The 52,407-nt window shown below is 35.1% G+C and overlaps 2 protein-coding genes across 2 annotated transcripts; both read left to right on the top strand.

Moving 5' to 3' along the window:
- The first annotated feature begins 9,081 nt into the window (after positions 1 to 9,081).
- On the top strand, positions 9,082 to 41,177 carry LOC137766762 (phospholipid scramblase 1-like). The gene is made up of 7 exons (XM_068547352.1): positions 9,082 to 9,174; positions 10,444 to 10,486; positions 18,882 to 19,102; positions 23,332 to 23,493; positions 26,250 to 26,411; positions 27,113 to 27,114; positions 41,081 to 41,177. Exons 1-7 carry the CDS (start codon positions 9,082 to 9,084, stop codon positions 41,175 to 41,177), a joined length of 780 nt encoding a protein of 259 aa, XP_068403453.1.
- Positions 36,192 to 36,634, top strand: LOC137766761 (guanine nucleotide-binding protein G(I)/G(S)/G(O) subunit gamma-5). Its single transcript, XM_068547351.1, has one exon. The coding sequence runs from the start codon at positions 36,287 to 36,289 to the stop codon at positions 36,491 to 36,493; it is 207 nt and encodes a 68-aa protein (XP_068403452.1). The 5' UTR covers positions 36,192 to 36,286; the 3' UTR covers positions 36,494 to 36,634.
- Positions 41,178 to 52,407: the final 11,230 nt, after the last annotated feature.

Raw genomic sequence — 52,407 nt, 5'->3', positions numbered from 1 at the left:
TGGGTGTTATCTCTAGCTTCTCTATTTATAAATCTAAATGACAACAAAACATCTCTGAGGTGCATATTTTTTGATTTTTAAAACTGGAATGAGAGGAGAATGACGTTATTGAAGTGGCAAAATCACAGTTTTCTAACATATTCCACCCAAAGAAGACTGATCTTGACAGTCACCCATGAATGAGAATGCCTTTGTGAAAGCCCAGCAGTTAAGCAGAGATATTCCAGCACACTGTTGGAGCAAAAAAAAAAAATATATATATATATATCAGAGATTGGGCACATTGAAGAGAGTAAGAGGAAGGATTTCACTTTACCCACATCACCCGTTCCCCAAGGCAGCAAAGCTCAGTACCAAGGGAGACATTCTTGGCTATGATTTTTCCCACTGAGCAAAGTTGGGCATGAGAGGGAGTACCTAGCTTTCCCAGATGTGCAGGAAGCTGCCAAAGAGAAAAACCTATCCAGAATACTGAGGTATGTCAAACAAAGAGGGGGCAGCTGGGAGAACTGTAGCTGGAGCTCTTGGAGGACAGCAAAAGGGCATGGATCCTATAAACTGCATCACAGACTCCACCAGGTAGCCCACCCACTAGCCCTTGGGGACACCTCACCTGCAGATCCCACCAAACTGGCCCACAGGCACCCCAAATACTTCATGTGCCTCACCTACTCACATCCCTACCCTCTGGCCAGCTCCTGTGCATGCCGCCAAAGGTGGCAAGAGTGAATATTTGGAGATGGCTAGTGAGTACACACAGAAAAGAAGCCTGACAATACAAGTCTGGAAAAAAAAAAATCACACAAACTTGAGCATTCAACACCAGCCTAGGGAAAGCAAACAAGAGGTTGTCAATACCTGGCCTGGCTTTGCAGGATAAAGAGAAGGCATAAAATCTTAAGAATTACCCCCAACAGGGAACAAGAAGTGTTGAGCGGACATGTTCATAGAAAGGTCTGAGAAAGTCTCAGAATCCCTAATAGGGCTGTCAGAAGATATTTCTCTCCAGAAAAAGGTCAGTAAAGACTAAATTATGTTAAATCATATAATTATCATTTCCTTTTGTTTTGAGAATAATTGATTTACTCTGTTAGCAATTTTGAAGTTTACACTACAGTATTGTTCACTATAATCACTATATATTGTGCATTAGTCTCCAGAACTTATTTATCTACTAGTTGCAAGATTGTACCTATAAACAACATCTCCCCAGTTCTCCAACTCCCTACCCCCAATAACTTCCATTCTACTCTCTGGTTTTTTACAAGTTCATTAGATTCCACATATAAGTACTGCCCTTAACTTCTCTAAGCTTCAAGTTTCTCATCTAAACATGGAGATATCACACCTGCCAGGTCTACCTCACAGGGTTGTAAAATAAAATGGATTTTACATTTACATTTACATGGATGCTTAACAAGCATTTTCACATATATATGAAGTTAAAGACAGTACTTGTCTTTCTCTGTCTGAATTATCTCACTTAGCATAATGGCCTCAAGATATATCCATGTTGTTACAAATGGCAGGATTTCCTTTTTTCTCATGGCTGAATAATATTCCATTGTATAGGATAAAAATATCTATATAGATAACTCACATCTTCTTTATCCATGTATTCATTGATGGACACTTATGTTGTTTCCATATCTTGGCTATTGTGAATAATGCTGCATTGAACATAGGTGTGCAGATCTCTTTGAGATACCGATTTCAATTTCTTTGGATATGTACCCAGGATTGGAATTGCTTTATCATATGGTAGTTCATTTTTTAAAAAATTTTTTGAGGAAGCTTCATACTGTTTTTCATAAGGCTGTATGAATTTACATTCCCACCAACAGTGTATAAGTCTTCCATCTTCTCCATAGTCTTGCCAAAATTTGTTCTCTCTTGTGTTTTTGATAAAAAGCCATCCTAAGAGATGTGAGGTGATATTTCATTGTGGTTTTAATTTGCATTTCCATGATGATTAGTGATATTGAGCACCTTTTCATATACCTGTTGGCCATTTGTATGTCTTCTTTGGAAAAATGTCTATTCAGGTCCTTTGTCCATTTTTAAATTGGATTATTTGCTTTTTCGATAATGAATTTTATGAGTTCTGTATATATTTTGGATATTAGTCCCTTATCAGATATATGGTTTATGAATATTTTCTCCCATTCTGTTAGTTGCCTTTTCAATTTATTATTTCCTTTGCTATGCATAAGCTCTTTAGTTTAATGTAGTCCCACTTGTTTATTTTAGTTTTTGTTGCCTGTGCTTTTGTAGCTTATCCAAGAAATCATCGCCAAACCAATATCAAGAATATTTTCCCCTATTTTTTTCTTCTAGCAGTTTTATAATTTCAGGTCTTAACGTTTATACCTTTGATTCATTTTGAGTTAATTTTTATGACTGGTGTAAGATAAGCATTCAGTTTTATTTTTGGCATGTGGATATCTAGTTTTCCCAACACCATTTATTGATGAGACTTTCCTTTTCCATTGTGTGATATTGGCAGCCTGCCTGCTTGTATGCCAATACCATACTGTTTTAATTATTATGGCTTTTTAATATAGCTTAAAATCAGGAGGCATGATGCTTCCAACTTTGTTCTTCTTTCTCAAGAATGTTTTGGCTATTCAGGGTCTTTTTTAGTTCCATGAAAATTTTAAGATTGTTTTTTCAACTTCTGTGAGAAATGCCATGGGAATTTTTAGCAGGATTGTATTGAATCTATAGATTGCTCTAGGTAGTATGGACATTTTAACACTATCGATTCTTCCAATTCATGGACATGGAATATTTTTCCATTTATTTGTGTCTCATTCAATTTGTGTCATCAACGTCTTATAGTTTTCAGGGTACTCATCTCCTTGGTCAAATTTATTCCTAAATATTTTATTATTGTAAATGGGATTGTTTCTTAATAGCTCTTTCAGAGAGTTTGTTGTTAGTGTATATAAATGTAACTGATTTCTGTATGTCAATTTTGTATCCTGCAACTTTACTAAATTCATTTACTGGTTATAATAGTTTGTAGAGTATAGTGTTTTCTATATGTAAGATCATGTCATCTATAAACAGATAATTTTGTTTCTTCATTTCCAACATGGATGCTTTTTATTGCTTTTCTTGCCTAACTGCTTAGCTACTAGTTCCAGTACTATGTTAAATAGGACTGGTGAGAGTGGGCATCCTTGTCATCTTTCTGATGTTGGAGAAAAAGCTTTCAGCCATTCACTGTTGCATATGATGTTAGCTGTGGGCTGTTGTATACGGCCTTTTTTATTTTATTTTATTTATTTTATATCTTTATTGGAGTATAATTGCTTTACGATATTGTGTTATCTTCTGCTGTACAACAAAGTGAAGCAGCTATATGTATACATATATCTCCATATCCCCTCCCTCTTGAGCCTCCCTCCCACCCTCCCTATCCCACTCCTCTAGGTCATCACAAAGCACCGAGCTGGTCTCCCTGTGCTATGCAGCAGCTTCCCACTAGCCATCCATTTTATATTTGGTAGTACATACATGTCAATGCTACTCTCTCACTTCATCTCAGCTGTGTCCTCCCCCACCATGTCCTCAAGTCCATTCTCTACATCTGCGTCTTCATTCTTGCCCTGTATGGCCTTTTTTATGTTACAGTACATTCCTTCTATACCCAATTTACTGTGTTTTTATTTTTAAAAGATGTATTTTTTCAAATTATTTTTCTGCATCTATTGAGATGATCATATAATTTTTATCTTTCATTCTATTCATGTGGTGTGTCACATTTATTATTTTGCATATGTTGAACCATCCTTATATCCCAGAGACAAAATCCACTTGATCATGGTGAATGATCATTTACTGTGCTATTGAATTTGGTATGCTAATATTTTATTGAGAAGTTTTACATCTATATTCAACAGGAATAATGGCCTGTAATTTTCTTTTTTTGTAGTATCTTTGGCTTTGATACCAGAGTAACCCTGGCTTCATAAAATGAGTTTGGGAGTATCCCTTGCTCTTCAGTTTTCTGAAAGAGTGTGAAAAAGATTGGCATTAATTCTACTTGAATGTTTGGTGTAAGTCACCAGTGAAACCATCTGGCCCTATATTAGAGGTTTTTGATGATTGATTCTATCCCCTTATACTTTATTGTTTACATTTTCTATTTCTTCATGATTCAGTCTTGGTAGATTGTATGTTTCTAGGAATTTATCCATTTCTTCTAGGTTATCCAGTTTTTTCGGCATACAGTTTTTCATTGTAGTCTCTCATAATCCTTTGTATTTCTGTGGTATCAGTCGTAATGTTTCCTCTTTCATTTCTGACTTTATTTAATTCCTTTCCCTTTTCTTAGTTAACTAAGCTAAAGGTTTGTCAATTTTGTTCATCTTTTCAAAGAACCAGCTCTTAGTTTCATTGATTTTTCTTTTTTCTTTTTTCTTTTTTTTTTTTTTTGATCTCTTTCATTTCTGCTCTTGGTTATTTCCTTCCTCCTGTGAACTTTAGGCTCAGTTCTTTTTTCTAGTTCCTTGAGGTGCAAAGTGAAGATGTTTATCTGAAACTTTTCTAGTTTTTAATGTAGGTATTTATGGCTATAAATTTCCCTCTTAGAATTGCTTTTGTAGCATCCCATAAGTTTTTGTATGTTGTATTTCCATTTTCATACATCTTAAGATATTTTTTTTATTTCTCTTTTGATTTCTTCTTTGACCCATTGGTTGTTCAGGAGCATGTTTAATCTCCATATATTTATGAATTTTTCAGCTCTTTTCTAGATATTAATTTCTACTTTCATACCATTGTGGTTGGAAGAGATACTTGGTATGATTTAAATCTTCTTAAATTTGCTAAGACATGTTTTGTGACCCATCTTGGAAAATATTTTATTGCACCACCATTTTCATTGCAGTATTATTAACAGTATCCAAGATATAGAAACAACCTAAGTGTCCATTGGCAGATGGATGGATAAAGAAAATAATGTTATAAATGCTGGAGAGGGTGTAGAGAAATGGGAACCCTCCTACACTGTTGGTGGGAATGTAAATTGGTGCAGCCATTATGGAGAACAGTATGGAAGTTCCTTAAAAAACTCAAAATAAAGTTACCATATGATCCAGCAATTTCACTTCTAGGCATATATCCAGAAAAGACAAAAACTCTAATTAGAAAAGATACTTGCACCCCATTGTTCATAGCAGCACTACTTACAAAAGCCAAGACACGGAAGCAACCTAAGTGTCCAATGACAGATGAATGGATAAAGAAGATGTGGTATATATAAAAAAGAAATATTTCCATTTGCAGCAGCATGAATGGACCTAGAGATTATCATACTAAGTGAAGTCAGACAGAGAAAGACAAATATCAAAGGAGAAAGGGGGAGGAGGGATAAATTAGGGGTTTGGGATTAACAGATACACACTACTATATACTACATATAAAACAGATAAACAACAGTGACCTACTCTATAGCACAGGAAACTATATTCAATATCTTATAATAACCTATAATGGAAAAGAATCTGAAAATGAATATTTATGTATGAATCACTTTGTTTTACACCAGAAACCTAACTACATTTCAATTAAAAAAAAGAAAGAAAATATGCCATATATATATATATATATACACACACACACACACACACACACAATAAGATATTATTCAGCCATAAAAAAGAAGGAAATCCTAACTTTTGCAACAACATACATGAACCTCAATGGCATTATGCTAAATGAAATAAGTCAGACAGGGAAAGATATATACTGTATTATCTCACCTATATGTGGAATCTAAAAAAGCCAAACTCATACTAATAGAGTAGAATGGTGGTTGCTAGGGGCAAGAGAGTGGTAGAATTGGGGAGATATCATTTAAAGAGTACAAACTTGCAGTTATAAGATTAATAAGTTCTGGGGATGTAATGTACAGCATGGTGGCTATAGTTAACAATATTGTATCATATAGTTGAATTTTGCTAAGAGAGTAAATCTTACATGTTCTCATCACACACAAAAAAGGTAATTATGTGAGGTGGTGGCTGTGTTAACAAATCTTATTGTGGTAATCATTTTGCATTACATATGAAATACAAATCATTATGCTGTATAACAAACTTACATAATGTTATATGTGAATAATATGTCAATAATGTTAGAAAAAGAAAAAAGGAAAAAACTAGTATGAGGGTTGAGCTAGAAATGATATGTTAGTTCCCACACTGAACCAACTACAATTCTCCTAGAAAAAAAGATGTTTGATGTCATGGAGTAATGTCCAAAATTATCTCCAGAATTAAAAAGCTATAATATTTGCTTGAAGCAAAATACAAGATTTACATTCTCTCTAAAAACTCAGAAGAATTTCCATTTTATATAATTGGATAGTTATTACTGTTATTGAGCACCTGTGATATAGGAAACATTTATGTTGTGGGAGTGTTTAAAAACAGTGTTTGTATTTTAGGTCCACTGGCAGCTATACCTTGCTTTATCAAACTAGAAATAATCATGACTAGGGAAAATATTTAAAGTGAGATTCTTTAAGAAAACAATTGGAAGACCACAAACTTATCCAGCTGTTTTACTTTTTCTCTGGTGATATGTCTATAAAGATCAGTACAGTTATACTTATTAAGAAACATTAAAAATACACATATAAAAACATCTATATACAATATATAAAACAATAATAGATTTATTAAAATAGTAAATTAATATATTGGTAATAGCAATTTAAAAAATAAGTATATTTCTCATTTAAACATTTAAAATATTTGGAAATATTTTAACAAAGTAACCCTAAAATTTACGTGGAAACTCAAGGGATCCAGAATACCCAAAGCAATCTTGAAAAAGAACAAAGTTGAAGGACTCATTCTTCTACATTTCTAAACTTAACTGCAAACTAAAGTAATTAAGACACTGCAGAAATAGAGACACAGATGTAGAGAAGAAACGTATGGACACCAAGGGGGGAAAGTGGTGGGGGGAGGGGGGTGGTGTGATGAATTGGGAGATTGGAATTGACATGTATACACTAATATGTATAAAATGGATAACTAATAAGAACCTGCTGTATAAAAAAATAAATTAAATTAAAAAAAGAAAAATACAGTACAGCACTGTAAAAAAAAAAAATATATATATATATATAGGCACCACAACAAATCAAGTTCATATAAAAAGATTAAGATTAAATTAAAAAAAAAAAAAGACACTGCAGTACTGACATAAGATAGGCATATATATCAGTGGAACAGAATGAGAGTCCAGAAATACACCGTTATGTTTATGACCAATTGATTTTCAACAAGGATGCCAAAATACTTCAATGGGAAAAAACAGTCTCTTCAACAAATAGTGCTGGCACCACTAGATACTCGTATGCACAAGAAAAAGTTGGAGTTCTACCTCACAGTGTACACAAAATTTAACTCTAAAGGGATTAAAGACCCAAATGTAAGAGCTAAAACATTAACCCTATTAGAAAAATCAGAGGAATAAATCATTGTGATTTTGGATTATAAAGTGATTTCTTAGATATGACACATAAAGTACAAGCAAAAAATGACAACAAAAAAAGATAAATTGTACTACATCAAAGTTATAAACTTCTATGCTTTAATGGACATCAAGAAAGTGAAAAGACAACCCACACAATGGGAGAAAATATTTGCAAATCTTATATTTTATAATGGGATTTAATCCAAAATGTATAAAAACTCTCACAATTCAACAATAAAAATACAAATAACATAAGCAAAAAATACACAACAATTTGAAGAGAGAGTTCTCCAAAGAAGCTATACAAGTGGCCAATAACACATGAAAAGTTGCTCATGAACATTAGTTGTTAGGATAATGTAAATCAAAACCACAATGAGATATGACTTCAGACCTACTAGGATGGCTATAATAAAAAAGACAGTAACAAGTGCTGACAAGGATGCAGAGAAATAAGAACTCTCATACTTTGCTAGTAGGAATGGATTAGCCACTCTGGAAAATATTTTGTAGTCACCTCCAAAATTAAACATATAGTTACCATGTTAAAGTAAAAAACGGAAGAAAGAAAAAAAAATAAGAAAATAGCTCTTAAGGTTGCATTTTCCTCTCTTTCGCTAGGATCCTTTCTTCACTTCTCTTTACCTCAACTCTCATTTCATAGCCTGATTCTTGGTAATGCAAGCTATTATTGAAAACTCACTCTTGTTTTCAGTAATAAATATTTTTCCAAAGTATATCTTTCTCTTATCAAGACTGATATTCATGTCTTGCATTAATGTTGTGATGTCTTGTTTGCTTCTTTTAATGTATCTGAATGAGAGTAAAACTTACAATATTTGCCCCAAAACAAAGTAAGTAAATCCTTTAATACTTTCAATATATTTATAGTCACTGTTAGAATCATCTTCTTAGACTTTGAGCTGGAAGCACGAGTTTGTAAATTTATTTCATAAATTTAATCCTGATGCAAGCTGAGGAAGATACAGAGAATAATGAGAATTTAATCAGGGCCAATTAGAAAATTTTGACTCCATATATATTTGTTCTAAGTTTGTTAGGATCACGGCACTAGAGTTAGATAGCTCCCCAAGTCTCATTTTTAAAATTTTATCTGTTTTTTACGCAGGATAAAATGTTTTCATGTCCACCATAACACATCCTTCAACCTTGGAGGAAAAAAGTTCAGACAGTCATTGTCAAATAATTCTGAACCTAAAGATTTAATGGTATTTAAATAGATCAAGGCCACATGGGAATGTGTGTAACAATTTACAGAGTTTACTACTCTCATATTAGCTGGGACTTCTTGTATTCCTGAGGTTCCTTTATGGTTTTTGTTGAGAGATAGACTCTGTAAATAAAACCATAAATATTTCAGTTGAGAACACTTTAAAAAATAAAGTATGGATGATGTTCACCATTTAATTTAATGTTTACCATTAAATGAAGAAAAACTAAACCTGAAGTTGAAGTTGATTCCTGTCTCTAACAATGTTATTTTTCTGTAATGTTAGATTTTGAAGACAAAAGGAGGAATCTCTCCAATCTGTCACAGTCTCAAGCATTTATATAATCTAGATTATGGATTTTTGTAATATACAACCCACAATACAATGGATGCAAACACCAGGGTCAATACCCAATTGTCCACCTGGATTGGAATATTTGACTCAGGTATGATAATATGTTTCTTAATTTAGTTGATGGAAAATAACATGAATTTAGATAGCTTCAAAATATAATTTGTGTTACTGGAAAATATTTTGACTATAGATTAAAATACTACACCTGTAACATTAAAAATTTTACATTTTATTTAATTTTAATTTCTGATTGAGGTAGTAAACTTATAATTTAAATACAGTTGTCCCTCAGTATCCACTGGGGGATTGGTTTCAGGACCAGCCTGGCAGATACCAAGACTGGAGGGTGCTCAAGTCCCAGAGTCTGCCCTCTGGATATGAGGTTGGTTGGATTTGTGGATGCAGAAACAGGAGTATGGAGTGATGTCTGTACAGTTACTCAAAAAAAAAAATCCACATATAAGCAGACCCTAGCAGTTCAACCATGTCATTCCAGGGCCAGCAGCAATATAACATTGTTATTTATAAATGTACTTCCTGGGAAACCTATTTAAAAATAAATACCTACTTTTTAAAATCGGAAACTGGATTTGGGGAATATAAGTAAAAATGACTTAAGGGCTCTTCAGTTCATCTAACTGCTTAGACAGTAGAAGCCTGGTATGCAAATGTAAAATATGAACACTAATATTAGGAAAACATCTCTGTTCTCTACCGAATGTAATGACACGGAATTACTATTTTTGTTTATGCTATCAATTCTGATTTAATTTCCTGTAGTGCTGTCTTTGAATAGTTAATTAACTTTGGCATTTCACAATACTAATTATTGCCCACATCTTATTTTTTAATTCTTTAAAAATGAAACAGTATGCATGTTCCTTCTTAAAAAGGTTGTTTACATTTTCAATGCTTAATTATAAACTTGTTGCAAACAATAATATAAATCTAATAAGTCATTTTTGAATATGGGTAAAAACTACATTAAAGTACTTTTTACTTCAAATTACTGTATAGATATTTCTCTCTGAATTTCAAAAATATTTTTAATAAAAGTCTTTAAAAATTTTTTGTGAACAAAAATATTGAGTACATTAACAATGGAGCAAAACGAATACACTTTAGAGACTATTTGATAATATTTTTTTCATTTCCTTTTTCTATGGTAAAAAATTTTAAAACTTCACACTTAGACTAATATAATGTTATGACATTTGACAGAAAAAATGAGAGATGTTGATAATGAATCAATTACTTTAAATATCCTAAATGGAAGTATTAATGTATATATGTATTTTTATGTGCTTTAAATTTAGTTTGAGTACTTCATACCACCTGTGTTTACTTTCTACTGTAATAGATAAATCACTTACGTGTGTGTCAACGTTTTGATCTTCTGGAAGGTATGTACCAAATGCACTGATATATTAATTCTTGAATATGTACCTTGTTTTGCTATAGTTTTACCAACTCCTATAAATTAAAGTGTGTTGTTTTTTTTTTTTTTTTTTGGCTGCACCGCGTGGCTTGTGAGATCTTAGTTCCCCCACCAGGGATTGAACCCAGGCCCTCTGCTGTGAAAGCATAGAGTCCTAACTACTGGACCGCCAGGGAATTCCCTTAAAGTGCTTCTTATGTCTGAGGATAGCTAAACCTTGATATATGAAGCGATTATGTAGAAGGTCTTTAGATGATGAAAACGTGAATGTGATCATAGTCTTCTCATGGGAAGGGCGGGAGAAAGACGCTGGCTCCAGATTACACCTGAAAACTCTAGTCTGTGTTAGTCTTACTAAGCAGTAGGTCTATTTCCTGAAAGGTTTTGCCCATCCTGAATTCCTCAAATACAGGTATTTCAGAGAAGCAATGATTCCAAATTTTTCAGTTCTGCTAGTAGAAGCAGAATGCAGGTAAAGTAATGGGCAGTCCAATTCCACTCCCTAGTCTGAGAAGTTAAACTGTCCATTAGAATTCAACTGTTTAGGGGCTTCCCTGCTGGCGCAGTGGTTAGGAATCTGCCTGCCAATTCAGCGGACATGGGTTCAAGCCATGGTCCAGGAAGATCCCACATGCCGTGGCACAACTAAGCTGGTGCGCCACAGCTACAGTACCTGTGCTCTAGAGCCCGCGAACCACAACTACTGGAGCCCGTGCGCCTGGAGCCCGTGCTCTGCGACAAGAGAAGCCACCGCAGTGAGAAGCCTGTGCACCGCAACGAAGAGTATCCCCTGCTCGCGGCACCTGGAGAGGGCCCACGTGCAGCAGTGAAGACCCAAGGCAGCCAAAAATAAAATAAATTTAAAAAAAAAAAAAAAAAGAAGAAGGATGAGAAAAAGAAAATTGCAGAAATATTTTTAAAAAAAATAAGAATTCAACTGTTTACCTTTATTTCAACTTAGTACAAATATTTCTTTCATGTAGATGATGCTGTAGTACATGTAAATAAAATGAAATTGAATGTTTAGTTTAAAAAAATAGTATTATCACCACTGATGACCTTTCTCATTGACATTAGAGGATCTAAGACTAAAATAGGCATTTAGGGTTTTATTTAATTCACAAAAGCATTCCAATTTAGGTATATTATAAATGAATGCTGGGGGCAGGTACGTTTCTTGCTACCTTACACTAAAGGCTTTTTTTTTATGTAAGACAATTTATTTCAGAATCCTCACTGAGTACCTATAATGAACAAGCCATGTGTTACCATTTTGAAAGGATCAAAGATGAGTCAGACCTGGCTTTGCCCTGAAGGGCTTGCCCTAAAATGTGAGAGTTAATATACTTAAATAAAATCACAGTATGAAGTAATAAAAGTCATGAGATAGGTAGAAACCAATTGTGGGAACTCACAGGACAGAAACAGCTACAGTTACTTACGATTTCAGTAGCGACAAAAATAGCAAAAATATTGAGAAAAATCTAACCATCTATGTTATGGGAAACTAGTTCTCCAAACTAGTGATTCTCAGAGTATGGTCACCAGACCAGCAGCATCAACATCTTCTGGGAACATGTCAGAACTATCAAATTCCCAGGCTTTATCATAGACCCACTAAATAACCAAATCAGGAGATGGGGTCTGTGCTTTATCAAGCCCTCCAGATGGTTCTGAGGCAGGCTAAAATTTGAGAACTACTGCTCTAAATGATACGTTCACATAATCTAACACTGTACAGTTATTTAAAAGAATGAGACAGCTCTACAAAATTGTCAGGAATATTTCCAAGATACATTGCTAAGTATAAAAAGCAATTACAAAGTAGTGCATATGTTAGCATGTGAGTATGTGTGTGTGTGTGTGTGTGTGCACAATACGTTTAGGCTTTGCATATGTTTGAGATATCTCTAGAAGAATGCATATGAAATTGGAGAAAGAAGAAGAAATAGAATAAGCCTGGAAGGAAGAATTATTTTTAATTTTATACTCTCTTTGCATTTTTAAATTTGTACCATGCATATATAATTCCTAATAATAAAAAGAAATTAAATTTAAAAGGCGGTCAGAAGATTTTTTTCATAAATTTTGAATCATGATTTTTCTGTGAAAGTTACATCAAAATGAATACCTTTCAAATATGTTGGTACAATATGAAAACATAATTATGCTCATTTGCACATTAATCATTAAAAAGTGAGGAAATTCTGTAACTATTAGTTTCAAAGGTTAACAAAATAAAATGTTAAATGTATATTAGAGAAATATATACTCATTAAACATATACTCACTAAAGAACATTTAAAATTAAGAAAAGTGGGAGATAATCATCCATGTACAGCTACTGATAAATTTTTTCTGAAGGCTTTTAAAAAATATTCCTTTGATGAGGTTTTATGAAATCACTTTTAATCATTGTCCATGAATTTTATATATTTATTCACTTAATGTTAATATTTTTATTTTTATCTTAAAACCCAACATTAAAAATATTTTTAATTGAAGTATAGTTAATTTACAATGTTGTGTTAGTTTCAAGTGTAAGCAAAGTGATTCATTATACATGCCTATATATATATTTTTTTTTCAGATTCTTTTCCATTATAGGTTATTATAAGATACTGAGTATTGTTCCCTGTACTATACAGTAGGACCTTGTTGTTTACCTATTTTATGTATATAGTGTGTATATGTTAATCCCAAACTCCTAATTTATCTCTCTCCACATCCCTGCCCCGCCATCCCCATTGGTAACCATAAGTTTGTTTTCTATGTCTGTGAATCTATTTCTGTTTTGTAAATAAATTCATTTGTATCATGTTTTTAGATTCCACATATAAGTGATAGCTTATGTTATTTGTCTTTGTCTGACTTACTTCACTTAATATGATAATCTCTATGTCCATCCATGTTGCTGCAAATGGCATTATTTCATTCTTTTTATGGCTGAGTAGTATTCATTGTATATACACACCACATCTTCTTTATTCATTCATCCCTTGATGGACATTTAGGTAGCTTCCATGTCTTGGCTATTGTAAATAGTGCTGCTATGAACATTGGGGCACATGTATCTTTTTGAATTAGAGCTTTCTCCAAATATATGCCCAGGAGTGGCATTGTGGAATCATACGACAATGCTATTTTTAGTTTTTTTAAGGAGCTATTAAAGTGGCTCTACCAATTTACATTCCCACCAACAGTGTAGGAGGATTCACTTTTCTCTACACCCTCTCCATTTGTCAGTGTAGACTTTTTAATGATGGCCATTCTAACTGGTTTGAGGTGATACCTCATTGTGGTTTTGATTTGCATTTCTCTAATAATTGGTGATGCTGAGTTTTCTACGGATATATGCCCATGAGTGGGATTACAGGATCATATGGTAATTCTATTTTTAGTTTTGTAAGGAACCTCCATAATGTTCTCCATAGTGGCTGTAGCAATTTACATTCTACCAACAGTGTAGGAGGGTTCCTTCTTCTCCACACCCTCTCCAGCATTTATCATTTGTAGACACTTTAAAGATGGCCATTTGACAGGTGTGAGGTGATACCTCATTGTAGTTTTGATTTGCATTTCTCTCATAATTAGTGATATTGAACATCTTTTCATGTGCCTGTTGGCCATCTATAAGTCTTTTTTGGAGAAATGACTATTTAGAGCTTCTGCTCATTTTTTAATTGAGTTTTTCTTTTTTTTATATTTAGCTGTATGAGCTGTTTTTATATTTTGGAAATTAATCCCATCAGTAGCATTATTTGCAAATATTTTCTCCCAGTCCTTAAGTTGTCTTTCCATTTTGCTTATGGTTTCCTTTGCTGTGTAAAAGCTTTTAAGTTTAATTAGGTCCCATATGTTTATTTTTGGTTTTATTTCCATTACTCTAGGAGGCAGATCCAAAAAAAATCTTGCGGCAATTTATGTCAAAGAGTGTTCTGCCTATGTTTTCCTCCAGGAGTTTTATAGTATCTGATCTTACATTTAGGTCTTTAACCTATTTGTAGTTTATTTTTGTGTACGGTGTTAGAGAATATTCTAATTTCATTCCTTTACATGCAGCTGTTCAGTTTTACCAATACCACTTATTGAAGATACTGTCTTTTTTCCATGTATATTCTTGCCTTCTTCATTGTACATTAACTGACCACAAGTGTGTGAGTTTATTTCTGGGCTTTCTATCCTGTTGCATTGATCTATATGTCTGTTTTTGTGCCAGTACCATACTGTTTTGAATACTGTAGCTTTGCAGTATAGTCTGAAGCCAGGGAGCTTGATTCCTCCAGCTCCATTCTTCTTTCTCAGGATTGTTTTGGCTATTCAGGGTGATCTGTGTTTTCATACAAATTTTAGAATTTTTTGTTCTAGTTCTGTGAAAAAATGCCATTGATAATTTGATAGGAATTGCATTGAATTGCCTTGGGTAGTATGGTCATTTTAACAATATTGATTCTTCCAATCCAAGAACATGGTATATATTTCCATCTGTTTGTGTTACCTTCAATTTTTTTCATCAGTGTCTTACAGTTTTCAGAGTACAGGTCTTTTGCCTCCTTAGGTAGGTATATTCCTAGGTATTTTATTCTTTTTGATGCGATGGTAAATGGGATTATTTCCTTAAATTCTCTCTCTGATCTTTTGTTGTTAGTGTATAGAAATGCAACAGATTTCTGTATATTAATTTTGTATCCTGCAACTTTACCAAATTCATTGATTAGCTCTAGTAGTTTTCTGGTAGCTTTCTTAGAATCTTCTATGTATAGCATCATGTCATCTGCAAACAGGGACAGTTTTACTTCTTTTTCGAGTTTGGATTCCTTTTATTTCTTTTTCTTCACTGATTGCTGTGGCTAGGACTTCCAAAACTATGTTGAATAAAAGTGGCGAGAGTTGATATCCTTGTCTTCTTCCTAATTTTAGAGGAAATGCTTTCACCTTTTCACCATTGAGTATGATGTTAGCTGTGGGTTTGTCATATATGACATTTATTAATCTTGAGGTATGTTCCCTCTATGCCCACTTTCTGGAGAGTTTTTATCATAAATCGATATTGAATTTTATCAAAAACTTCTTCTGCCTCTACTGAGATGATCATGTGATTTTTATTCTTCAATTTGTTAATGTGGTGTATTACATTGAATTGTGAATATTGAAAAATCCTTCCATCCCTGGGATAAATCCCACTTGATCATGGTGTATGATCCTTTTAATGTATTGTTGGAAACGGTTTGCTAGTATTTGGTTGAGGATTTTGTATCTATGCTCATCAGTGATACTGGCCTGTAATTTTCTTTTTTGTGATATCTTTGTCTGGTTTTGGTATCAGGGTGATGGTGGCCTCATAGAATGATTTCAGAAGTGTTCCTTTCTTTGCAGTTTTTTGGATTAGTTTCAGAATTAGTTAAATCTTCTCTAAATGTTGGTAAAATTCACCTTTGAAGCCATCTGGTCCTGAATTTTGCTTGTTGGGAGTTTTTAAATTACTGACTCAATTTCAGTACTGATAATTGGTCTGTTCATATTTTCTATTTCTTCCTGCTTCAGTCTTCGGAGATTGTACCCATCTAAGAATTTGTCCATTTCTTCTAGGTTGTCCATTTTATTTATTTATTTATTTATTTATTTTTCATTTTTGTCTTATTTTATTTTTATTTTTTTAACATCTTTATTGGAGTATAATTGCTTTACAATGGTGTGTTAGTTTCTGCTTTATAACCAAGTGAACCAGTTATACATAAACATATGTTCCCATATCTCTTCCCTCTTGCGTCTCCCTCCCTCCCACCCTCCCTATCCCACCCCTCTAGGTGGTCACAAACCACAGAGCTGATCTCCCTGTGCTATGTGGCTGCTTCCCACTAGCTATCTATTTTACGTTTGGTAGTGTATATATGTCCATGCCACTCTCTCACTTTGTCCCAGCTTACCCTTCCCCCTCCCCATATCCTCAAGTCCATTCTCTAGTAGGTCTGTGTCTTTATTCCCGTCTTCCCCCTAGGTTCTTCATGACCTCTTTTTTTTTTTTCCTTAGATTCCATATATATGTGTTAGTATACGGTATTTGTTTTTCTCTTTCTTACTTCATTCTGTATGACAGACTCTAGGTCCATCCACCTTACTACAAATAACTCAATTTCGTTTCTTTTTATGGCTGAGTAATATTCCATTGTACATATGTGCCACATCTTCTTTATCCATTCATCTGTTTATGGACACTTAGGTTGCTCATTTTATTGAACATAATTGTTGCTCATAATTGTCTTTTCTGATCCTTTGTATTTCTGTGGTTTAGGTTGTATCTTCTCCTTTTTCATTTCTGGTTTTATTGATTTGGACCCTCTCCTCCACCCCTTTTTTTTTGATGAGTCTGGCTAAGGGTTTATCAATTTTGTTTATCTTTTTAAAGAACCAGCTTTTAGTTTCATTGATCTTTCCTATTGTTTTTTAGTTTCTATTTTATTTATTTCTGCTCTGATCTTTATGATTTCTTTCCTTCTACTAACTTTGGGTTTTGTTTGTTCTTCTTTCTCTAGTGGCTTTAGGAATTATGTTAGGTTGTTTATTTTAGATTTTTCTTGTTTCCTGAGGTAAGATTGTATCATTATAAACTTGCCTCTTAGAACTGATTTTGCTACATCCCATAGATTTTGGATCATTGTGTTTTCATTTTCATTTATCTCTAGGTATTTTTTGATTTCCTCTTTGATTTCTTCTGTGATCCATTGGTTGTTTAGTAGCATATTGTTTAGCCTCCATGGGTTTGTGTTTTTTGCAGTTTTTTTTTTTTTTTTTTTTCCTTGCAGTTGATTTCTAGCCTCATAGTGTTGTGGTCAGAAAAGATGCTTGATATGATTTCAATTTTCTTAAATTTACCAAGCCTTGCTTTGTGGCCCTGCATGTGATCTATCCTGGAGAATGCTCCATGTGCACTTGAAAAGAATGTATATTCTGCTGCTTTCAGATAGAGTGCTCTATAATATCAATTGAGTGCATCTGGTCTAGTGTGTCATTTAAGGCCTGTGGGGTTTTTTTATTGATTTTCTGTCTACATGATCTGTCCATTGATGTAAGTGGGGTGTGTAAGTCCTCCACTATTATTATGTTACTGTCCATTTCTCCTTTTATGTCTGTTAATATTTGCCATATATATTGAGGTGCTCCTATGTTGGGTGCATATATATTTACAATTGTTATATCTTCTTCTTGGATTGATCCTTTGGTCATTATGTAGTGTCCTTCTTTGTCTCATGTAACAGTGCTTTAAAGTCTATTTTGTCTGACATAAGTATTGCTACTCCAGCTTTCTTTTGATTTTCATTTGCATGGAATACCTTTTTCCATCACCTCACTTTCAGTCTGTATGTGTCTCTACATCTGAAGTGAGTCTCGTGTAGGCAGCAAATATATGGGTCTTGTTTTTGTATCCATTCAGCCAGTCTGTGTCTTTTGGTTGGAGCATTTAATCCAATTACATTTAAGGCAATTATTGATATGTATGTTCCTATTGCCATTTTTCTAATTGTTTTGGATTTATAGATCTTTTTTCTTCCTTTTCTCTTTTGTTTTCTTCTCTTGTGATTTGATAACTATTTTTAGTGTTGTGTTTGGATTCCTTTTTTTGTGTGCACATGTGTATGTCTATTATAGATTGTTGTTTTGTGGTTACCATGGTGAAACCCAACATTGTAAATAGCTACCCAATAATTCTAAAGAAGGGATAATACATATTGCCTTTTGTTGTTAAATATTTACTTTGCTTCCATTTTATTTTTTTTTTCTAAGTTGTGTAGTAGTGAATATTTGGTGCAGAAAGCAGTTTTTTAAATTTTAGGATTATTTGTTTGCATGATCACTGAAGTAAAATTATTAGGACAAAAGATAATATTTCCATTTTCTTGCAAAAAAAGGGTGAATTTATTATCTTATGTGGATGATATATGAGAGTGCTCACTGTCTCCCCTAATTTAGCACAAGTGAAATATTTTTTCTTGGTTTCTATTAGCCAGACTGAAGACCTAATAAAGTCATTTTCATGACCTATAGGAAGGAAAAGATGAAGAGGAGTAATTTTTAAAGTAACTCAAAACATAATAGTTATAGGTGAATTTCTCTGAATTTCAAAATGATACAAAAAAGCTATGCATGGAATTTTAGTAGTAAAAGGAACCAGAGGATAGCTACCATCTCTTTTATTATTCTGTATGGGGAAACTAAGATACTAGTGAAGAAAGTTGCTTAAAACCAAGGGGTTTCTTACCCACCATTACCCAACTTACTCAAATGTGCACGTAGTCTGATATGCAATTTATACAAGTCACATCAGTTTTATTAATAAATCACCATATTGTTTCATTCTTTAGTCCTCGGTCTTTTTGAAACTAACAAAACATATGATGTCATGAATAATCAAGGACAGAGAATTTATTTTGCAGAAGAGAAAAGTAATTGTTTCCTCAGACACTTCTGTGGACCTTCAAGGCCTTTTACCATGACAATTTATGATAATGTAGGATGCGGTGTTATTACTATGCATAAAGCTCTAAGATGGAGCTATTGTTGGAGTAACTGCTGCCTACAAAAGGTCAGTAAATATTATTTCTACCATGTGATTTAGAATGTATTTGAGTTCCTTCAGAAAAGCCTCAACATGGGGCAGTATATTAAAATTAAAACATTGGGTTTGGCTACAAAGAATAGTCTGGAATGAAATATGTCAGAGAAAGAATTATATTCATATCTCATACCTTCAGGATGAGACTCATGCATAACACTGTAAATATTTTTCAGGCAATGAAAGTCACAAGAAATTTAGATTTTTAAAAGATTTTATTCTAAAATATCATTGTGATTTTTACTTGCATTTCCCTGCATGTGCTTATTAGCTATTGAATATCTTTTATGTAGTGTTTAAATCTTTTGCCTATTTTAAAATGAACTAATTTGTCTTATTGAATTATAAGAGTTCTTTAGATAGTCTGGATATAAGCTTTTTGTCAGATATGTGTACTGCCAATATTGTGTCCAGGTTTGTGGCTTAGATTTTCATTTTATTATCCTTGGAAAAAAGAAGGTTTCAATTTTGATAAAATCTAATTTATCATGTATATTCTTTTATGGTCCATGCTTTTAAGAACTTATCTAAGAAATCTTTGCCTATTACAAAATAGCAAAGACTGTGTCTTATATCTCTTCCAGAAATTTTATATTTAGGTCTAGTTCCATTTGGAGTTAATTTTTGTGTATCTGTGAGGAAAGATTTGAGTTTTTTTTTTTTTCAATTTGATATCCAGTTGTTTGAACACCATGTTTTGAAAAAGACTACCATTTTCCATATAACTGTCTTTTTATATCTTTGAAAATAAATTGCCAATATATGTGTATACCTATTTCTAGAATCTACTCTCTTCCACTGTTCCACTGATCTATAGATATAGCTATACATAAATATGTACCCTATGCCAATACTACATTGCCTTGACTACCTAACTTTAGAGTAAGTCTTAATACTAGCCAGTATGAGCCTTCCAATTTTGGTTTGCTTTTTAAAAATTGTTTGATTCTGTTAAGTACTTTGCAATTTTCATGTAAGTTTTAGAAGAATCTTTTATATTACTTGAAGATTCCTGCTGAGATAGTGATTTGGATGGCATTGAACCTATTTATTAATTTTGGGAAGAATTAATTTCTAACTAATACTGTGTCTTCTGCTCAATGACTATGGTACATTTCTCCTTAGATTTAGGTCTTCATTAATAACTCCCAGCAGTTGTTTGCAGTGCTTAGTCTTACAAATATTCTATTAGGACTAAATTTAAGTATTTCATGTTTTTAGATACAATTAAAAATATCTTCAAGTTAAACATTCCATTTTTGTTGCTCATATATAGAAAAACAATTGACCTTTTATTATTGATCCTTTACCTTTTGACTGCCAAAAATCACTTATGAGTTCTAGCAGGTTTTTACAGATTCCTTAAAGTTTTCTTCAATTATATAATATGAAAATAAAGTTTTACTTCTTCTTTTGCTATCTGTATGCTTTTTATTTATATGTATATATGTATAAATGTCATTTATTTATCGCCATTTTGTTCTGGTTAAGAACGCTATTATAATATTGAACAGAAGTAAGAAAGGATAGTCTTGCCTTTTGTACTGACTTTGAAGAAAAGATTTAATTTTTAAGTATGAGGTTATCTGTAGTTTTTTTTAAGATACACTTTCTTAGGTTGAGGAAGATCCCTTTTATTCCTAGTTTTCTGAGTTTATACCATAAATAAACTTTGTATTTTGTCAAATATTTTTCTGCATCTATTCATTTGATTATATGACTTTTCTCTTTTAATCTGTGAATATGTGAACTGCATCAATTGATTTTTTTAAATGTTAAATCAACCTTACATTCTTGAGGTAAATCCCACTTGGATATATTTCTTATTCTTTTTATATATTCCTGGATTCACTTTGCTAAGAATTTGTGTTTATGTATGATATACAGGTCTGTATTATTCTTTTAAGTTTTTGTGTGGCTTTGGAATTAGGATAATGTTGGTTTCATAAAGAAAGTTGGAAATGTTCCTTATTCTTTTCTGAAAGAGTTTGTGTAGGATTAGTATCATATCTTACTTAAATATTTGATTATATTCAACAGTGAAGCTATTTTAGCCTGTAATATTGGGTGTGTGAAGGATTTTAAGTTGAAATTCAAAACTTCTTTAATATATTATAGGGGTAGTCAGGTTTTCTTTTTCTCCTTAAGTCCATTTTTATAATTTGTGTCTTTCAAAGAATTTGTCTAACCTAAGTTATTGAATTAATTGGCATAAATTTGTTAAAATATTCTTTTATTGTCCTTTTAAGTTTGCATATTATGTAGTAATAGCCCCCTTTTCATTTCTGACAGTAGTAATTTGTGTTTTCTTTCTTTTTTCATGCTTAGGGAACTTTAGTGATCCTTTCAAAGAATCAGCTTTTGTTTTACTTGTTTTCTATTTTTTGGTCCATTCCTATTGCTTTTTTTTTTTCCTAATCTTTTATTATTTCTTACTTCTACAATTTGTCTTACCTCCTTAAAGTAGAAACTGTTATTAAAAACTTTTCACAACCCCGTGCAGCACTGACCGGGGCCAGACCTCAAATAAGAAGCCACTAAAATCAAGGAACTCAACCAGTGCCATTCCCTTTTCCAAATGTAGACTCACGTCCAGTTTTTATCTTCAGAATCATTTTAAGAGATTCTCATAGTAGAGTTCTAGGGATTTCCCTTCTGTTTCACTGTGTAATGTTAGGAATATAACTTCTTGTTTCTTTTTCAGATTTACCTTCTCTGTACACCTCCTCCACATTTATCTGAAATTCTCTTCCTTTAATCCCAGATCTTCCTGTCTTACTCAGTTTTTATTCTACTCCCAGCAATTTCTTGTCAGTGTAAAACTTTGTTATGAAAGGGAATCTTGGATGGATGATTTTGTAAAAAGTTCTTATGCCTAGACAACTTCAGCCCCAGTCAATCTTCCCACAGTCTTCTTATACTGCCTACAAATTAGGAGCTCTGAAGTTCCATCCCATTTTCAGCTATGTTTCTCAAACTGGTCCTTTGAGCTTTTATTCTGAGTGGGATCCCTTTCTTTTTGTGATGAATATTTGTTAGTGGTGTCTGGATTCCTTGGATCTCAGGAATATCTTGCTGCTGTCACTTGCTTCACTACATCTACTTGTATTTTAAGATGTGAGGCTATAATTTTTCCATCTACTTTGATAAATAATTTGACAGTGCTTTGGTTTTGTTTAGCTATCATACTTGTTCTATCCTTTTTATGAGGGTTTTGAGAAGATTCAAAAACTATATCACCACTGCCACTATCTTGACTTAACAGTCTCCATTTATTTTCTGAAAGAGTAATACTCATATATATATATAAAGAAGGAAGGAAGAAAGGAGAGAAAGAAAGAAAGAGAAAGAAAGTCAGTTAGCAAAGAAAGTTATTCAGCTAAAACAATGTCTCTCAAACACTTATTTCCTATGTCTGCTGTATTCTTCTTCAGAGGCAACTGCTATTATGAGTTAAGGTATTCTTCCAGAATTATTCTATGACTATTTGTATACCAGATGCATATTTATGCTATATATATGTATACATATACACATACATATGTGTGTGTGTATGTGTGTCATGTGTTTGGTACACAATTGGCAGATATTCTTCTACACTTTTTTAACTTGAAGATTATATCAGTATGTATAGAGCTTTCTCATTCTCATAAATGGCTGCATAATAACCCGTTGTATGGATGATATACCATAATTTACTGAATCAGTCTCTATTGATTCTGATGAACTGGGCTTTAAATCACAATGAGCATGAAGAATTTCAATGAATTCATATTTGCATTGGCATAGAGGTACAAAAGTCCTTGGCATGTTGGATAATAAACTGTTTTGGTGTGATTGGAGTTTTTAAGGCATATCTATTGGGCATGGAAATTTAAAAAGTGATCCTCGTAAGTACCTAAAGATTATTATTATCTTTCTTTGGCAAATGGAAAATTAATTTCAGAGAGGTGAGTGACTTGTCCATATTTCATGTGGTTAGTGAGCAGCAGCATCAGATCTCAACTCAGGGACTTCAACAACTAAATCCTTTTTTACTTCCATGTCCATTCCCAAATATAGGTCATGCTTTAAACTCATGAAGTTCTGTCCACATATACAAAAAGCTAAGTAAAAGGTAGCATACAGGTAAATACAGTGTTGCTTACAAATCAAACATATCTCACTTGATGAATACTACATTTTTTAATATTTTGTAGCTAAAAGTTGAGGCCCCTCCTGGAGAAATAATTGGATATGTTTATCAATACTATCACCCATTTTTGCCAATGTTTAAAATAAAAAATGAGAATAAGGAGGATTTAATGAAAATCAGAGGGCCATATGTGGTTTCTAGCTGTCTCAAAGATCTAAATTTTAATGTGAGTAATTCATAATGTTTTAAATTATCATGGTCAAATTAATTAATAATTTGATAATTTTCTAATGCACATAGTTAATTAATGTGATTAAAAGAAAATAAAAACATATTACAATTACTATAAATATTTGCCTAATTTTTAAATTGAATTTCTAATTCATAGTTTCTTTGCTTAATTAAGACCTACAGTTTGTGAAGCTTATAAGGCACCTTTTAAATCTATATTTTAAGTGTATAGTTATCAAACAACAAGTTTTATATTTAATATTTCAAGGAACGTTGAAAGAGAAAATTAACTTTATTGCAATGGACAATGACATAATCCAGCATTAATTATAGATAAGAGATTAATGCTAAGTTTTATAAAATTCTGAAACTGGCATGATACAATTTTGTTAAATTTTATGTGCTTACTGATTTATTTCTCAGATTATGTCCAACATTCAGATAATAATTTAGGAAGTTAACTACTAAATATACTAAATATAGTTAATAAATATCCCACTACGCTTGGTTAAATCTGAAGATTCCTAAGCAACAGAGAATACTGTCTTGGTTTGATAAGATATTCAATTTGAAAAAAGACTGCTTTTCAGTCTTTCATCAAGGACATGTTTGCTTGTTTTAATATCTGAAATTTCTAGTCAGAAATCTGGACACAGCCTAAGTAAAATACTGCCTGATTTTTTTCCTTCTTTAGAATTATGTCAGTTCACTTTAGTGATACTTACATGTACTGATTAAGACATACTTAAAAATTAATTATAATAATAAGTTTAGTTTAGAAAAATTTAATAAAATGAGCACACAAGACTCTATTCTTCTCTGTTTCAAGTTGGAAACCAATGCAACAGAGTGGTCTGTGCATAAAACTCTGGAAGCCAAAGCTACCTTGCCTCATTTTTAGTAACATCATTGTCTTGTATCTCACATTATGGTACAATAAATCCTACTTTATTCTAGTGTCTTAAGAACTATTGCTAAGGTATATAGAATATTTCCTATTTCTTCTAAGTTTGAAGCAAAGCCATTTTAAAGCTGGTACTTATAGGTAACCTCCAAGAGCAAGCGACAAGAAATGAGGTAATGATTCTGTGAGAATGTGCATCTTTTGCATGAATATGGACAAACCTTTTAATACTTTTGGTTATGAAAAACAGGACAGAGGTAAAGGAGTAGCTAGGACTACTATAGGACAGGACTAGGGTGAGGCAAATAAGATATTTATCTCTGGTACAAAATTCAAAGGGACACCAAAAAGCCTAGTAATTAAGATAAATGATATTTGAATATATTTTAAACATCAAAATTAATGCAAAAAATCTATTAGGAACAAATACCAAAAAATTAAGTTAAGACAGAAACTGACTCTGCATTTGTATGACTTGTCTCCCTGCCTTACCGTAATCTTGTTCCTGGCTGGATGGGGGCACAGAGTGGACAGGGAGGTATTTTTATGAAAGGTATGTCCTTAGCATGCTTTGATTTTAAAGGAAAGAAGCCAAATTGGAGGAAAAGTGTGGAGAAACAACCGAAATTGAATATCTGATGAACCCTGTCTCTTGGTATGGGACCTAAGGCATGTAGGGAACTGGCCTCGAACAGGCATAGAGATGGCCCATTAATCACACCAGGAAGGAAGCAGGACGTGTTGGTACAGATATAATAACTTTCTAGACTGGCGGCTGGGAGTCCAGTAAGTTCCTGTCCAGTTGCTTCTATTTTCTCTTCAGTGGAAAATATAAGCTGTATTGTTGAGGGTGAGGGGGAACGATGTGTTCAGAGTTCTGGAAAAACTGGAAAAGTCTGACACAGTTATGTAAAACTCTTCCATATTTCTCTCCCCAAATTCCTTAACATTACTTACAAGGCTATGTATGACCTAGCCCTGCATACCTCTCTTTTCTTAGTTTCTACCACTATTCCCCTCACTCACTTCGCTCCAGCTATGTTTATTCCTAAACCAGAGCCTTTTCACATGTAGCTGACTCTCTCTAGGAAGCGCTCACTTTCCCTATTCCTCTGTCACTAATTCCTGCTGATCCTCCAAATCTCAGCTTAAATGGCATTTTCCCTCTTTTTCCCTAAAACCACCCCCCCAGTTCTTTTAGTCTGCCTATTATCTCCCTATTATATTCCATCATATCACGCTACCTTTTCCTTTCTGGCATTCATCACAAAATAAGCAGTAGCATTTATCACAGATTTATTGTTTTACATTTACATGAGTATCTCTTAGGTTGAGAAATGAATATTACTTGGTACAAGAAGTGGTGCTCCAGGGAGTCCAGATGAGTAAAGAAGAAAAGGGGATGAGGTAAAGGTAGAGGGATTCAGAAAATCAGGACTCTTAGGAAAGAGTTAAGTGTGTAAAAGAGCTGAAAAGCTAGTGGTTTTCATTTTCTAATTAAATTGATTCTCTGATCAAATTTAAGCAAATTATATACATTAATATAATTTTATATACAATATGCATTGTATATAAAACATAATATATGTATGTATACACATACATATAAATAAGATCACTTGTATCCAATCAATTTGAAAATTTTCTTTTAGGTAGAAATTGTCTGTAGATGTTTTCATAGGCTACTTTTTGTCCATATTGCATATTCTTTTTACTTCAGATTATATTATAACTCACATATGATTATAATTCATATGGGTCATATTTAATTACTAAAATTGATGTGGGAATGCCTATTGTTTTATTTCGGAGATTTTATCTAAGATTAAAAATATTTTTTATTTTAGTTTTTGTCCCTGGATGAAGAAATGGTTATTGGTAAGATTTCCAATCAGTGGACTGGATTTATGAGGGAAAGTTTTACCAATGCTGATAAATTTGGGATCCAGTTTCCTTTTGATCTTGATGTCAAAATAAAAGCATTGATGCTCGGAGCAAGTTTCCTCATTGTGAGTCTATTTTTATTCTATCTAGCTGCACATTAATTTTCTGAGATTATCACTACACTTTTGCTAATATTTCTCCTCAAATCACTTAGATCAATTGCAATCTGTGCTTTTGGTCTAGTCCTAGGTCCCCAAATTACATCATGGATTGAGTGCTCACATTGCAAAGGAAATAAAAACGAGTGTCCTGGGAATGTGATCATTAAAGTTGAATTCCTTTGCCTTAATGAAAAACAAGACTAAGTCACTGAAAATAAGAACACAATGTCTCATTCAATGTAATTTACTGTTATTTCCAACAATTTAAAATTTTATAATAAGTACCTTTTTTAACATTTCATTTAAAAAGTAATCATTGTTAATTTGAAACCATAGATATGTAGAAATATTTTTTTTTCTTTTTTTTTTGCTTCGTGGCTACACATAATTTTCTTTTTTTATTGGAGTATAATTGCTTTACAATGTTGTGTTAGTTTCTGCTGTACAATAAAATCAGCTGTATGTACACCTACATCACCTCCTTCTTTGACCTCCCTCCCACCCCCCACCATCCCACCCATCTAAGTTATCACAGAGCACCGATATGTAGCAATATTTAAAAAGAAAATATCATTTGTGATTTCAGTTGGGTCTTAGGGAGAAAATGAACATAAGCAACTACCTTCATTCTCCAAATATTATGAAATGACAGGAAATGGCAGAAGTGGTAAGCAGGGATGAATCATACAGTATTAAGAAATTTGGACAAAGAGAAAAATAAACAGATTAGATAGCAGATCGAATGTAGCTGAGGAAAAAATTAGTGAACTGAGAGATATAGTTGAGGAAATTATTCATAATGAACCACAGAGACAAGGAAACATGAAAGTCAAGAGTTCTAAGTAAGTAAGATAGGTTAGAGAATAACTGCTAAAAAATTTCCAGAAGAAACATGAATCCAGTGATTCAGAAAGGACAATATAGCCTAAGTAATATAATTAAAAAGCAACATCTATATAAATCACAGTGAAGCAGCAAAACAGCATAGAAAAATAAGTAACCAGAAAGAAAAGATAAATCTCCCACAAGCAATTAGACTGACAACTGCCTTCTCAACAGAAAGAGTGGAAGCCAGAGAGTAGAATAATATCTTCAAAGTATTGATTAAAAAAAAGATCTTAACTCTCAAATTCTATTTTCTTCAAGAATACATATCTCAAGGAGAAGAGGAAAATAAATAAATTAGTTTTTTAAAAAACACAGTTTTACACATACAGACCATTTCTAAAGGGGATAAATCAGGAGGAAGGAACATAATCTGAGAAGAATCATCTGAAGTTCAGTAAGATTTATGAGAAAATAAAATGCTAACTATATTGGTGAATGTAAACATGTTTTTAAAAATAAATCAATAGCAGAAGTAGTTCAAGATGGCAGCATAAGAAGAGCCTGAACTCACCTCTTCCCATGGACACACCAAATTTACCGCTACACATGGAATAATTCCCTCTGAAAAAAGCCTGAAAACTAGCTAAATAGCTCTTCAACAGTGAAGGATAGGGCTTCCCTGGTGGCGCAGTGGTTGAGAATCTGCCTGCCAATGCAGGGGACACGGGTTCGAGCCCTGGTCTGGGAAGATCCCACATGCCGCGGAGCCACTGGGCCCGTGAGCCACAGTTACTGAGCCTGCGCGTCTGGAGCCTGTGCTCCGCAACAAGAGAGGCTGCGACAGTGAGAGGCCCGCGCACCGCGATGAAGAGTGGCCCCCACTTGCCGCAACTAGAGAAAGCCTTCGCACAGAAACGAAGACCCAACACAGCCATAAATAAAAAAACAAATAAAATTAAAAACAATGAAGGATAAAAAGACCACATCAAGACAGGATGGAGAGGCAGAGATGTGTTCTCACCCAAAAACCCACACTTGGTAGAGTGACCCACAATCGGGAGGGGTCTCACAAATACAGATCTTCTCCCTGAGAAGCAAGGCGTTCATGCCCCACTTCAGGCACCCCAACCTTTGGGACCTGCACTGAAAGACAACCCCCAAAACATCTGGCTTTGGTAACCAATAGGGCTAACGTTCAGGAGATTCAGAGTGCTGTAGAGAACAGAGATTCTACTCTCAAACAGCTCATATGCAGAATCACCCCAAGACAGCATACAAGCAGCAGTTTGAAAAACATCTAGATGATATTAGCTCATGAAGGAGATTCACTAGCTAATCTTAAAGCATCTGCTAGAGGGGCAGGGGCCTGTTGGGACTCTGGAGACAGAGATGCTGGTATGCATCATTTTTATGCTCTCATTCTACCTTGTAAGGGCCAACAATGACAGGTGCCATTTTTGTACTCCTGTTACCTTGCTAGTGCTGGCGGTCATACTCTGCCTGTAGTCTTGCTAAAACCAGCAGTCATGCCATGGCCCCAAGCTCACCTGTGGCCCTGCTAAAGCCAATAGGTGTGTACAGTCCACACAGGGGATACCTCTTGATCATCTGGCTCTGGTGACCAGAGGTGCTTGTGTTTCTGGGCCCCATGTGACTGATACAATGAGAGAGAGAGTTCTTAGCAGGCTACCACCCCCCAGACCATGGCATAGACAGCAGACTGGAACACACCCCCAGTCTTCCTGTGAAAAAGGCTTATCTACTTGTGCTGAAACCTCAGGTTGAGGGGCAGGTTTTAGGTTTACCGCATGTCTAGAGGCTTCAAATTTTCCTCAGGGAACATAGGCTGGGGGAATGCCATTTTTGCACTCTCTCTTGGTTTTGCTTCAGCTCAGTGGTACCTATCAGGAAGGAGCTTATACATTCATCTAGAGTCCCAATTTCTGCAAATATCACCAAAGGGATGCCTCCAAATTACTTGGTCTGGAGTCCAGCAGGGTTTATGACTGAAATTCCATAGGACTGTATATATTTGCATACCTTAAAAGCTGCTGCTTAAGAATCTGGCTTCCAGTGAGCCTGAAACTAGGTACTGACTGAGATCCCTCCTTTTGGACACTGACAAACCTTGGAAAAACCTCAACAACTGGGACCTATCAAGAATAAATCTGGGTGCTTAGGTAATCACAAAAGTTTGAGACATAAGCAAGAACAAGAGCAAGGTTAAATGATAAGATTCATCTCCTATACAAGGCCATTCCTTCAAGACTAGGAAAGGTAGATGCTTTGCCTAATGTAAAGACAAACACAGAGAGTCAAGCAAAATAAAGAAACAAAAATATGCACCAAATGAAAGAACAAGATAAAACACCAGAAAAAAAGAAAAAAAAAAACTTAATGAAATGGAGATAAGTAATTTACCTAATTAAGAGTTCAAAGTAAGGGTCATAGAGATGGTCACTAAACTCAGGAGTGGATGAACACAGTGAGAATTTCAGTAAAGAGAAAGAAAATATAAGAAAGTACCAAACAGAAGTAATAGAGCTGAAGAATACAATAACTGAACTGAAAAATACATTAGAAAGGTTCAACAACAGACTAGATGAAGCACAAGAAAAGAACAGTGATCTCGAAGACAGAAACAGTGGAACTCACTCAAACTGAGGGGAAAAAAAATTATATGTATATATATATGGCTTAAGGGACCTATGGGACAACATCAAGTCGAACAATATTCTCATTTAGGGATCCCAAAAGAAGAAGAGAGAGAGGAGGAACAGAAAACATATTCAAAGATAACGGCTGAAAACTTCCCTAACCTGGGGAAGGAAAAAGACATCCAAATCAAGGATTCCCAGAAAGTTTCAAATAAGAGAAACCCAAAGAGATCCACACCAAAACACATTATACTTAAAATGTTGAAAGATAGAGAATCTTAAAAGCAGCAAGAGAAAAACTTGCTACTTAAAAGGGAACCCACATGAGGCTATCAGCAAATGTCTCAGTAGAAACTTTGAAGGCCAGAAGGGAGTAGCATGAGATATTCAAAGTGCTGAAATGGAAAACTTCTAGTCAAGAATATTCTACCTGGCAAGATTATCATTCAGAACTGAAGGAGAGTTTTCCAGATAAGCAAAGCCTATAGTAGACACTCAAAAGATAATTTTAAAAGGAATTTAAGGATAACACTAAAGAAAGTCATCAAAACACAAGGGAAGAGAACAAGAGAAGAAGATAGGAACAAGAGAGGAACTACAAGACAGCCAGAAAACAATTATCAAAATGACAGTAAACACATACCATTTAAAGGTAAACAGACTAAATTCTCCAATTAAAAAACATAGACTGGCCAAATAGAAAACAAGATCCATCTATATGCTGCCTACAAAAGACTCACTATAGGAGGAGGAGCTTCAAGATGGCGGAAGAGTAAGACGTGGAGATCACCTTCCTCCCCACAAATACATCAAAAATACATCTACATGTGGAACAACTCCTACAGAACACCTACTGAATGCTGGCAGAAGACCTCAGACCTCCCAAAAGGCAAGAAACTCTCCACATACCTGGGTAGGGCAAAAGAAAAAACAGAGACAAAAGAATAGGGACAGGACCTGCACCACTGGGAGGGAGCTGTGAAGGAGAAAATATTTCCACACACTAGGAAGCCCCTTCGTGGGGGGAGACTGTGGGTGGCAGCGGAGGAAGCTTCAGAACCACGGAGGAGAGCACAGCCACAGGGGTGCGGAGGGCAAAGCGGAGAGATTCCCGCACAGAGGATCGCTGCCGCCCAGCACTCACCAGCCCGAGAGGCTTGTCTGCTCACCCCCGGGGCGGGCGGGGGCTGGGAGCTGAGGCTCGGGCTTCGGTCGGATCGCAGGGAGAGGACTGGGGTTGGCGGCGTGAACACAGCCTGAAGGGGCTAGTGCACCACAGCTAGCCAGGAGGGAGTCCGTGAAAGTCTGGAGCTGCCGAAGAGGCAAGAGACTTTTTCTTCCCTCTTTGTTTCCTGGTGTGCGAGGAGAGGGGATTAAGAGTGCCGCCTAAGTGAGCTCCAGAGACGGACGTGAGCCACGGCTATCAGCGCGGACCCCAGAGACGGGCATGAGACGCTAAGGCTGCTGCTGCTGCCACCAAGAAGCCTGTGTGCGAGCACAGGTCACTCTCCACACCTCCCTTCCCAGGAGCCTGTGCAGCCTGCCAATGCCAGGGTCCCGTGATCCAGGGACAACTTCCCCGGGAAAACACACGGCGCGCCTCGGGCTGGTGCAACTTCACGCCGACCTCTGCCGCCACAGGCTCGCCCCGCATTCCGTACTCCTCCCTCCCCCGGGCCTGAGTGAGCCAGGGCCCTGGAAGTAGCTACTCCTTTAACCCCATCCTATCTAAATGAAGAACAGACGCCGTCAGGCGACCTACACACAGAGGCAGGGCCAAATCCAAAGCTGAATTGCAGGAGCTGTGTGAACAAAGAAGAGAAAGGGAAATCTCTCCCAGCAGCCTCAGGAGCAGCGGATTAAATCTCCACAATCAACTTGATGTGCCTGCATCTGTGGAATACCTGAATAGACAAGTCATCCCAAATTGAGGAGGTGGACTTTGGGAGCAACGATATATATACATTTTTCCTTTTCTCTTTTTGTGTGTATGCTTATGCTTGTGTGTGATTTTGTCTGTATAGCTTTGCTTTTACCATTTGTCCTACGGTTCTGTCTCTCCATTTTTCTTTTTTTTTTTTTAATATACATTTCATCGCTTGTTATCATTGATGGATTCATTTTTTGGTTCAGTTGTTCTCTTCTTTCTTTCTTCCTTCCTTCCTTCCTTCCTTCCTTCCTTTCTCCCTTTTATTCTGAGCCGTGTGGATGACAGGCTCTTGGCGCTCCAGCCAGGCGTCAGGGCTGTGCCTCTGAGGTGGGAGAGCCAAGCCAGGACATTGGTCCACCAGAGACATCCCAGCTCAACGTAATATCAAATGGCAAAAATCTCGAAGAGATCTCCATCTCAACAACAAGACCCAGCTCCAGTCAACGACCAGCAAGCTACAGTAGAGGACACCCTATGCCAAACAACTAGCAAGACAGGAAGACAACCCCACCCATTAGCACAGAGGCTGCCTAAAATCATAATAAGGCCACAGACACCCCAAAACACACCACCAGACGTGGACCTGCCACCCAGAAAGACAAGATCCAGCCTCACCCACCAGAACACAGGCACTACTTCCCTCCACCAGGAAGGCTACACAACCCACTGAGCCAACCTTAGCCACTGGGGGCAGACACCAAAAACAACGTGAACTACAAACTGGCAGCCTGCAAAAATGAGACCCCAAACACAGTAAGTCAAGCAAAACGAGAAGACAGAGAAATACACAGCAGATGAAGGAGCAAGGTAAAAACCCACCAGACCTAACAAATAAAGAGGAAATAGGCAGTCTACCTGAAAAAGAATTCAGAATAATGATAGTAAAGATGGTCCAAAATCTTGGAAATAGAATGGAGAAAATACAAGAAACGTTTAACAAGGACCTAGAAGAACTAAAGAGCAAACAATCATGAACAGCACAGTAAATGAAATCAAAAATTCTCTAGAAGGGATCAATAGCAGAATAACTGAGGCAGAAAAACGGAGAAGTGACCTGGAAGATAAAATAGTGAAAATAACTACTGTAGAGCAGAATAAAGAAAAAAGAATGAAAAGAATTGAGGTCAGTCTCAGAGACCTCTGGGACAATATTAAACGCACCAACATTCGAATTATAGGGGTCCCAGAAGAAGAAGAGAAAAAGAAAGGGACTGAGAAAATATTTGAAGAGATTATAGTTGAAAATTTCCCTAAAATGGGAAAGGAAATAGTTAATCAAGTCCAGGAAGTGCAGAGAGTCCCATACAGGATAAATCCAAGGAGGAACACACCAAGACACATATTAATCAAACTGTCAAAAATTAAATACAAAGAAAAAATATTAAAAGTACCAAGGGAAAAACAACAAATAACATACAAAGGAATCCCCATAAGGTTAACAGCTGATCTTTCAGCAGAAACTCTGCAAGCCAGAAGGGAGTGGCAGGACATATTTAAAGTGATGAAACGGAAAAACCCACAACCAAGATTACTCTGCCCAGCAAGGATCTCATGCAGATTTGACAGAAAAATTAAAACACTTATAGACAAGCAAAAGCTAAGAGAATTCAGCACCACCAAGCCAGCTTTACAACAAATGCTAAAGGAACTTCTCTAGGCAGGAAACACAAGAGAAGGAAAAGACCTACAATAAGAAACCCAAAACAATTAAGAAAATGGTAATAGGAACATACATATCGATAATTAGCTTAAATGTAAATGGATTAAACGCTCCAACCAAAAGACATAGACTGGCTGAATGGATACAAAAACAAGACCCATATATATGCTGTCTACAAGAGACCCACTTCAGACCCAGGGACACATACAGACTGAAAGTGAGGGGATGAAAAAAGATATTCCATGAAAATGGAAATCAAAAGAAAGCTGGAGTAGCAATTCTCATATCAGGCAAAATACACTTTAAAATAAAGACTATTACAAGAGACAAAGAAGGACACTCCATAATGACCAAGGGATCAATCCAAGAAGAAGATATAAAAGTTGTAAATATTTATGCACCCAACATAGGAGCACCTCAATACATAAGGCAAACACTAACAGCCATAAAAGGGGAAATCAACAGTAACACAATCATAGTAGGGGACTTTAACACCCCACTTTCACCAATGGACAGATCATCCAAAATGAAAATAAATAAAGAAACACAAACTTTAAATGATATATTAAACAAGATGGACTTAATTGATATTTATAGGACATTCCATCAAAAACAACACAATACACTTTCTTCTCAAGTGCTCATGGAACATTCTCCAGGATAGATCATATCTTGGGTCACAAACCAAGCCTTGCTAAATTTAAGAAAATTGAAATTGTATCAAGTACCTTTTCTGACCACAACACTATGATACTAGATATCAATTACAGGAAAAAGTCTGTAAAAAATACAAACACATGGAGGCTAAACAATACACTACTTGATAAACAAGAGATCACTGAAGAAATCAAAGAGGAAATCAAAAAGTACCTAGAAACAAATGACAATGAAAACATGATGATGCAAAACCTATGGGAGGCAGCAAAAGCAGTTCTAAGAGGGAAGTTTATAGCAATACAATCCTACCTTAAGAAACAAGAAACATCTCAAATAAACAACCTAACTTTACACGTAAAGCAATTACAGAAAGAAGAACAAAAAAAAACCCCCAAGTTAGCAGAAGGAAAGAAATCATAAAGATCAGATCAGAAATAAATGAAAAAGAAATGAAGGCAACGATAGCAAAGATCAATAAAACTAAAAGCTGGTTCTCTGAGAAGATAAACAAAATTGATAAATCATTAGCCAGACTCATCAAGAAAAAAAGGGAGAAGACTCAAATCAATAGAATTAGAAATGAAAAAGGAGAAGTAACTACTGACACTGCAGAAATACAAAGGATCATTAGTGATTACTACAAGCAACTATATGCCAATAAAATGGACAACCTGGATGGAATGGACAAATTCTTAGAAATGCGCAACTTTCCGAGACTGAACCAGGAAGAAATAGAAAATATGAACAGACCAATCACAAGCACTGAAATTAAAACTGTGATTAAAAATCTTCCAACAAACAAAAGCCCAGGACCAGATGGTTTCACAGGAAAATTCTATCAACATTTAGAGAAGAGCTAACACCTATCCTTCTCAAACTCCTCCAAAATATAACAGAGGGAGGAACACTCCCAAACTCATTCTACAAGGCCACCATCACCCTGATACCAAAACCAGACAAAGATGTCACAAAGAAAGAAAACTACAGGCCAATATCGCTGATCAACATAGATGCAAAAATCCTCAACAAAATACTAGCAAACAGAATCCAACAGCACATTAAAAGGATCATACACCATGATCAAGTGGCATTTATCCCAGGAATGCAAGGATTCTTCAATACACGCAAATCAATGTGTCACACCATATCAACACATTGAAGGAGAAAAACTGTATGATCATCTCAATAGATGCAGAGAAAGCTTTCGACAAAATTCAACACCCATTTATGATAAAAAAAAACCTCCAGAAAGCAGGCATAGAGGGAACCTACCTCAACATAATAAAGGCCATATATGAAAAACCCACAGCCGACATCGTCCTCAATGGTGAAAAACTGAAACCATTTCCACTAAGATCAGGAACAAGAGAAGGTTGCCCACTCTCACCACTATTATTCAACATAGTTTTGGAAGTGTTAGCCACAGCAATCAGAGAAGAAAAAGAAACAAAAGGTATCTAAATTGGAAAAGAAGAAGTAAAGCTGTCACTGTTTGCAGATGACAGGATACTATACATAGAGAATCCTAAAGATGCTACCAGAAAACTACTAGAGCTAATCAATGAATTAGGTAAAGTAGCAGGATACAAAATTAATGCACAGAAATCTCTTGCATTCCTATACACTAATGATGAAAAATCTGAAAGTGAAATTAAGAAAACACTCCCAGTTACCATTGTAACGAAAAGAATAAAATACCTAGGTACAAACCTACCTAAGGAGACAAAAGACCTGTATGCAGAAAATTATAAGACACTGATGAAAGAAATTAAAGATGATACAAATAGATGGAGAGATATACCATGTCTTGGATTGGAAGAATCAACATTGTGAAAATGACTATACTACCCAAAGCAATCTACAGATTCAATGCAATCCCTATCAAACTACCACTGGCATTTTTCACAGAACTAGAACAAAAAATTTCACAATTTGTATGGAAACACAAAAGACCCCGAATAGCCAAAGCAATCTTGAGAAAGAAAAACAGAGCTGGGCCGTTCCATCGCCCCGCCGCCCCGCCGCCCCGCAGTCCCGCCGTCTGGCCCTGCGGACCCACCACCGATCCACCGACGGATTGCCGATCTGCCCAGCTCTCGCGTGCGCCATGTCTGGTTCCTCCAGCGTCGCCGCTATGAAGAAAGTGGTTCAACAGCTCCGGCTGGAGGCCGGGCTCAACCGCGTGAAGGTTTCCCAGGCAGCTGCAGATTTGAAACAATTCTGTCTGCAGAATGCTCAACATGACCCCCTGCTGACTGGAGTATCTTCAAGTACAAATCCCTTCAGACCTCAGAAAGTCTGTTCCTTTTTGTAGTAAAATGAATCTTTGCAAGGTTTTTAAACCACTTTTCATAAACCGGTGAATATTCAAAGGAAAGCTAAATCTGAAGCCTGTACAAAAGCCTGTCTCTATAACACGTGCCATACTATATAAACTTCTACTTTTGTCAGTCTACCTCTCTGAATATTCATGAATTTCTGTTTCACAAGGGTAATTATTTTATATACACTGGTGGCAGCATATAATAAAATACTTAGTATAAAAAAAAAAAAAAAAAAAAACAGAGCTGGAAGAATTAGGCTACCAGACTTCAGACTATACTACAAAGCTACAGTAATCAAGACAGTATGGTACTGGCACAAAAACAGAAATATAGATCAATGGAACAGGATAGAAAGCCCAGAGATAAACCCACACACATATGGTCACCTTATCGTTGATAAAGGAGGCAAGCATATACAGTGGAGAAAAGACAGCCTCTTCAATAAGTGGTGCTGGGAAAACTGGACAGCTACATGTAAAAGAATGAATTTAGAACACTCCATAACACCATACACAAAAATAAACTCAAAATGGATTAAAGACCTAAATATAAGTGCAGACACTATGAAACCCTTTGAGGAAAACATAGGCAGAACACTGTATGACATAAATCACAGCAAGATCCTTTTTGACCCACCTCCTAGAGAAATGGAAATAAAAACAAAAATAAAGAAATGGGACCTAATGAAACTTAAAAGTTTTTGCACAGCAAAGGAAACCATAAACAAGACCAAAAGACAACCCTCAGAATGGGAGAAAATATTTGCAAATGAAGCAACTGACAAAGGATTAATCTCCAAAATTTACAAGCAGGTCATGCAGCTCAATATCAAAATAACAAACAACCCAATCCAAAAATGGGCAGAAGACCTAAATAGACATTTCTCTAAAGAAGATATACAGATTGCCAACAAACACATGAAAGAATGCTCAACATCATTAATCATTAGAGAAATGCAAATCAAAACTACAATGAGATATCATCTCACACCAGTCAGAATGGCCATTGTCAAAAAATCTACAAACAATAAATGCTGGAGATGGTGTGGAGGAAATGGAAGTCTCATACCCTGTTGGTGGGAATGTAAATTGATACAGCCACTATGGAGAACAGTATGGAGGTTCCTTAAAAAACTACAAATAGAACCACCATACGACGCAGCAATCCCACTACTGTGCATATACTCTGAGAAAACCGTAATTCAAAAAGAGTCATGTACCACAATGTTCACTGTAGCTCTATTTACAATAGCCAGGACATGGAAGCAACCTAAGTGTCCATCAACAGATGAATGGATAAAGAAGATGTGGCACATATACACAATGGAATATTACTCAGCCATAAAAGGAATCGAAATTGAGTTATTTGTAGTGATGTGGATGGACCTAGAGTCTGTCATACAGAGTGAAGTAAGTCAGAAAGAGAAAAACAAATACCGTATGCTAACACATATATATGGAATCTAAAAAAAAAAAAAAAATTGTCATGAAGAACCTAGTGGCAAGACGGGAATAAAGACGCAGACCTACTAGAGAATGGACTTGAGTACACAGGGAGGGGGAAGGGTAAGCTGGGACAAAGTGAGAGTGTTAGTGTATATATGGACGTATATACACTACCAAATGTAAAATAGATAGCTAGTGGGAAGCAGCCACATAGCACAGGGAGATCAGCTCAGTGCTTTGTGCCCAGCTAGAAGGGTGGGATAAAGAGGGTGGGAGGGAGGGAGATGCAATAGGGAAGAGATATGGGGATATATGTATATGTATAACTGATTAACTTTGTTATAAAGCAGAAACTAACACACAATTGTAAAGCAATTATACTGCAATAAAAATGCCAAAAAAAAAAAGACTCACTATAGATGTAAGGACACACAGACTGAAAGTGAAGGGATGCAAAATATGTTTCATGCAAATAGAAACCAAAATAAAGCTGGGGTAGCTATAGCTATATCAGACAAAATAGACTTTAAAATAAACACTGTAATATAAGACAAAGGTGGGCATTACATAATGATAAAGTGTCAATCCAACAAGAAGATATAACATTTGTAAATATTAATGTACCCAACAAGGAGAACCTAAATATATAAAGTAAATATTAACAGACCTAAGGGAGAAATTGACAGCAGTACAATAATAGTATGGGACTTTAATACCACACTTAACATCAATGAATAGATCATCCAAACAAAATCAATAAGAAAAGCCAACCTTAAATGACACATTAAACCTGACAGGTTTAATACATATATACAGAACATTCCATTCAAAAGCAGCAGAATACTCATTCTTCTCAAGTGCACGTGGAACATTCTCCAGTCTAGGTCATATATTAGGTCACAAAACAAGTTTCAATAAATAAGAAGACTGAAATTATATCAAGCATCCTTCTGACTACAATGGTATGAAACTAGAAACCAATTACAAGAAGCAAACTGGAAAAATCACAAATATGTGCTTAAACACATGTTATTGAACAACAAATGGGTCAACCATGAAACCAATAGGAAACCAAAAAAAAGAATACCTTGAGACAAATCAAAATGGAAATGCAACATACCAAAATCTATGGTATGCAGCAAAATTGATTCTAAGATAGAAGTTCAGAGCAAAACAGGCCTACCTCAAAAAATAAGAAAAAATCTCAAATACTCAATCTAACTTTACACTTAATAGAAATAGAAAAAGAACAAATGAAGCCCAAAATTAGTAGAAGGAAAGAAATAATAAGATCAGATCAATAATAAATGAAATAGAGACTAAAAAGACAATAGAATAGATCAATGAAACAAAAAGCTGGTTCTTTGAAGAAATAGGCAAAATTAACAAACCTTTATCTAGACTTACCAAGAAAAAAAGAGAGAGGGCTCAAATAAATAAAATCAGACATGAGAGAGAAGTTACAACAGGTAACAAAAAATACAAAGGATTATGAGATACTACCATGAAACTAGAGGAAATGGCTATATTCCTAGAAACATACAAATTTTTCTCATAGTGGGCCAAGAAGCAAGTGTCAACAAATTTCAAAGAATTGCTATAATTTGGACCTTGGTGTCTAAGCAAGTAACACTAAATCAGAAGTTGATAAAGATACATGTTTTTAAATATTTTGTACACATGGAAACACGTAAATAAGTCAGGGATAATAAGTAATGCATAATGAAATTTAAAAAATACATTAAATTGTATAATGTGAAAACTTCTGGAATGCAACTACAAATGTTAAAGAGAAATGTATAGCTGTAAATACTTATTGAAGAAAAGAAGTGAAAAATTAATGAACCTGGTATTTATCTCTAAAAAGTTAGTAAAAGAACAGAACAAACTCAAAGGAAGCATAAGGAAAAAAATACTGAATTATTGATCAAAGATAAATAAACAAACAGTATCCACACCTGGTCTCTAGATGGAAAAGAACTTTCAAAGCAAGTAAGTCACAAAGTAACAGACTGCTAAATTAGAATATCTTAAACTTCTGTGCTCAAAACAAATCATAATGTTACATATTCAAAAGCAGACAATAAACTAAAATATATGCTTCAAATATGACCAAGAAATAATATCCTTATATTAATAAAAATTTTACTTAAATGAGAAAAAGAATCAAATTCCAAATGGAAGTGGACAAAGAATATGAAAAAGTAATTTATACAACCATTAAAGAGGGACTACAAATAATCAGTAACCATATGAAAACATTTTCAAAAACATGAAGAAAAGGAATAAACAGCGATGAAATACCCCTTTTCACTTTTTTTTCATAATGATGAACTCTCAATGCTGATGAAGATTTAAGAAATCAGACACTCATGAGCTATAGGTACAACTTTGGGGGAAAAAATTGAAATATCCATTAAAAATTTTAATGTTGATATTTTTCATATGTATTAGTTTATTCCAAAAAATTAGGAGATGCAGACAAATAATTATGTGTACTCATAAATAGCAATGTATAATCTATGTTGCAAACTTCACTCTAATAAATAAAAAAATATTAAAACCTAAAACTTAAGGTATGAGATTTATTAAGCACATTATGAGCTATCTCTAAAATAGAATGTTAAAGACTCAAAATAAATGCTCAGTAAGTGAGCGTTAATAACATGGATATTCAGGATATACTATTCAGTGAAAAAAGCAGGATATAAGCATACTATAATACCAACTGTGTGTCTGGAAGGAACTTGAACCGAAACATTAATGGTAGATCTTGAGACGATTGAAATTATAAGTTTTTCCCTTTTTTCTTCCTATATGTTTATATATTGAGTATATATGAATGAAAAAAATATAGAGAGAAATAAGTTGGAATTAGTTGCTGTTTTCTAAGGGAAATGAATTTATATTATATTCAAATTTATTATTTTGGTGTATTTAAAAGTAATCTATCATTCTTAAGCCCTTAGAAACTGGTTCCTCACAGGTCTGATCTTCAGAATTCTGCTTTAATATGTTTTATAATCATGTTTTAATAACACAGGACCTAAAATTCACTCTCAGGTATAAGGTCTATAACTGTTTCTACTATTAAATCAGCTTAATTATATTTATTTTTCATTTTCATCCTAGGACTACATGTATTTTGAATTCTGGTCATAAGAATCAGCCTGAAAGATCATGCCAGAGATCACTGGCATTAAGTTTTGCCAGTTCTCAGCAAAATTAAACAAATTTCACTTAGAATATCTAAATAAAGTTTTGTTTCACTAAAATTATTTGTATGAATTTTTCTGCATAACAAACCACACCAAAATTTAGGAACTTAAAAATGATCATTGAAAGCAAAAATAAACAAATTGGACATAATCAAACTTATAAGCTTTTGCACATCAAAGGAAACCATAAACAAAATGAAAAGACAACCTACAGGCTGGGCGAAAATATTTGCAAATGATGCGACCAACAAGGGCTTAATTTCCAAAATATACAATCAGCTCATATGACTCAATAATGAAAAAACAAACAACCCAATCAAAAAATGGGCAAAAGACCTAAATAGACATTTCTCCAAAGAAGACATACAGATGGCCAATAGGCAGATGCTCAACATCACTAATTATTAGAGAAATGCAAATCAAAACCACAATGAGGTATCACCTCACACCAGTCAGAATGGCGTCATTGAAAAGTCTACAATGACAAATGGAAAGGGTGTGGAGAAAAGGGAACTCACCTACACTGTTGGGGGGAATGTAAATTGGTACAGCCACTATGGAGAACAGTATGGAGGTTCCTTAAAAAACTAAGAATAGCATTGCCATATGATCCAGCAATGCCACTCCTGGGCATCTTTTCAGAGAAAACTCTTATTTGAAAAGGTTCATGCACCCCAATGTTCATAGCAGGACTATTTACAATAACCTAGACATGGAAGCAACCTAAATGTCCACCAACAAACGAATGAATAAAAAAGATGTTTTTATTTACAACAGAATTCTACTCAGCCATAAAAAAGAATGAAATAGTGCCATTTGCAGCAACATGGATCGACCTTGAGATTATCATACTAAGTGAAGAAAGCCAGACAGAGAAAGACAAATATCATGATATGACTTATATGTGGAATCTAAAATATGACACAAATGAACTTATTTACAAAACATAAACAGACTCACAGACATAGAAAACAAACTTATGGTTACCAAAGAGGAAAGGGGGTGAGGGAGGGATAAGTTAGGAGTATGGGGTTGGCAGATACAAACTACTATATATAAAATAAACAACAATATACTACCATATAGTACAGAGAACTAAATTCAATATCCTGTAATAAATCATAATGGAAAAGAATATATATGTATCTTTTTGAATTATTGTTTTCTCCAGATATATCCCCAGAAGTGGGATCCCTGGATCATATGGTAACTCTATTTTTAGTTTTTTAAGTAACCTCCATACTGTTCTCCATAGTGGCTGTACCAATTTACATTCCCACCAACAGTGCAAGAGGGTTCCTTTCTCCACACCCTCTCCAGCATTTGTTATTTGTAGACTTTTTGAAGATGGTTATATTACCTGTGTGAGGTAAGATACATGCACCCCAATGTTCATAGTAGCACTATTTACAATAGCTAAGACAAGGCAGCAACCTAAATGTCCACTGACAGATGAATGGATAAAGAAGATGTGGTATATGTATACAATGGAATACTACTCAGCCATAAAAAAGAATGAAATAATGACATTTGCAGCAACATGGATGGACCTTGAGATTATCATACCAAGTGGAGTAAGCCAGAGAGAGAAAGACAAATATCATATGATATCACTTATATGTGGAATCTAAAAAAAAAAAATGATACAAATGAACTTATTTATAGAACAGAAATAGACCCACAGACATAGAAAACAAACTTATGGTTACCAAAGGAGAAAGGGGGGCAGGGATAAATTAGGAGTTTGGGATTAACGTATATACATTACTATATATAAAATAGATAACCAACAAGGACCTACTTATAGCACAGGGATATATATATATACATATATATATATATATACACATATATATATATACACACAACTGAATCACTTTGCTGTACACCAGAAACACAACGTTGTAAATCAACTATACTTCAATTAAAAAAAAATGATCATTGTATTTAGCTCAGGATTCTTCTGTATAGTTCTCCTGGTCAAGACCTGGCTCACTCATGCATGTGCAGTCAGTAAACAGATTGGCTGGGGACTGTCTCATCCCAGATGGCTTCATTCATATTTCTGGCTGTTGTCTGAGGCAATAGGGACATCAGGTCACATAGCTCTCATCATCTATGAGGCTAGCCAAAGCTTTTACACATGACTATATTAGAAAAGCAGCAAGAAAGTAAGCTCACATGTTCATGCTCATTTCAAGCCTCTGTTTCTATTGTACTTAACTAATGTCCCACTGGCCAAAGCAAGTCAAATAGCCACATCCAGATTCGAGGAGTGGAAAAATGACTCAATTTCTTTATGGGAGTTTCTGCAAAATACTGTGGCCTTTTAAAATTCTCCCCATTCTACCATTGTCCACCCTCTGGTTATAATTATTTCATTCTCCCCACATGAAAAATATCCTCAACCATCTCAGAACTTCTAAGACTCTCTTTCCTTATGTCATCAGGTTCAAGTCCAGTATCACAAGATCTGCATCTTTTGTGAATGCAAATGAGGATACTTGGATGCAGTTCCTCTTGATTCAGAGACTTCAAAACTAAAAACACCCAACAATAGTGAGCCAAGGGCAAAATAACCACAACAAACAAATGGACTCCTCATAGCAATTTTAGAATTGAGATGGGCATGTGTTGCCAGCTCCCCTTACTCCAGGAACAGAGAATATTCTGCCCTCTGGCAGTGGCTCTCTAGTCCATCATTCTCTGTGCCTCTGCCCTCTGGGATTTTGGCTCTGCCTTCTGAGACATTTTTCCTTTTCTAAATGAAATGGCCATGTTTTTAACTAAGTAGCTTTGTAGACTTCTTCCTACCTACAGAAAGTTGGAGACAGAAGTCTTTTCATCTTAAACTGGCTCAGCCTCTTTTAGTCTATGCTAGTATAACTCTCTTAAAAAACTGTATGGCTTTCCATGTATCAGATTTAGCCCTCTCTATTAGAAAAAGTCACATGCAGTCTTCTTTTCAGGACAGGCAAGATAGCTGGGTTCTAAAAGCAGCCAGAGAATACATCCTTATACACAACCACTTTTCAAACCTCTGCTTACATCAAGTTTGTTAATGTCCCATTGGCCAACTCAAGTCACATGGCTAAATCCACATTCAAGGGACATTTAAAGAGATCCCACTCCTTGATGGCAGGCACTATAAAATATTGTAGACATTTTTTTCACACTCCACCACATGATTAAACGGGTAATTTTTCTTGATTTGAGTTTGCTATAGACTGATTATTTGTGTCCTCCAAAATTGATATTTTGAAACAAAATCTCCAATGTAATAGTATTTGGAGGTGGGGCCTTTGGGAGGTGATTAGTTCATGAGAGTGGAGCCTGCATGAATGGGATTGGTGCCCATATAAAAGAGGCCTCAGAGAGCTCCCTTGCCCTTTCACCATGTGAAGTTATAGCAAGAAAACAGCTGAGTATGAATCAGGAAGGGGACCCTCACCAGACACTTAATCTGCCAGCATCTTGATCTTGGACTTCCCAGATTTCAGAACTGTGAGAAATAAATTTCTGTTGTTTGTAAGCCACTCAGACTATGGTATTCTGTTATAGCAGCCCAAACTGACTAAGACAGTGTTACCTATAAAATAGTTTTTAATATATGATTTTATTTCTCAGTTCTATCTCATTGTGAAACTGACAGATAATTATTTATGATTATTCTTGGATATGATTGGTTTCAACAAGAGATAAATCCAAAAACCAGGTCATTCTACATCAGAACAACACAGACACTGTCTTAAGGGGAACAAAAGAGATAAAGACTCAGTGAGATATAATAAAGCAAGGACTGAATATTTCCACACAAAGGCTAATCTTCCTTCTTACAAAAGTGTTTGGATAGAGAAGCCCTTGTCATACAAAGATTGCCATTTCACGTTCTGAATAAATCCTGTCCTGGTGGTAAGGATTTCTGTCTGCAGACGAAAATAGTAGGTTTTTGTTTGCAAAAGTTCATCCTTGGAATGGGTATGACTTGGATCATTCTAGAAAGGTGAAATAAAAAATTTGAAGGAGTCAAAAGTGGCTCATCTAATGAGAGAGGGGTAGACTTGAGTCAGCTATTGACAGTGGGTAGGGATTGGTGGCCTACTCCCTTTCAGTGATCCAGAGGTAAATGGACCCACATGTACGCCTAAAAATATTTACTGGGTGCTTGGCCTGGGAGATACACATAAAGAACCCCACTCTCTGGCCCAGTCAGAGGGACTGAGGGCTCCTGCCTTCCAAAGGACCTTGGCCTGTGAACTTCTCCCCAGTTTTCCAGAGTTTATAACATTCCTTATCAGTCTTTTATGACCTTTTAGTTGGAGGGCAACACACACATCCTCAAAACATACATGAGATTGAATCTCTTACCACACTGGTGATAAGAGACTTGGAACCAAATTGATTTCAAGAAGAAAATAATACGATTTTTTTTGCTCCCAAATTTTGTGGAGCAATTTTATTTCCAAATTATTTGTCTCATTTACAGTTCCTACTATGAAACTTATCTGTCTACAACACCTGGAAGGCACATTCACTTTTCCCTCTCCATTCAGGTCTGACTGAATCGGGGTACGGCGTCACTGGGGCAAGGTACTCAGCCCCGCTAAATTGTGTCTGTGGTAGTAGTATCTACTTAAAGCATTGTTTGGAACATAAAATTAGATTATTTTTAGCACAGTGTATGGAACACACTGAATGCTTAGTGTATATTAGTATTATTACAGCCATATCCAATTGAATGTTGATAGTTCAGATATTCACATACCCACAATGGAACATTAGTAAATGAAGAAAATTGGACCTTATTCACACACTGGTATCTTGTTTGTTTGCCTCCATTTAAACAGATATGAACACATTTTTAGAGGACAAAGAAGTTTTGTTTTAAATTATTAAATTTGAATATTTTCTGCTTTTGTTTTGGTCAGGCTTCCAAAGGCTAAGCACAAAACATTAATATTTCAATGCACACTTTTCAGAACAACATTCTAAACTATTTTTGTAAGATATGTTGGAAAAAATAAACTTGTCTCCAGCTCACAACTTATCAAATACACCTCATGCAATAAAACAATTACGAGAGGAAGAGGAAGAGGAAGTATGAGCTATGTGTCTGTTTCCAGTCTCATCCTTTGTGATTTGGGCATTGGGGGTCAGAAGCTAGTAAAACTGATCAAGAAGAGATCATGTAGGCATTTTGATACAGGTGAAATTGTTTTAGGGACAAAGTTTAGCCCTACCATTTACAGATGATTTTGAGGCTCTTCTAGCACCCTGAGGATTAGAAGCTTTGAAAGCACCTAGACCCAGTGTCCTTGGTATGAAAAGTGACATTCCTACAACAGGTCATAGCACAGATGAGGTTTCTTTAGATGATATTGGAGATGGATAAGTGGGAGCAAGGACCCAAGGAACAGGGAGCAGCATGCAGTGGGGAACTAAAAGGGAGAGACTGACTTTTAAATATACATGAAGTACTTTTAGATGCTGGTATGACTTGGTGACATTATGAGGAGTGGGTGGGAGAGCACTGAGGTCCTGTTAATACCCCAAAGGGAGCTACTGAGTCAGTGGGTACTTGAGTTAAGTTGTTATTGTTGTTATTAACACTCTAAAGAGTATTTGATTTCTATCAGGTATTGAAGAAAACTTAGCTACATGAAATGAGGGGTGTTGTTGTTGTTGTTGTTGTGTGTTTGTTTTCTGAATGTGAAACTTCCAAGGAGTAGCATTAACCTTGCATGTCTCATTTTTTTTTGTCACTGAATATGTGAATATGTGGGATTCATGCATGCTCCCCAAATTATCAGCCAGTGAACACATTTGATATGGTGCAAATGAGATTTTCAATTGCCTTATCGAAACAATCCAATAGAATTTTAGAGCAAGTTAACTGGAATTTTAAAATGCACTTCAAAACAAGATGTTATTATGCATAGAAATGTATTACCCGTTAGTCTCACCAACTATGTATGTGAATATGACACCCTACCACTCTTAGAGAAAAGTAGATCATGTCGAAAAACATTTTCCAAGTCATCCACCAAAATAATTCATTGACAGATGGGTGCTGACATTTTGGGGGAAACTCCAGTGCTCCTGGTTATTAATTTCTGGCCATTCATTGAGATAGTGGTCCTCAAACCTTAGCATGCATCAAAGTCATATGGAGGGATTATTAAAACAGATTGCTGTACCCCATCCCCAGTGTATCTGATTCAGTGGCTCTTAGGTGGGGCCTGATAATTTGCATTTCTAACAAGTTCCCAGGTGAAGCTACTGCTACCACTGATGGGGTCCAACTTTGAGAAACTACCAGATTTCATCCAGAATTCCATGAGCTTCTGAAGGAACCAAGTTCAAAAAATATCATGAGGCTTATTAAACATTTTAGAGGACCACTGGAATAATCCAAATTACCCCATCTTTAAATAACATGGTTGGAGATCTTCAGGTATCTACTACAGAATATAATGATGATTTAATGAAATCATAAGAATTATGCCAGCTCACAGGAACTGACACTGGGAACTTCCCCATCTCTACCAAGAACTTTGGTATTTATTGCCTTTGAATGTGCATGTGGGATATCAACTTTGCTGGTCCTTTCTGTCCTTGAAGAAGTGTGTTCTCAGAAATATACCAAACCATCCTGTAGGAAATATCATTCCTAGTGCAGCTAGCAAGCAGTTGGACCAGTTGGCATCTGTTCCACATGCAAAGTCTGCAGGACAATTATCAGTATTCAAAGAATTTTGGACAATTATCAGTATTCAAACTGATATTCAAAACTAGAGAAGCTTTGGGTTTAGATTAGTTTGGTTTTGTTTGGATTCCATAAGTTTACAAGCCAAATGTCTACTGAATGTCCTAAGATAATTCCTACTTCAAAGCAAAAGAGTCACCTTTGCTGTTGTACAAATATTAGGAACACTGGTAGTACAGCATTGCTTTCTCGGTTTTTATGTGAGAAAATAAATGCTAGAATCAATATGGCTATAAATGCACACACTTCTTGGGACATTGATGTAACCTGGAGATGTAGCTGTCTGGAATTTAATTTTGCCACCACATGAGTAATTGTTGTAGATTATTTCTTCATGACTATGTATGTGTCAGATACGTGTGACCATTCCACACTACCAGTACTAGCTTAAAAAGCTTGAAGTCATCAAAGCAGACCTTCCTTAACTTCCTGCTAATCTACCGACAAACAAACTTATTTGAATTCACATTCATAGTTTTTTTTCCTCCTTATCACAAAAGAAGAGGTATCTGCCTTTCCTCCCATCAAAAAGGCAACCAAACCATTGGTGCTCTAGATGCTTTCCTCCTCCCAAAGCACTTTGCCCAATCAGTTAGCTCCTTTATCTTCATCTCTAACCTCTCTCCCTAGAGCAGAGTATTACTCTTCGAGTTAGCAGAATTAACATAACCTAGGAGCTTTTTAAAAAGGCAAATTCATGGGCCCCACCCTAGACTTACCTAGTCAGAAACTCTGGGGATGGGGCCCATCCATCTGTGTTTTAACAAACTCAAGGTAATTTTAATTGTCACTAAAGTATGGGAAGTACTAGAATAACACAGTGGTTCTCAGACTTATCTACACATTGGAATCACCTGGGAGCTTTAAAAAACTATTGATGCTTTGTCCTATCCCCAGAGATTGATTTCATTCATCTAAAGTACAGCCTGGGCACTGAATTTTTTTTTTAATAGAATTCTTTTAAGAGCAGTTTTAGGTTCACAGCACAGAGATTTCCCATATACCCTTCACCCCCACAAACACAGAGGCCCTGTAATTTTTAAAAGCTCTCTGGGTGATCCGCATGTGTAGCAACGTTTGGGAACCACTCCCAAGAATACTTTTCTTAGTAGCATTTAAACATGCTCAGGATACTCTTATTTTTCCTCAGATTTCCTTCAGTCACATGCCTCCCACTAGCTTTAACATTTTTATTGTTGTTCTTTCATATCTAAGCTTGATTCTTCTCTACTTTCCTTCTCCACTTCCTATTTACTACCCAGTTCACTGTGATTTCTCTTGAATTTCCACCATTCCCTTCTTTGACCAAGGGATTCTTTTAAACCGTATGCTCATTGACTTCTCTAGGGCATTCGGTGTTGTTGACAACTCCTTCTTGAACTTTTCTCTTTCACTGCTTTCCACACAAGCCATTCTCTGGGGTTGATTCTCAAGCTCAACTCATTCTCAGTCTCTCTTAGATTTTCTCCTGCGCCCATCCCTTAAATGTTGATGTTCTTTAAGTTTGCATCTCAGGCTCCCTTCTGAACTACCTAGCTTAGCAGGAAAGTCGGAGGTACATGGAGAAGTTTTTTTAAATTAACTTGTATTTATTAATAAATAGCATGTGAATAGTCTAAAAAGCCAAACACTGATAAAAGACTTAGAAGTCTCTGGCTACTCCCCTTTACCCATTTTCCCAGAAAAACAAACAAACAAACTTGCTGGTATTTTTGTTCAGAACTTCATAGATCAGTTTGTGAGAAATGACATTTTAACAATATTGAAACATCCACTCTGTGAACATAGTATATCTCTCTTTTATGTAGGTCTTCAAGAGAAATTAATTTAATAGAAATTTTAAAATTTCTATTAAAGACTTACATAAAAGAGAGATATACTATGTTCACCAAAGAAGACATACAGATGGCCAAGAGGCACATGAAAAGATGCTCAACATCACTAATTATCAGAGAAATGCAAATCAAAACTACAATGAGGTATCACCTCACACCGGTCAGAATGCCATCATCAAAAAATCTACAAACAATAAATGCTGGAGAGGGTGTGGAGAAAAGGGAGCCTTTTTGCACTGTTGGTGGGAATGTAAATTGTTTTAAATGTTCTTTTCTCTCTGACATGATCCATAGTGAAATTGCTGGAGTTTTGCCTGCTGCTTTCCTCATGGCCTCTTCTTGGGTAGTGAAATTAAGTGACATTTGGATTTTTATTTGGGTGGGAGGGCTAGGACAGTTTTTCTTTTAGAAATGTCCATTGAAATATCCCCCTTTAATTTCCAACCTTCTCCTTCCCAACCCTTGAGGCTAAGTGCGTTGTAAAATATTGCCAAAATAGAAAGTGTTTTGTAATACTGCAATAAAGGAGGTTTGTTTTGTGGGGAAAAAAATAAATTAAAAAAAAATAAAAGACTTAGAAGTCTCTGGCAACAAATGAACTTGCTGGGATTTTTGTTCAGAATTTCATAGATCAGTTTGTGAGAACTGACATTTTAACAATATTGAAACATCCACTCTGAGAACACAGTATATCTCTCTTTTATGTAGGTCTTTAATTTCTATCATCTAAGTTTTAAAGTTAGCAGAGTAGAGGTCTTACATATTTTTCATTATTACTTTTAACTACATATTTGATGTTTTTATGCTGGTGCACATGGCATCTTTTAAATTATATTTTCTAATTTTTGTTTCTAGTATATGGAAATACAATAGATTTTGTGCATATTGACTTGCATACTGTGACCGTGCTAAATTCACTTACTAGTTCTCATAGTTTCTTTGTAGAGTCTTTTGGATTTTTGTGTACACAATCATCATTTGCAAATAAAAATAATTATAATTTATACTTTCCAATCTTTATTGATTTTCTTGCTTTTTCTTGCTTTTTTGTACTTGATAGAACCTCCACTATAACAGTGAATAAAAGTATTGGCAGTAGATATTTTTGCTTTATTCCTAACTTTCTTTAAGGGGAAATCTTTTGATATTTTACCCTTCTATATGTTGTTAGCTCTAGGTTTTTGGTAGATACTCTTAATCAGACTCAGTAAATTTAATTCTATTCCTAAATTGCTGAGATTTTTACCAGCTTACATTTAATTAATTTTTATGCATCTGGTGATAAGGTCACATGGTTTTTCTCCTTATTCTGATAAGTTGGTGAATTACATTGATTGATTTTGAACTATTTAGCTAACGCTGCAGTCCTAAAATATCAATCATTTTTCCATAACCCACTTAATCATAAGGTTTTGTATGTTTGTTTCTGCTGGGGTGTATTAGTTGATAGTCTGTTATTTACGTCTATGTCCATGAGCGATTTTAGTCTGTAATTTTCTCCTCTTGTGATATTCTTGTTGAGTTACGGAATCAGGGTTAATCTTACCCAGTGCTGTGCTGATAAATGTTGTCATTGGCTTTCCAGGGGGAATAAAAGGCCTTGATTTATAGTGATTGATGCTTACCTTGGTGAACATACCCCTGTCATAGCTGATTTCAATCTACCAATGTGATGTCACTGAATGCAGAGTTGGAAATAGATGCTCACAATTGTCCCTTGTTAGCCTGTGAAACCTGGCTCCAGCATACCACTATTCTGACCTTAAAAAAAAAAAAAAAAAAAAGGTTGGAATTTGTTCTATCATGCTTTACACTCTGAAAGAACTGGTGCAATATTTGTATTTCTACTTCCTCTTTAAATTTTTGTCAGCACTCACAGGGTTTTAATTAATGAGTCTCAATGTTGATCCCATCACTCCTGAAATAAATATAATTTTTCTTTTCTTAATGCAAAACACTTCCTTCCTCTACAAAGAGCAAGTCTTCAACTGCACTGTCTTTCAAAAGAAGATTTTATTTAAAATATAAGTGCCATATTGCTATATTCCAGGAAAAAGAAAAGCAAATGATGCATAAAGCAAAAAGATCCTCGTGATCCTGCTACCTGACAAGTACATCTGTATCTGGCTAAAAAATTAGCAGTGTTTTTTGTCAAATGCTATTGGGGAAAGATTTATGCTAATAATAGTTCACTTTGCCTTATGCTAAGACATTAGTTTAATCAGTGGCTCACTTTCTCTTTAGATAAAACATTAGCTAAATCACGTGGGGAAAATAAAACACAGAGGCAGAAACTAATTGGAAACACTGCTTTTAGGTAATGAATCACTTACACATCCATTTTTGGGATTCATTGAGTTTTAGTTTGGGAAAGTTTTTACATAACTCATGTAAAAATGCATAATAGTAATTGAGATATGTAATTGCCAAAATCTGAGTAAAAGAGAAACTTGGCATTTACTTCATCAAACATTCCATCAAAATTTTGACTAAATTTTAGGGGTCCAAAGATAAAAAGATGAACAAGGCTGTATTCTACTACTTAAGGAGACTATTAGGGGACAAATACATTTAAGCCAATATAACTCTACCAGTTGATAAGGGCAATTAAAGAGGTTTATATAAAGTACTATAGAAACA

The sequence above is a fragment of the Eschrichtius robustus genome, chromosome 6 (genome assembly GCF_028021215.1).
Source record: "Eschrichtius robustus isolate mEscRob2 chromosome 6, mEscRob2.pri, whole genome shotgun sequence".
Classification (NCBI taxonomy): Eukaryota; Metazoa; Chordata; class Mammalia; order Artiodactyla; family Eschrichtiidae; genus Eschrichtius; species Eschrichtius robustus.
The sequence above is the reverse complement of the archived record's forward strand: the minus strand, read 5'-3'. Positions and strand labels throughout refer to the sequence as shown.

Excerpts from the sequence above, each read along its gene's own strand:
- LOC137766762 (XM_068547352.1), top strand. The coding sequence starts at position 9,082 with ATGGATTTTTGTAATATACAACCCACAATACAATGGATGCAAACACCA. Across the intron at positions 9,175-10,443 it reads GATTGGAATATTTGACTCAG|ATAAATCACTTACGTGTGTG; the intron begins GTATGATAATAT and ends CTACTGTAATAG. Across the intron at positions 19,103-23,331 it reads GTAACTGCTGCCTACAAAAG|CTAAAAGTTGAGGCCCCTCC; the intron begins GTCAGTAAATAT and ends AATATTTTGTAG.
- LOC137766761 (XM_068547351.1), top strand. The coding sequence starts at position 36,287 with ATGTCTGGTTCCTCCAGCGTCGCCGCTATGAAGAAAGTGGTTCAACAG.